Here is a 72,089-nt window from a genome sequence, read left to right as displayed (position 1 = left end):
TTGGCTCTCGGTCCTGTGAGCTCAGACTGAAAGTGTAACACCACTGTTCCTACATCTCCAGCCTGCAAACACTGGGACTTGTCAGCCCTCATAATTTTGTGAGCCAATTCCTTATAATAACTCTTATTCTCTTTCCATGTATATCCTGTTGATTCTGTTTCTCTGGAGAAGGCTGAGTCATTATAATTTTGAATTAATATTGATTAATCCAAATATTATATTATATATAATAATATATCAATATTAATATTGATTTTCAAAAATAGTAAACAATTATATATCTTGATTACTGAGTTTTTAGTGCCGAAGATGACTTCTTTTCTCGCCTCACCCTGGTCCTGGCCTTACACATGAGATATGAAAGTTCACCTCCCCGTCACATTGCCTCTTTGGAATCTTAGAAGCTCTCCTTGCCTTCTCCCTGCATTTAACTCCTTAACATTCCTCACACTGCAGGTATGGAATCACCTTTTCTTTCTTTCCTCATTGCCAATGTTTCTAAGTCTCACTCAAATCATTGCAAATGTTTACTCTTTAGTTTATATTCCTCTGGGCACATAAAGCTTCAATCCATCTTTCTAAAATAATATTCTGATTGCATCAATATTCTTTAATGCTTCCTCTACTCACCATTTCGAATATTCTTAACACATACAGAAATTATGTTTCTAACTTCATTTTACGTCTTTTGTTCTTCATAATAGCTCAGTTGGCTTCAGATCACTTGCCAAAACCAAACAGGTAACATTCTTTAACTGTCAGCTCTTACACAGGTTCACCCACTGGATATTAACGCATCCTACTTACTTTCACCATCCTACCTAATGTTATTACATATTGTATTTTTACTCCCTTTGCTTTAGAAATCTTAACCTCTATGCCCTATGTTCTCATAGTAATTATTATTATCTTAAACATAAGTACTTCTCCCTTTGACATTTTAACTATAGACTTAGAAATTCATCTCCCACATTAAACTGCTGGAAAATAAAGCTCCTCCCGTATGTATGAGTCTTTACACCTATTTCAGTATTGAGCCTTGTGGAGACTGGTTGTTGACTAAATGACCACTCCAGAGGAATAAATTATAAGTGTCATGAAAGAGATACGGCCATAAGAGTTTCTGATCATGCAAGATATAAATCAGGGCAAAACCTCCAGAAATTAGAAATCTTCAGGGGTATGGTGCCTGAAATTTGGCGTGTCTGGTGCTAAATTGTGGGTATATATTGGAGGTTCTATAGCCATGCATTTTATATAGTGTTATAATAAGAAATGACTCACATTATTTGTTTTGTACCTAGTAAATTTATATATTCAAATGTTTGTTAAAAGTGAAGGATATAAAAAGCAATATTTAAAAGAATGAGAAGCTTGGGAAACTTTTATCCAATTGGCATGGAATTCTAACTCTCTAATTTCACATTTACTGCATTTTGTTGCAAGAAATTGAAATCTCTGAAGCTCTAGACATGTAAATATTGGACTTAGGACTATTATTAAAGAATGACATCACTTATCCTCCATCTATTCCAGTTTTGCACCTGACTCAATCTTACTTGCCCTGAAATATTTGCGTATTCTCACTGCTTCCAGCTGGCTCCTCACTCCTGCTTGTGCTTAGTTTGCTTTCTAAATTCTTGTCTTAGAATCTGAATATGAATAAGTTCTCCTTTGTAACTCCTCCCCTATTGTGGCTCTATCTTCCACAGGGATACTCTGGGATTATATCTTTTTCTGTGATGCTAAATTTTAGCCAAGATAAAGGTAATGCCCCTGGCTTTTGTCATCTGGCTTTTGTTTGGCCAGGGAGAAAGAAATTTTCCTCTACCCTTCTAGGTTCTTCTGGCTGGTCTAAGAATTAAATTGGCACAAGGCAGATTAACATGGGAAAATCAATAAAAGTATAATAATATGCATACATGAGAGAGTGCGGGGAAAACTGAGTCACTCGCCAAAATGGCTGAAATCCTCACTTTATACTTAGCTTGAAAATAAAGGAGTTAGGTTGAGGGGTAGTTGCTTGGGACTTCAAAGTGGAGGAAGAAAATTCATAAGGAGATGGAAAGCATATGTTTGGTAAAACTTTTTGCCAGGCCAGGCAGAGACACGGGACACAGAGAATAATACTTAAAAAACAGACTTTGCTAGCTTCCCCCCATCCACACACTAGTTCATACTAATGATTATTCCTCTCTTCTTGGATCAGGTCCTCTTACCTTCATTCTTTTGGCAGGTGTGTGTGTATGTTCAGTCATGTTGGACTCTTTGCGACCCCGCAGACTGTAGCCTACCAGGCTCTTCTGTCTATGCTATCCTCCAGGCAAGAGTATTGGAGTGGGTTGCCATTTCCTCTTCCAGGGGATCTTCCCAACCAGGAATCAAACTTGTATGCCTTATTCTCCTGCAATGGCAGGTGGATTCTTTCCCTCTAGCACCACATGGGAAGCCCCTAGGCAGATGGCCGTAGGTCATAGATTCTTCCTGAGTCTTTTCAGTCTTTGTTTTGGGCTCGAAATAATTCACTTGCCATAGAAACATTGTGAGGTGGCAGATTTTGCTTCCCCTACAGTTCTAAGTTTAATCTTGTTTGTAAATCCCAGATAGCCATTGAGTAATTGACTCACAGATTCCAATAAATCCCCTGTATATTTCCAAACTGGATTCCTTTTATTTGAAAGTTCCAATTTGTCTTAAAGAGGCCATTTTTCCCCTACTGAAAATTTATATACTGTACCTGTCATTTCTTGAAAAAGTAAAAGCACATCCAGTTTCTTCACTAAGAATTTCAATTAGTGAAACTATTTGAAAATATTGTTTTATTGACCTTTTGGAACTCCAGCATCTGTGATTGTGAAAACTCTATAGGCAGCAGGATATATTCTCTTAACGTATGCACTTTTTTTTTGGTTGTGCTGAGTCTTTGTTGCTGTACAAGGACTTTCTCTGGTTGTGGCAAGCAGCAGGATGCTCTTCGTTGCAGCGCATGGGGCTTTCATCGTGGTGCTTCTCTTGTGGAGCACAGGCTCGAGGCACACAGGCTTCAGTAGCTGTGGTGCATGGGCTTAGTTGCTCTGAAGCATGTGAGATCTTCCCAGACCGGGGATCAAACCCATGTCCCTGAGTTGGTAGGTGGATTCCTATTCATTGTACCACCAGGGAAGTCCCAAGTATGCACTTTTATAAGTCTCTCAAATATATATATTTTAATTCTGCTCATACTAAATGGGAAAAGTCATTTATTTTACACCTATAAAGTCACACTTTAAAATAGTAATTTTTGTTTGTATAGCTCTTAGTATTTTTTTAATAGTAAGCAAGTCATAAACATTATCCCCAAATTACAAATGAGATTAAGAATCTTGCAGCTCAGATCACACAGGAGATAAGAGACAGAACTGTAATTGCAGCAGTTCTATTATTCCACTGCAATATTGCTCATAAAATACTATTGTGTGATCATTTCCTTGAGGGAAACAGGAAATCTGAGGTCAGAAAAAAGAATAATTAGAATCCTTGTCTTTCAATATTTGTTGACTGCAACTACTAAATCTTCCACCACAAATGTTGACCTTTTAAAAAGCAAACTGTAAATTTAGAAAGTTCTTTAAAAAAGTCTTATCACAGGATGCATCATATTGTTGATATAATCTTGCAAAAGGTGTTTGTGGGGTGAAGGACTAGGTTCTTTCCTGGAGGAGTCATGCAAACAGTTAATAAGATCCTTGTCTGCTCACAGGCTCCTTGCTGGAATTTGAATTGATCTTCAAAAGGTGATCACTGCTCCATAAGACAATCACTTCACCTGTAGGATGCCTGGCCTTCAAATTCTGCCTTACAATAAATGAAAATGTCTTCCTTCCTGTACTTCCATATACCTGGTCTTTAAATATCTGAAGGCCTTGAGCCAATCCCATTCTACTTCAGGGCTTCCAAGTCCTGCCTGTCTCTCTTCTGGACACCAGCACACTGGTTCTCCTCTCTGGGAAGTCGTGTGTGACATCAACAACACAGTATTTATCCCTGGAGGCAATCCTAAGGGCAGAGGTGAGTGCTCTATAATATTTGCTGACATGACTTGCCAATCTCTGCATCTCCAGGCTCAGAAGTAATTCCCACCCCCTGCTGGCATGATCCTCTCTAAACCACGGAGTCCTGAACCAATCATGACACTGTGGGTGTGTCCTGCTTGTTACCTTTCTGCAGGTTTGACTCCAAGAATATTTATCAGCTCCTTAATTGTTAACTCTTATGCAAACAAGGCAAGAATACACAGAACTGTACAAAAAAAGATCTTCATGACCCAGATAACCATGATGGTGTGTCTGGTGTGATAACTAGAGCCAGACATCTTGGAATGTGAAGTCAAGTGGGCCTTAGGAAGCATCACTACGAACAAAGCTAGTGGGGGTGATGGAATTCCAGTTGAGCTATTTCAAATCCTAAAAGATGATGCTGTGAAAGTGCTGCACTCAATATGCCAGCAAATTTGGAAAACTCAGCAGTGGCCACAGGACTGGAAAAGGTCAGTTTTCATTCCAATCCCAAAGAAAGGCAATGCCAAAGAATGCTCAAACTATGGCACAACTACACTCATTTCACATGCTAGTAAAGTAATGCTCAAAATTCTCCAAGCCAGGCTTCAGCAATACGTGAACTGCAAACTTCCAGATGTTCAAGCTGGTTTTAGAAAAGGCAGAGGAACCAGAGATCAAATTGCCAACATCCACTAGATTATCGAAAAAACAAGAGAGTTCCAGAAAAACATCTATTTCTGCTTTATTGACTATGCCAAAGCCTTTGACTCTGTGGATCACAATAAACTGTGGGAAATTCTGAAAGAGATGGGAATACCGGACCACCTGACCTGCCTCTTGAGAAATCTGTATGCAGGTTAGGAGGCAACAGTTAGAACTGGACATGGAACAACAGACTGGTTCCAAATAGGGAAAGGAGTACGTCACGGCTGTATATTATCACCGTGCTTATTTAACTTCTATGCAGAGTACATCATGAGAAACGCTGGGCTGGAGGAAGCACAAGCTGGAATCAAGATTGCTGAGAGAGATATCAATAACCTCAGATATGCAGATGGCACCACCCTTATGGTAGAAAGTGAAGAGGAACTAAAGAGCCTCTTGTTGAAAGTGAAAGTGGAGAGTGAAAAAGTTGGCTTAAAGCTCAACATTTAGAAAACTAAAACCATGGCATCTGGTCCCATCACTTCATGGCAAATAGATGGGGAAAAAGTGGAAACAGTGGCTGACTTTATTTTTTTGGGGGGCTCCAAAATCTCTGCTGATGGTGACTGTAGCCATGAAATAAAAAGATGCTTACTCCTTGGAAGGAAATTATGACCATCCTGGAGAGCTTATTAAAAAGCAGAGACATTACTTTACCAGCAAAGGTTGATCTAGTCAAAGCTGTGGTTTTTCCAGTAGTCATGTATGGTTGTGAGAGTTGGACTATAAAGAAAGTTGAGTGCTTAAGAATTGATGCTTTTGTACTGTGGTGTTGGAGAAGACTCTTGAGAGTCTCTTGGACTGCAAGGAGATCCAACCAGTCCATCCTAAAGGAAATCAGTCCTGAATATTCATTGGATGGACTGATGCTGAAGCTGAAACTCCAATACTTTGGCCACCTGATGTGAAGAGCTGACTCATTTGAAGAGATACTGATGCTGGGAAAGATTGATGGCAGGAGGAGAAGGGGACAACAGAGGATGAGATGGCTGGATGGCATCACCGACTCAATGGACATGAGTCTGAGTAAACTATGGGCATTGGTAATGGACAGGGAGGCCTGGCGTGCTACAGTCCATGGGGTCGCAAAGAGTTGGACATGACTGAGCAACTAAACTGGACTGAACTGAACTGATGCAAACAAGAAAACCACTACCATCCCATAGTGTTCAACAATAAATATTTTTCAAAATTAACATCATCCATGAACGTTTGCTGACAGCTTACAACATGAGAGTTTCTGCTGAAACACACCGAAGCTTGCTGGGAAATCTAGCGCTCAAAGGTTTAGTTGGGAAAAGTATCCCACAGTATCTCTGCCTCCAGGTTGTCCAATGCCTCGTCATAGATACAGCTAAGATTCTACAAGTTCTCACCTGTTTAATAGAATTAGATGTTTTCAATAATTGAAGGTTATAGCTATTAAATTCTAGACAGGGTTAGGAAAATTATCCAGGTCTGTGTTTCCTAAGGGTATGTGCGGTGTAATTGTTGCTCTATTCCTAAACCTATGATATCCACAGAGGTTAATGGAATATTTTCTTTGGAAAATTGAGGTTATAACTCTTGCCCCTTTAGAAGATTTGTTTTTTCACTCAAAATCACTGTAACTTATTGATTTGGTATACTAAAAATAATTTTTAAAGGATTAGTCTAATGACTAAACAAATCATGTCAAAAATTTAATTCGAGTGAATATACAAGAAAAGTTTTACTATATATATATATATATATATATATATATATATCTCCAGGAGATGCCATCATCCTCTGGCTTCTCCAGACCATCTAAGGTAAGTCACTAAACCTCTGTGGGCTCTTTCTTTCATGTTCAGATCTTTACCATCTGTATGTTCAAAATTTTCAAGTATTCATTTCAAAGTGAAACTTTTTAAAATTGAAATATAGTTGATTTACAATATTGTGTTAGTTTCGTGTATACAGCAAAATATAAATTTATATTAAAACAATATATACTCTTTTTCATGTTCTTGTCCATTATAGGTTATGACAAGATATAGAATATAGTCCCCTGTGCTATGAAGTAGGTCCCTGTTGTTTATTTTATATATAGTAGTGTGTATATGTTAATGCCAAACTCTTAGTTTATTCCTTCTCCCATATTTCCCCTTTGTTTTTCTTCAGTAGCTAAGTCGTGTCCAACTCTTTGTGACCGCATAGACTGCAGCATGAAAGGCTTCCCTGTCCTTCACTGTCTCCTGGAGCTTGCGCAAACTCATGTCTATTGAGTCAATGATGCCATCCAACCATCTCATCCTGTCACCCTCTTCTTCTTCTGCCCTCAACCTTTCCCAGTAGCAGGGTCTTTTCCAATGAGTCAGCTGTTCATATCAGGTGACCAAATAATGGAGCTTCAGCTTCAGCATCAGTCCTTCCAATGAGTATTCAGGACTGATTTCCTTTAGGATTGACTGACTTGATCTCTTTGCTGTCCAAGGGACTCTCAAGAGTCTTTTCCAGCACCACAATTCAAAAGCATCAAAAGTGGTTTTCTGTGGAGGCCTTACATTTAGCTGAGACAAGAAGAGAAGCGAAAGTCCAATGAGAAAGGGAAAGATATATCCATCTGAATGCAGAGTTCCAAAGAATAGCAAGAGAGATAAGAAAGCCCTCCTAAATGAACAGTGCAAAGAAATAGAGGAAAACAACAGAATGGGAAAGACTAGAGATCTCGTCAAGAAACCTGGAGATACCAAGAGAACATTTCATGCAAAAATGGGTACAAAAAAGGACAGAAATTGTATGGACCAAACAGAAGCAGAAAAGATTAAGAAGAGGTGGCAAGAATACACAGAAGAACTGTACAAAAAAGGTCTTAATGACCCAGATAATGATAATGGTGTGGTCACTCACCTAGAGCCAGACATCCTGGAGTGTGAAGTCAAGAGGGCCTTATGAAGCATTACTAGTGGAGGTGATGAAAATCCAGCTGAGCTATTTCAATCTAAAAGATGATACTGTCAAAGTGCTATACTAATATGCCAGCAAATTTGGAAAACTCAGCAGTGGCCACAGGACTGGAAAAGATCGGTTTTCTTTTTAACCCCAGAGAAACGCAATGACAAAGTTCAGAGTTCATACAGTTGTGCTCATTTCACATGTTTGCAAGATAATACACAAAATCCTTGAAGTTAGGCTTCAACAGTACATGAAGAGAGAACTAAATGTGTAAGTGGGATTTAGAAAAGGCCGAGGAATAAGAAATCAGATTGCCAACATTTGCTGGATCATGGAGAAAGCAAGGGAGTTCCAGAAAACATCCACCTCTGCTTCATTGACAGCACTAAAGCCTTTGACTGTGTGGATCACAACAACTGCGGAACATTCTTCAAGAGATGGGAATGCCAGACCATCTTACCTGCCTCCTGAGAAACCTGTATGCAGGCCAAGAAGCAACAGTTAGGACCAGACATGGGATAATGGACTGGTTCCAAATTGGGAAAGGAGTATGTCAAGACTGTATATTGTCATCCTGCTTATTTAACTTCTATGCAGGGTACATCATGTGAAATGCCAGGCTGGATAAATCACAAGCTGGAATCAAGATTTCCAGGAGAAACATCAACAACCTCAGATCTTCAGATGATACCATTCTAATGGCAGAAAGTGAAGAGGAACCAAAGAACCTCTTGATGATGGTGAAAGAGGAAAGTGAAAAAGCTGGCTTAAAGCAACATTCAAAAAACTAAGATCATGGCATCTGGTCATATCCCTTCATGGCAAATAGATGGAGAAAAAGTGGAAACAGTGACAGACTTTATTTTCTTAGACTCCAAAATTACTGTGGACAGGGACCGTGGCCATGAAATTAAAAGGCATTTGCTTCTTGGATTAAAAGCTATGACAAAAGTAGATAGTATATTTAAAAGCAGAGACATCACTTTGCCAACAAAGGTCCATATAGTCAAAGCTATGGTTTTTCCAGTAGTCATGTACAAAGGTGAGAGCTGGCCCTTTCCCCTTGGGTAACCATAAATTTGTTTTCTTTATCTATGAGTCTGTTTCTGTCTTATAAGTTCATTTGTATCATCTTTTTAGATTTTACATATACGTGATATCATATAATATTTGTCTTTGTCTAACTTACTTCATTTAGTGTGATAATCTCTAGTTGCATCCATGTTGCAAATGGCATTATTTTGTTCTTTTTTTTATAACTGCATAGTATTCAGTTGTATGTATGCACAGCACCTTTTTCATCCATTCATCTCTTGATGGACACTTAGGTTGCTTCCATGTCTTGGATATTGTAAATAGTGCTGCTATTAACATAGAGGTGCATGTATATGTTTGAATTAGAATTTGCCCAGATATTGCTCAGGAGTTGTACTGAAGGATCATATGGTAGCTCTATTTTTAATTTTTTAAGGCACCTTCATGCAATTCTCCATAGTGGCTGCATCAATTTACATTTCTACCAACAGTGTTGGAATGCTCCTCTTCAACCTGAGACATTTCTGGACAGGAGACTTAAATGTCCATGCCTGGTGTTGCAGCAGAGAACTTCATGTGGGTGATATCTCATCACGCTCATGTCAAACCGTGGACTCCGCATCCTCCTCATTGGCTCCCTTTCCTGTCTTCTCCCCACTGGGAAAGTTACCAGACCAGATCCTAAGACTTTCCATCTACTTCTCCTAGTATATCACTTCTCAAATTGTTCAGCATGTCCTAGTATTTATCTCACACAAAAATCCCTTGAGTGTTACTCTCCTCTCTCACAAAAATACAGTCCTAGTTCAGGCCTTTATTTATGCCTTCTCAATGTTTTTTGTTTTACTTTCTTTCAATCAGTTCTCCATTCTGCTGACAAAATGATGTTCCTAAACTACAGGAAAAACATCATCTCATGCTTTGCTTAAAAATTGTCCCTTTCTCCTTCATTGCTTTTTTCTTTAATAACATATTTTTAGTGTGATAAAATGTATGTAACATAAAATTTACCATCTTGACCATTTTTAAGTATACAGTTCAGTGAGTGGTATTACGTACATTTATATTGTGCAGCCATCGCCCCCACCCATCTCCAAAACTCATCTTTCAACACCAAAACTGTACTCCTTAAATAGTAACTACCCAGTCCCCTCCCATCCCAACACCTGGCAACAACCATTCCATTTTCTGTCTCTGGGGATATAACTACTTAGTCATATATAAGTAGAAGGGCTACCCAGGTGTTTTAGAGGCAAAGAACCTGCCTGCCAATGCAGGTGACATAAGAGACATGGGTTTGATTCCTGGATCAGGAGGATCCCCTGGAGGAGGGCATGGCAGCCCACTCCAGTATTCCTGCCTGGAGAATCCCATACACAGAGGCGTTGGCAGGCTACAGTCCATAGGGTTGCAAAGACTCAGATAGGACTGAAATGACTTAGCAGGCACACATGCATATTAAGTAGAATCGTGCTGTATTTGTCTTTTTGTGACTGATTTATTTCACTAAATATAATATAATCAAGTTTCATCCATGTTGTAGTGTATGCTAGAATTTACTTTCTTTTTAATGCTGAAAATATTTCATTGTATAGATACACCAGATTTTGTTTATCCATTCATCTGTCAATAGGCACTTTAGTTGCTTCCACATTACCCATGTTGTAAGTAATGTTACTATGGGCATGAGTGTACAATATCTTTTTGAGACTCTGCTTTCAGTTCTTTTGGATATTTACCCAAAAGCAGAGTTTCTGGGTCACATGGTAATTATATGTTTAATTTTGTACCTTTTTTCACAGCATTTGCAGCATTTTTGCACTTCTACCTGCTCCTGCCTTGAAGGCAGGAGGAGAAAGGGATGACAGAGGATGAGATGCCCAGCAGTGGGATTGCTGGATCATAAGGCAGTTCTATTTCCGCATACACACTGAGGAAACCAGAAGGGAAAGAGACATGTGTACCCCAATGTTCATCGCAGCACTGTTTATAATAGCCAGGACATGGAAGCAACCTAGATGTCCATCAGCAGATGAATGGATAAGAAAGCTATGGTACATATACACAATGGAGTATTACTCAGCCATTAAAAAGAATACATTTGAATCAGTTCTAATGAGGTGGATGAAACTGGAGCCTATTATACAGAGTGAAGTAAGCCAGAAAGAAAAACACCAATACAGTATACTAACGCATATATATGGAATTTAGAAAGATGGTAACAATAACCCTGTGTACGAGACAGCAAAAGAGACACTGATGTATAGATTAGTCTTATGGACTCTGTGGGAGAGGGAGAGGGTAGGAATATTTGGGAGAATGGCATTGAAACATGTAAAATATCATGTATGAAACGAGTTGCCAGTCCAGGTTCGATGCACGATACTGGATGCTTGGGGCTGGTGCACTGGGACGACCCAGAGGGATGGTATGGGGAGGGAGGAGGGACGAGGGTTCAGGATGGGGAACACATGTATACCTGTGGCGGATTCATTTTGATATTTGGCAAAACTAATACAATTATGTAAAGTTTAAAAAAAATAAAATAAAAAAAAAAAATAGAACTACCCCCCCCCCCCCAAAAAAAAAGAGGATGAGATGGCTGGATGGCATCACTGACTCGATGGACATGAGTCTGAGCAAGCTTTGGGAGTTGGTGATGGACAGGGAGGCCTATGTGCTGCAGTCCATGGGGTGGCAAAGAGTTGGACATGACTGAGCAACTGACTTGAACTGACACTTAGACCAGCAGCACTCAGGGTTTCAGTTATTCTATATCCTCGCCAGCAGCCAACACTAGTGATTTTTTTCTTTTTCTTGATAGTAGCTGTCAACATGGGTGTGAAATGTTATTTCTTTGTGGTTTTGATTTACTCTTCCCTAACAATTAGTGATGTTAAGCATCTTTTCACATGCTTATTGGGCATTTGTACATCTTTGGACAAATATCTGTGTAAGTCTTTTGCCCATATTTAAATCAGATTGTGTTGATTTTTAGGTATTTTCTATATATTCTGGATATCAATGCTTTATCAGATATATGACTTGTGAATATTTTTTCCCATCTACTGTGTTGCTATTTTATTCTATAAATAGTGTCTTTTTATTTTTGATGTAGTACCATTGTCTATTACTTTTATTACTCATGGCTGTAGTATAATATTCAACAAATCACTGACAAATCCCATGAAAAGGTTTGTTCTAACAATTTTATTATGGTGGCTCTTATCTTCAGGTCTTTGATCTATTGTTGGTTACTTTTATATATGGTGTTAGTTAAAGATCTGTTGTACACTGAAAGTAGTGTGTCCCCTAAAACTGTGTGTTGAAATCTTAACACGAAGGTAATGATATTAGGAGATAGGGCCTTCGGGAGGTGCTTTGGGAGTCCTCATGATTGAAATTAGTGCCCTTATAAAAGAGGATCCAGAGAATTACCTTGCTCCTTCTGTCACCTGAAGTTACAGAGACAAGATGGCCATAAAGAAGTGGGTTCTCATCAGACACCTTGATCTAGGATTTCCCAGCCTCTGAATCATGAAAAACCAGTATAAGCTACTGGTTTATGGTATTTTGTTATGGCAGTCCTAAAAAGCTAAGATGTGGTGTAAAGACTCTTCTTTCTCCATGGAATGGTCTTTAGCATTCTTCTTGATGATAACTTGACTATATATCCTGTTTTATAGGCCTGTATGTCTGTCTTTATGTCAGTGCCATATCGTTTTGATTACAATAGCTTTGTTGCAAGTTTTGAAACCAGGAAGTATGAGTCTTCCAACTTTGTTATTCTTTTTCAAGTTTGTTTTGGCTATTTGGAGACACTCTATATTCCATATACATTCTAGGATGGATTCTTTTTTTTTTTTTAATTTAAATTGATTCTAATTCTGTCAACATGTCATTGGGATTTTGATAGACGTTGCACAAATTTGTGGATCAATTTGCATAAGTAGACCAATTAATATTAAGTCTTTTAATCCATAACATGGATATCTTTTCATTTATGTCTGCTATATTTTCTTTCAGCAATGTTTTATAGTTTTCACTGTAAAAGTTTTACCTCCTTTATTAACTCCAAAGTTTAACATTTTTGGATGCTCTTTTAAGTAGAATAGCTTCATTTCTTCTTCAGATCATTTATCCTTAGTGTGTAGAAACCCTACTGATTTTTATGGTTGATTTTGTATTCTACTGTGCTATGCTGTGCTTAGCCTCTCAGTTGTGTTTGACTCTTTTCAACCTCATGGACTGCAGCCTCCCGGGCTTCTCTGTCCATGGGGATTCTCCACGTAAGAATACTAGAGTGGGTTGCCATGACTTCCTCCAGGGGATATCCCGACCCAGGGATTGAACCAGGTCTCCTGATTCACAGGCAGATTCTTTACCATCTGAGCCACCAGGGAAGCTCTGGTATTCTGCTACTTTGTTGAATTTGTTTATTAGATGTATGTGTATGTGTGTGTGTAATCTTTAGGATTTCCTACATATAAGATCATGTCATTTGTGAACAGAGATGATTTTACTTCCTATCCAATTTGCATTCCTTTTATTTATATTTATTGATTCATTGCTCTGGCTAGAATTTCCAGTACCATCTTGATTAGAAGTGATGAAGGTGGCATCTTTGCCTTTTCTTGATTTTATAGGAAAAACTCAGTATTGCACTTTTGAGTTTGATGTTGGCTGTGAGTTTTTTATATATAGTTTTCCTTCTTTTTTTTTTTTGTACTGTGGTAATTTCCTTCTATTCTTAGTTTGTTAAATGTTTTATCATGAAAGAGTGCTGAATTTTTTCAAATGCTTTATCTGCATCAATTAAGATGATCCTAAAGTTTTTTCATTTATTCTGTTAATGCAGTGTATTGCATTAATCAGTTTTCACATGCTAGACCACCCTTACATTCCAAGAATAATTACCACTTAATCATGATGTATAATCCTTTTTATATGATGATGAATTTAGTGTACTAGTATATTGCTGAGGATTTTTGCATCAGTGTTTATAAGGGACCTTGTGTGTGCTTAGTCACTTAATCATGTCTGACTCTGTGATCCCATGGACTGTAGCCCACCAGGCTCCTTTCTCCATAGGGATTCTCTAGGCATGAATACTGGAGTGGGTTGCTATGCCCTCCTCCAGGGGATCTTCCCAACCCAAGGATCAAACCAAGTCTCCCACATTGCAGGTGGATTCTTTATCATCTGAGTCACCAGGGAAGCCCGTAAGGGACATTGGTCTGTAGTTTTCTGTTTTGGTAGTGTCTTTGTATCAAGAGAATGCTCATAGAATGAATTCTACTAAGCATTTAATGTTATTTGTTTATATGCTTAGTAGAATTTCCTAATAAAGCTGTCATATCCAGTACTTTCTGTGCTAGGAGATTTTTGATTACTGAATCAGTCTTATTACTAGTTATGGTTCTATTCCAGGTTTATACTTCTTCATGATTCAGTGTGGTAAGTTTTGTGTCTAGGAATTTATCCATCTCATAGGGGTTATCTAATTTATTGGTGTATAGTTGTTTATAGTGGTATCTTGCAATCTTTTTTTCTGTAGCATTGGTAATATCTCCACTTTCATTTCTAATTTTTAGTAATTTGACTTGTCTCTTTTTCTTTCTTAGTTTGTTAAGCTGAAAGTTACTCACTTTTATTAATTTTCTTCAGAGAACCAACATTTGGTTTTGTTGAGTTCCTGTACTGTGTTTCTAGTCTATATTCTACTCCTTTCTGTGTTTTGTGGAAACTTTTACTTTTATTTTAGTTTCAAAGGGTTCATTAACAAAAGAAACCACTCATTACACACAAATAAACAATTTAATTTTAATGCAAATTATTTGACTAAATCTCAATATACACTTATTAAAAGAAAATAAATAGAAATAGAGAGAAATAACAGTTTATACATCACCAGCTTGGGCCAGCAGCAAACACCCAGACCTGAACAGCACTGGGAAGTCCCCTGTTAACAGTGATGTGGAGTCCCAGTGTGTAAAGGGCCTGGGGGTATGTTCAGCCCATGGGTGCAACTTCAAACTGCAGCTTTAGGAGCTCCCACTTATAATCCTAGACTGCAAACTGATATCATCATCAGTTTGTGTGCTGCAGAATGCAGCTCTGGTTTAACTTTTATAATGTTATTTGTTTCATCTTATGAGTCATAAGACTTCTTAGACCCTGGGGGGTTGGCCAGACCTCCAGTGGACCAAGAATTCCAAGACCCACTCCCTTTCTTATCCAGAGTACCACCTGACTTTCTGTGCTTGCAGGCAGGTTTGGAATCTGGGCAGTATCCAGGCAGGTTAGCATCTGTTTTCCTGCTTGTGAAGCCTGAACAAGACTTCTTCCATTTTAATTTCCCTAACACTCTGTTGTAATCCTTATTATTTTTCCCTCTGCTGGCTTTGGGTCTTGCTTGTTCTTCTTTTTCTAGTTTCTTAACTTGTGAATTTAGGTTATTGATTTTAGATCTTTCTTATTTTTTAACATAGACATTTATAGTTATAAATCCCCTTAGCACTGGTTTTGCTTCTTTCCATAAGTTTTGATATGTTGTGTTTTCATTTTCACTTCACTGTCTCAAGAACTTTTCAATTTTCCCTTCTCATTTCTTCTTTGATTTACTGGTTGTTTTATTCAATTTCCACAAATTTGTGTATTTTCCAGTTTTCCTTCTGTTATTGATTTCTAACTATTCTATTGCTGTCAGAGAACATGCTTTGCATGATATCTTTCTTTTTTAATATATAGAGATGTAATCTGTGGTCTGACATGAATCTATCCTGGGGAATGTCCCATGTGCATGTGGGACAAATGTGCATTTGTCCAGTTGCTGTTGGACAGAGTTCCATATATGTTAGATCTAGTTGGTTTGTTCTTCCTATTGCTTTTTTTCATTAATTTTAAACTCTTTAGGGTGGCATTCAAGTCCTCACAGTTCATAACTATCTATGAGACTCAGATTCTGCCATTCCCAAGCTCATTCTGTACAACAACCAGGAGAAATCTTTGCCAATCTGTGTGCTCCATGCCCTTTCATCCACTGTTTTCTCTTTACAATATAACCTTTCTTCATTCTATTTTCACCAATTCCATATCTTCTTTTAAAATCCAGAACATGTATATTTTCCTCAAGGAAAAATTTTTGATATTCTTCAGGCTAATTTAGGAGTTGCGTTTGGTGTCCTCCTTGGTTAAGCATCTATCACAGTGTGTTGTAAATGTTTAAAATGTCCATATCTTTTAGAATCTTTTAAAATTCCCACTGGTAGAATCAAGCTGGTCATGTAGCAGGAAAATATGTCTCCTGAATTTATATAGAATTTGACACAATCTTTCATTTTTAGCTACTTAAATGACCTGCCCCAGCTAGTGAGAGTTTCAAAGACAAGGGCAGTATAATTCAGTACAATTCTCATTGCTTGTCTTACACACACATACACACAGCACAATGGAAATGTTTAAGAGCTTTAAAGAATCAAAGACTAAACCCCAGCCCTGTTTCTCCCTCTGGTCAAAACTTTGGCACTGTGCATATATTTCCTGAATGAAGGCCTTCCATTGGTCACTGTGCTTCCTTCGATGTGGATGCTGGCCAGATTTATTTCTGAGTGTCTCTGGGGTTCTCATATGACAGGTTCATCTGCTCATTGCTCACTGATTAGAAAAGACTGTCATATTATGGGATAGCTGAGAGTTCAAGATTATTGGGACTCTGGACATATAGTTTTCCCATTTAAAATTGCTATGAAATGGAACATTAAGCTTGATATAGATCACATTTCAATATCATCTCTAACTCTCTGACACTTGCATAAGTAGCCTTTGTAGAATCTGGCCTCCTATATAACCAGTGATCTGCAAAAGGACACCACTGAGGAAGAAAACATCACTGGAGCCATGGCATATATTATCTGCTGGGGACAAGTGGTGCTGGCTATAAGAAGGAGCAGAAGTCTTGCTTCATCGCCTGGTGTGAGGAGTCTGACCCCCTCTCCAGCCCATCTCTTACAACTGGTCAAGAGAAACAAGATGGGTGAAGGATGCAGGACTGGATTCTTCAGGTGGTCATGTAGTCAATATTGATGCACGCACTCTTGATTTTCTCATAGTCCTTGGGGAATCAAAGTAAAAAATGCACTTGTTGGATTTTGGCACTTGCTAGTAACTTCCTAGTATGGGATGATGAGAAGCTGGAGATACTGGAAGTGTTCTTGATTTGATTATCTGCAGCATCGTGAGGCTGGAATCCAGCAAGTACTGATGATTATTTCACTAGGATTTTCTCTTCTGTTCTCCACATTTCTCCTTAAAATGTCCTTCCTCTATCTTATCTACACAGGAGGATGTCTTAGTTTCTCAGGGGCAGCCCTTCCTTTCTCTGACTCAGAATGCTTACAACATGCTTGTAAGGGGAAATCCTGTCTTTCATGTGGCATAGAAATTCTGAATAGAAGAAGCGCCAAAGTAAAAATCACCAGCAATAATGTCAAATTTAGTGGATTACAACAATATCAATGTATAATTTCTCATATTTCTGTGCGTTTGCTGAGCCCAGCTTGGCAGTCCCTCTGGTCCACCTGGCACTGGCAGGGTTACTCCCGCCTCCATAGTCAGCTGGAGCCCCAGGTGGTCTGGAACTTTCCAAGCGGCCTGATTCACACATCCAGCAGTCTTGACTCACACCTTCCAACAGAATCGACACTCTTTGTTAGAGTCTGGAGACTGGAACCCAGGAGAGTAAAAGTGAAAGCCACCAGGTGTATTAAGGGCTAAACCTAAAGCTGGAGTGGTGTCAAATCAAAGTCCACCAGGTTCAAGGTCAGGGGAGGAGTTCACACATACAAGTCAGGGAGCAGTTGTTGGAATCTGTATATAAGGACAATCGACCACACTCCAGTTCATTCCAGACACTTTTCCATAATATCTTTGCTGGGTCCTGAAGTTCTCAATCCCAGGGCAAGAGTGCAGAGCAAGGTGTCAGTCTGTGTGTGTATGACAACGCTACCTTAATCCTGCACATAGAGAGGCTGGGACAAGAACTGTGCCCACAGCATTGCAATATCGCTTCATCGAATGCCTTTTATCTGGATGCTTCTTGCAAAACGTAGGAAGCACTGGCTGCAAAAAGCTTTCCCTGATATTTTTGAAGGAGGACCTAACTCAGGGAAGAAATTTCCTGTCCCAAACCAGTGTTTTCTGCCGGGGACCAGCCCCGGCTGATCCAGGGTATTCGAAGGAGAGACGGCTAGGCGAGGGTCAGGGAATAACTGCTTAATTACACTTTAATTAAATATACAAAGAGTAATAGAATAAGGATAGCTCAGTGAGGAAATTCAGTGGAAAAAAGCGGCTGAAATAAGGATAGCTCAGTAGGAAAATTCAGTGGAGAAAAGAAGCTGAGTGGCTTGGTTTACGCGGAAAATCAATATAACCCGTGACACCAGGTTAGCTCTGACCACGGAGGCCGCAGGCGCCCTCTCGAATAGCGGAAGGTGCCCCACCTTAGACACCTTCTCGAGTGGGTCTTAGAAGCCCAGGCAAATAAATGGTCGCAGAGGACATCCGCGCTCCAGATGGACGCTCAGCTGGAATTTGGGAGAGAGAGTGACATGGGGAGACCAAGTTTCAGTGAACAAGGCCCGCACTTTATTTTCCAAAGTAGTTTTTATACCTTAAGGTATGCATAGAGGATAATGGGGGAAGGGGTAGAGTCATGCAGCAAGCCAGGCTTTCTTCCTGCAAACTTATCATATGCAAAAGTTCAGGTGATTGACATCATCTTCTGGCCCGGAGGCCTGTTAACATTTTAAGAAACTTATCTTTCTCCAAAGGTGATTATTCCAAAGTCAGGCACCAGCCTTCCAAAAAGCATTGGACAAAGCTGCATTTTACATTTCTATACACCCATTATATCAATCAATACACTGCCAAAGACACAGTAGGTAAGGAGTATGGAGACTTAGCAGCAAACATTGGCCCAACAAGTGAAAAACCCTTCACCAATACAATTTCTAATCAATCTTTTAACTACTCAAAGGAATCTGTGTTTAGGCAGTTTAGAACATCTCCTGCCTCTCACAGTTGGGAGGCTCTGAACAATCACATGTGGCCGGAAAAACCTATTCAGGCAGGCTAGAGGATTTCCAAAGGAGTTTGTAGGTTAAACACTGTCACACCCAGGAATTATTAACTGGAGCTGTAAGCTAACTCTTTTTCCAGAGAGAGGTAGTGGGGGACAGCCCCCCGTAAAGTCAGAGGTGTAGGTGAAAGCACAAAGCAGAAAGTAGGCAGACTCTGGTTTTGGGGGTAGATGCTCGAGAATTTCCAGGGGGACTCCTGAGGCTCGATCCCGCCTTTGCGTATGCCGAGCCTCCTTCCTCATGACCTTTGTCATGGGCGGAGTTCCTCGCGCTGGCTCCAGGCAGTGATAGAATTCCAGTTGAGCTATTACAGATCCTCACTCAATATGCAATATGCACTCAATATGCAATATGCCGGCTCCCGGCAGTTTTCCTTCTACAAAGAAACCCTGAGGCAAGAAGAGGCTGGTGATATGTGCAGGGTAAGGACACCATTTCTGCTGTACCCCTTGCCTGGCTCTTTTAGGCATCAGAGATGCAGTCAGAATAAGCTGAACTTCTTCTCTTGGTCTTTTTTTTTTTCTCACATATGAAAGTAAAGAGATTTGGCTTATATTCCATAAAACTGTCAAGAATGGATCCTGTACTCAACATGAGGGAAATGAATTTGAAAAAGAAGATATATGTGTGTACATATATAAATATATACAGAGAGAATTATCATTATCATACATAGAATTCTATAATATAGAATAATCATTATCAGTACATATATATATATTGAATTACCATACTGTACACCTGAAACTAACACAATCTTATAAAGAAACTAGACTTCAATTTTCAAAAAAGAGATCCTGTTTCTCAGGTTTTACTTTGACATTGTACTCAATAAGTTGGATGTTTTTGCCCAAAGTCTTCATCTAGGTTCAATTGGCTTTGTGTAGAGAAATATGTGGGAGTGACCAGCGGGTTTATTTTTCCCACAAATGCTTTAGCATGATCTGGTCACAGATTTAGTGTGAACTCTGGCAGGGTAATAAACTTTCCATCCGGTTTTTGAGAAATGAACTTAATCTATAAGGCCTTCAAGTGTAGATTCCGTTTAACACTGTGCCTCAATGAATAATTCAGCTAATTTGCACCATAGTTATTTGTGCACGACGAGTGCACATGCTTTGAAAGTATTTTTGTAACTTTGCCATATTGCCCATCAAATGCGTTCTGAAAATGAAATGCCTTGTGTGAATCTAAGTCGGTGTTGGAAGACTATGTGAGTCACAGCTGTGTGACCTCCTGGGCAATCTTTCCCACTTCTATAGGCTATTTTTACACAACTGTAACTAGAAAACTGACTCTCCCTTTTTAATGGTTTTGAGAGCAAATTTTTCTCATATTGAATATATATGTTTGGAAAAGAATAAGTTTCTTGGTTGCAAAGAAGACTGTGTTTTCAGTTTATACCTTTATTGTTTGTCAACTCATGCTTTAGTTAAGAAATTCTTTCATCAGGAGTGAGCAAGTATGGGTGAATGATAACTAAGCATAGATATGGTGGCTTACAGGCTTCTGGAGGCTGAGAACCACACACTTTGCTATCTGCAAGCTGGACACCAAGGAAATCTGTCATGTTCTCCTGGAGTCCAAAGGCCTAAGAACCAGGGAAGCCAAAGGTGTAAATGCCAGATGAGTTGAGTTGGCCCGACTTGAGCTGTGAAGCAGGAAAAAGGGTGACTTCTTCATCCCTCCACCTCTTGTTCTATTCAGGCCCTCAGTGAACTGGACGATGCCTTCCCATATTGAGGAGGGTGATCCACTTTACTGAGTCCACAGATTCAAATGCTCGTCTCATCTAGAAACACTCTTACAGACACACCCAGAAGTCATGGTTAACTGGGGCATGCTTTGTCTAGTCCAGCTTACACATTGAATTGTTTTTGTTCAGGTGCCAAGTCATGTCCAAATCTTGCAGCCCTGTGGAGAGCAGCATGGCTGGCTTCTCACCATCTCCCAGACTTTGCGCAAGTTAATGTCTATTGAATCGGTGATGGCATCCAGCCATATCATCCTCTGTCACTGTCTTCTCCTCCTGCCTTCAATCTTTCCCAGCATCAAGGTCTTTTCCAAGACACATTAAATTAATAGGGGATTAATAAGGAACATCATGGTCACTATCTCACAGCACCTGACATAGAGGACATGCTTAAGACACTTGGATTAATGACCAGGCACCTGGACCACATTGGCAGAACTCATACAGCTGGCACAGCAATCTATTTCTCATTGAGTGTGTCACTTCCTGCATGTGCAGAAGGGGCTTGGTAACTAGTTCAGGACATGTATTTCCTTCTGTGCTATGGCTTTGTATTGATATGAGCAGATGTGTCCCATTGTAGGGGAGCTATAACATTTTTGTTTTAAAATCTATGCTTTTTATGCAATATGCAACTATTTTAAGATAAATATTTGATTGATTATTTCACAAAAAACATCCTTACATCAAATAACAAACATGCTAACTGATGTGTTGCCAACATATCTCTTGTTCTCTGTGGACGTTATGGAAAATATAATCTGATAGAGATTTCCTAAGTTATTTTTTAGGCTGTCTTTGTCTCTGACTTTGATCTTTATATATTGATATTTGCTTAAGTGGTTTATATCTCAGGAAAATTCTTACCCCTCTGCAGACATTTGATATATTTCAAGAAAACTATGCACAATATAATTTTAATATTATCTGAGTATAAGACAGTTTTCACAGATAGAAAGATTAAATGATCATAAATCAAATTGAGGCTTTTTAAAATCTTACACAGAAAAATATATTGCAATAAACTTGCATCTTAATAAGACAAAAGACCATTTTAATCCTTAATCATCTGTGATTAGTGCTATTCTCAAATCCCTCTCTGCTTTTATTTAGATCAGTATCTTGTCACTCTGGCTTATGTAACGGGAGGAATTGGCTGTAATCACAATTCTCTTTTACTCTTTTCAACAACCTATAACCCATCAGTCTCTCTGGAAAGCCTCTAGGTAAAGCCTGGTTAGTTTCTGAGGGTTAGTCTCTCAGCTACATCTAGGGAAAACTAGACTTCAATCAGCTCAAAAAAACAGGAAAAATAAATGCAGAAGTAACAGATGGCTTTATTCAGGCCAATGTTTACATAATCACGAAAGTTTATATGCAATTTTGTTTTGGATTTTGACAGAGCAAGCTTGACAGGGGATATATTTGCAATCTTATGAAATGTGAAGCTAACAAACATATCAAAAATTTGTAACAAGCTAGGGACTGAGCAGAGCTAGATTTTATCACAGTAACCTGGGATGCGAACCTCCCAAGGGGATGGCTACCTGGCAAACTGACATGTAATTCACTCAGCCTCAAAGCTGAGTGACTCAGACAAGTGTTGGGTTTCTAGCTTTAATTTTTCAGTTTTTCCCATGAGGAGACAGGTAACCCCATAGCCAGGGATTCTAGGATGATGGAGAGTGGCCAGAAGGGCACCAAATGCCTGTGGGAATAGCAAAAGGAGTTTGCTCACGGGATCTGATGCTGGGATCTTTCCTGGATCTTTACCGGGATAGCAGCAGTTTAGCATTTGCAAGGAGAATGTGATATCTACCTCTTGTGCAGGTGGGGAGGGCTCCCACACCACCTGTTTCACACAGGCGTCTTCGAGTTCCCTCCCGGCCCTTCATCCATTGCCTAGACCTAGACCATCCATCACTTTGATCCTCAGGACAATCTCATGGTAGATATCGCTCCAGAGGGCATCAAAGCTCAGGAATATCAAGGATGTTGCCTAGCAAAGAGGTGTTAGAGTCCCAGGTAGAATCCCACTGGTTCTTTTGACTCCTGTTTCTCACTCTACTTCAGTGCTTGTTGAAGCTCTCAGTCCAGTATCCAAGGGTATTCAAAGCACCAAATGCATTTCCATTTAAATGAAAATTCTAAGTGTAAATAAAGATGATTTCTGTATTGCCCTCCATCTGGATTGTCTGTGCCATAGCTCTGCTTAATTAGCAGAAGTAATTTAAAGGTGACAGTCACATGGGGAATGTACTGATGAGTAATTTTGATTTTTGTTATCTTCCTAAGATGTTCAAGATCTGGAGAGTTTTAAATGGTAATGAAAAATGCACAACCAAAAATTATTGTGATTGCTTTTTTTTTTTTTGGAGAAATGATACCATTAGTTCACATGAATACTCTGTTTAAAAATAGAGGCAAAGAATGAAGGAAAAAAACCCAGGAAGGTAACCTTTAATTTGAAATTGGATGCATTGTGATGCTTATGCTGTAAAAATCTGATGCTGTATTAATGTCCTCACATATATTATCTTAAATTGTACCTTTCAGTTATAATGGCTGCTCCAATAACATAATAGCCACTCACCTGTAATTATAAGTTTTCAAAGCCTGAAATGATTCCAATTGTTTTTCTCTGTACTTTCCATGCACAATGGCTTTGAGCAGCTATGAGTTCCAAATGGCTTATTTCAACTTTCTCTGTTTCCATATATTGTCTCATTTCAATGTAACTTTGACTTGGGTACACACAGAACCCTGGGGCGGGACCAGGGGTTTTACCAGATGCTGCTTCAACCTCCAGGACTTTGGTGACTTGTTCGAGCCCCTCCCTCCATGCACATCTGAAGCCTGTTTTCCTCCTTTAATGGGTTTAATCTAACTTCTGCCCACTTTCAAGTGTTCAAGTTCTGAATCTCATCATGAGACACCTCTAGGCCGCCTTTTCCTTCTGCCCCATGACCCGTCCCTCAGAAGGGGGCGGTCCTACAGGGGAGGCAGGGGGGCCAGCACGCCATTCCTCATCAGGCTCGGACGTTGCTTCTGGAAGACTTGCCTGAAAGATGCAGAAGAGCCTCTGTCACTGCCGCTCTTTTCCCTCCTTGACCTCTGTTCCCACTCATATCCCTAATTTTGCAACAGGAAGGAAAGGACAGATCCCACTGGTGAGACTCCTGGAGAGAAAAGTGGAAGAGGCTCTTCTCAGGTCCCAGAACCTCCTCCGGGACCTCCTGGTGCTCTGACAGCTTCCAAAGAGTCCAGGTACTGTCCTGGGACACCCTGTGTGGACCCGGGTCAGGTTGGGATGCAGGACTTCTTCAGTGTGGTTAACAAGCCATAGCTAAATGAGATGGGGAAGGTTAGTGTCTCACATTTGTGGCAAGAGTGTGAGACAGTGAGTGCTGCTTCCCTACCTTTTCTGGCACCATGTGACACATAGGTGGATGTGTAAGGATACACACATGCACACACATCCATGCGGATGCATGTACACCAGTGATGATGAATATACCACACAGCCAATTTCAAATGGAACTGAACTGCTTATCACCAAGATGCAAAAAATAGAAGTAGTTTTGTGGTCAGGGAAGATGAGAATTCATTAGAACTGAATCTAAAGCTCCAGTACTTTGGCCACCTGATGCAAAGAAGTGACTCATTGGAAAAGATCCTGATGCTGGGAAAGATTGAGGACAGGAGGAGAAGGGGGCAACAGATGGATGGATGGCATCAGCAACTCAGTAGACATGAATTTGAACAAACTCTGAAAGACAGTGAAGGACAGGAAAGTCTGGCATGCTGCAGTCCATGGGGTCACAAAGAGTCGGACATGACTGAGCAACTGAACAGCAACAACAAAGGTGGGAACCAGAAAAAAGGCTTTGTGGCAGAGGCACATGGAGAGAGAGTCAGGTGAGGCATGATGTGTGTCTGTGGTTCTCAACTTATCAGGGAGAAACAACATCTCCTGTGGGGCTTGTAATAGTAGTCTGCTGGGCTCTCCCTCAGAGCTTCTGAATTTGTAGGTTGGGGTGGTATGCAAGTTTTGTGCTTTTAAGTGTCCAGATGATGCAGATGCTGCTGGGGTGGTGACCCCCCCCCTCTTTGAGCATCACTGACTTATGTTGCTACTACCCACTCCCCAGGTGATTTTATCTGCAGAACCTGAGGCAAGAAGGACCCAGAGAATATCCTTGGAACTTGGGCCTTGATTCTGAACAAAAGAAGACAAGTACCCAGGTCGCCTGTGGAAGTTTGAAAACCATCAGGACTGCCTGGGCATGAGGATGACAGAGACAGAGTGAAATTCTACCACCGAGAGAGTGGCCAATAACTTATACCTGTTTCCTAGGGACCTAATTTGTTTGTATGAGGTCCTGCAGCTGCTCTGGGATGATGGGATCAAGGCTGTTCTCATTAGAACTGCCCTTTCATGGGCCACACAGTGTGTGGTGGGTGGTGAGAGACCTTCTCCAGCAACATTGATGGGGGTTTGGTCAAACAATGTTAGGAAAACACACACCAGGAGAGCCTAGCTTAGGGCCTGAGACTACCCAATGTGGCACATGTCAGAGCCAACACCAGAAATGAGGGGCCCATAGGACCTCAGAATCTCTCCGCATCAGTTCCGAGCTGAGTTGCGTACACAATGGAGAATACTTCTTTTTTCTACCAAATTGTGCCCATTCAGCTAAGTAGATTTTCTCTCCTTCCCTGTTGCCACCTTGTGATAAATATTTGAAGATTCTGTGGAATTAGGAGCCATAACAAGAAAAGTGAAGGAATGAAGAAAAGTACTCGGCAGAGTAATACATAAATTGGGTTAAAATTTGTGTTGGAAAGAAGCTGAGCTTTAAAACAATGACCAGTGTTACTAGGAGCTTCGAGATTATTTTCTGCTGCTGATTTAAGGAACAGGAACCCAGAAGGGAAATAAACCTAGTTTTATGTTATGCAATTGATTTGACTTTGACAAGGGGTAGAAAAACTAAGAAGAACTTGACAATTGACCATTGATTTCTATTTATCATTTACTCAATAAATCTATAGTGAGCGACTAATCTAGGTGGTAAATTACTGCAAGGGCTCTGCCTAATCTCAGCAGAAGAGTAATATATTATAAGATATTGAACAGCTCTCCAGGAGAGCCATGCTTGACAATCATACCAAAACCCAAGGTCTAAAATCCCGTTACAAACCAAGTCTTGTGACTATTCCACTCCCTGCTGTGTGTGAACTCAAATCTCTTACTTTTGTGTGTTCCACAAACACCCAAGTATTGGGTAAAGGATATAGTTTCTAGAATCACTTTCAGTGCCATCTCTGGTAAAGGAAGGCAGTTAGTCCCACTGCAAGCCCTTGCCCCCAGGGCGTCCGACATCTGTTCCTTTGGATGACTGGCTTCATAATCTCAGCCAGGGTGGGGACAGGCCACCTGCGTTTGTTTTGGGGAAGGGATTGTCTGGCATCTCGAACAGGGCAGTGGTTCTCTGCCTCCCTCTAAGGTGGAAAGTTCACCCATAAAAGTGTTCCCAGGCAGGGTGTCCTAGAAGCAGGCATATGACCACCAGCACCTCCAGTGAGCAGATTGGTAAGCAGGTGGAGGTTGGGGCTCTTCACATCACTTCTGATCCTGCTGTTGCTCCACTCTTAGACGAAGACCCTGGCTGAGGTCTCTCTTTCACTATCCCCCTCCCTCTATGTACTCATCTCCTTGGCAGAGCCCAAGTGTGGACTGCAGAGTTGGGTCTGGGTTGAGGCTCTGCTGTGGAGAGGCTGGGTGACTCCGGATGCTCCTTGGCTGAGCCCCCAATTCTGCACTGTGAAGTGAGATGACTGCCCCCGGTGGTCTAGGGTAGTCTACTCAGTGTCAGCTCCTGCAGTGCGTGGGTCTCTCCTGTACCGCTGTACTGAGAGCTGTTATTGTTCAGGTTAATGCCCAATGCACCGTGATACTCCCGAGGGGAAGAGTGGTCATGGATTCCCTGGAGCCTGCAGCTCCCTGTCAGCCCAAGGATAGGCTTCTCATTATTTATTTAGAATTGTTATCAATCCTCAGTGAACACACTGGAATGAACTAGCAGACATCCGAACTCTGATCTTATTGGCTGGTTACATTGGAGCACAGGCTGTAAGGGACTTGGTTCTGTACCTGGACTACTTAGGAAAAAAGTGACAGCTGCTAGTTCTCTGCCCCTAAACCCCCAAAGCAGGCATGTGTTTCATGCTGGAGGGAATCACATATTCATTTAGATGTTATGCATCTTCAAGGTCTCCCTGCAAAAACAGTCCATACCTAGAAATATTTTTCCAAACTGAAATTGAAATTTAATGATACTTGCTTTACTTTTGTATGCTCCATTGATTCCCCCCTCCCCCCACCACCCCACAAAGAGAAGCGATAGACTTGTTTCCATGTCAGAGCCAAAATCTAGCTCATGCTTCCAAATGGCTTCGTGGTTTTCCACTGTGCCTCTAATAGAATTTAATTGCTATTGCTGCATTGATGGGCAGTTGGTGCATTTCCAGTGCTGCTGAAAAGGTGCAATCATCTTAAGCAGGTATCAGAGACTGGGGGTCAAATCCTCCCTCTATTTTGTCCAATGCTCAGCTTTGTGCAACCCAAGGAGGGTCCCAGAGTCTCAGTCTCCCCCTCTGTGGAGAGGAACTTGCAGGTCACAAGAGAGTTGACACAGAGTAATGTTATTTAAGTGCTTTGAAAGTACGAAATCACAATGCCCTTACTATATTTAAAATGGATAACCGACAAGGTCCTACTGTATAGCACAGGGAACTCTACTCAAAGTTATGTAGCAGACTGGATGGGAAGGGAGTCTGGGGGAGAATGGAGACATGTATATGTGTGGCTGAATCCCTTTGCTGAAATTATCACAACACTATTATCAGCTATATTCCAAAATAAAATTAAAAGTTAAAAAAAATCACAGTATCCTGATATCTTTGCTGATCACAGCTTGTGTATTAAATAATGATCTCATTCTTCTTTCCAAACTTGTCAATTGAAAATGGGAAAGGGTGTGTTCACAATAAACTAGAAGACTTTCAAAGGCTAGGACACACTTATAGCGGGCCTGGCTGCTGGTAGGATGCTGAGTGCCCCATTGGCAGCTAAGATTTCTGAATGTTCCTGCCTCTGGCGGGGAGTCTGCAGCCCTGGCTGTTTGCACAGGGCTTGCTGCACCCAGGCCGACAGGGTCTCTTTCTGGAGCAAATCAATACATAGGGACTGGTTTTCAAAGGGCTCTGGTCATTGGTAGTCTATTTGCGTTCCAACCGTTATTTCAGATTCTCTCCCACAGAGCAAATATCACCAGAGGCAAGACCATATCTTTTTCATATCTACACAGACAAAGGAAAAAAAAAGGACAGCTTAGCACCCTTAGTAAAAAACGTAGAGATTCAAGAGTCTGGGGAGTTTTAATGTTTGGTTCCCCTGAGAATTTAAGAAAAATAAAGCCAAAGGGAGAAAGATGCTTGGAGTGGCAGTGGAAATTCTTTTTTGGATTTGGTCCATAATCTACACATAGACTCCCCACAAGACTGAAAGCCAGTAGGAGCTATGGACGTCCCAGCTGTGCCTGTGTGTTGTGTTGAGTCGCTCAGCTGTGTCCAACTCTTTGCATCCCTATGGATGGCAGCCCGCCAGGCTCCTCTGACCATGGGGTTCTCCACGGCAAGCCCCTGGAGTGGGCTGCCGTGCCCTCCCCCGTGACCCCAGGATCCAAGGGGCATCCCTTAAGTCTCCTGCATTAGTAGGTAGGTTCTTTACTACTAGCACTACCTGGGAAGCCCCAGCAGCCAGCTGGTCCCTTCCCAGTTCCTGTGATTTTCAGTTCAGGAACCTCAAATCAGCCTCCACACACCTGGAAGGACAAACAAAACCAATCCAACGTTAGACAGCTTGGTTTGTATGCTGCCACATCGACCTGGAGTTTTTGTACCCCGCACCTGATGACTAACTTTGAAATTTTTGCTGAGGGGGAAGAAAGCACATATTGATAGCCATTTTGTAAAGTGCTAGGCAGTATTTATGTAACACTTCTTTCATTTTCTCCCATCATTCATAAGTTAGGTATTGTTACCAACAATTTACAAACAAGCATGGGAGCCTCAGCAATCAAGCTAATCTCCTAACGGTGAAGAGATAAAATGAATGGTGCATCTGAAGGCAGTTCTCTCTGGGCCTGGACCAAGTTCTCCATCTGCCTGAGGCTACCCAGGGAGCATAGATGTGGAATAGATGCAAATATAATCACCCTTGTGTACTGCGTTGTTTCTGGGTATAACAGGTTGGCTTCTTTGTGCCCTAGTGAGCAGAAAGACCCAGTTTTTAGGAATTACCCTTCATTTTTAAATAGCAATTTAACTAACTCCCAAATAGTTTAGGCAAAACCAATACAATATTGTAAAGTAATTAACCTCCAATTAAAATAAATAATTTATATTTAAAAAAATAAAAAAAGAGGTTGGGTAAAAAAAAAAAAAAAGAATTTCAGTAATAGTAAAGAAGGCAGACAATGTTTGAGTACCAGGCATGTTCACATATACTCGCAAAAAGAAAAAAAAAAAAACACACAAAAAAACTGCTGTGTCTTTATTTACCACCTTCACACCATTTTTAATTGGATTTTAAATGATGTTGAGGCCCAGCTGGGTTAGGTAATTGGTGCAGCTAGAAGCAGGCCCATCCAAGGTTAGATTTCACCTTCCCAACTTGCAGCTCACCCTGTTACCGAGAGTGGGGTCCTGCTGCTTGCAGCTCAAAAGCTAATAAAGAGGTGAGGTTGGTGAAAAGGAAAGTTTGCTTTATTTTGGAGGCTGGCAACCGGTGCAGGGGAGGGTGAAAGCCTGTCCAAAGGCCAGGTCTCCCTCCCCGCCACCAGCAATCAGTGGGCCGTAGCTTTCATAGGGGGAGGGAGGGGCTGCCGTGTAAGCTCTGATGGGTATCTTGAGATTGGTTATTGGTGGTCTGAGCAGCATCATCTTGATTGTTTTGGTTATTTTGTTCCCATTTCTTTGAGGCTAGTTCTCAGAATCGCTGTAGTTTATGTGTTGCTATGGTCTGGTCGTCATGTAGTTAATTTCTTCCCATGGTGGAATTTCAGTACCTACGAGATAGCTCTGAGAATATGGCTCAGAAAACTATCTACAGCCCTTGCAGAAGAATTAAATGTCCTTGACTTTGCTTAATTACTAAATTATTATTGTTTTGTCCTGTTCAATTGCTTTCCTTTGCTTCTGAATTTTATCGCTTCTCTGATTAAACTTATTTTTGGCTGAAGGTTTTCTGCAGGCGAAAGGCAGGCTGGGGACATGGGAGGGGAGAGGAGGACCATAGGGTCCTGCTGTGTTTAAATCCTTGTTTTTCCCAGGTTGCTGGAAGAACTGTCAGTTTTATCTCCTCAAACCCTTCACTTACTAAATATTTTTCTCAGCTTTACTGAGCTATGACGTATACAATTCACATACTGTACAGCGCAGTGGTGTTTGGTACGTTCATAGACTCATGAAACCAGTACCAGAGTCAACCTTAGAATATTTTCATCACCTCAAATCAAAGCAAAACTCTATTTTTTTACATAAGAGAAAACAGAATATAAGAACATTTCTCAAATTATAAAAATAAAATTTTTATTTTTGCTAAGTCCTAGTTTTATGACTTATGACTATAAAGTTAAAATAGAATCACAACACCTATTACTTGCTAGCAGAAACCCCCAGTATTTGTGTTCTGCTCTCAGGGGACTCACAGAATGTGTAAACAAAGCATGAGTTTTGCTTCTGTTCTGCCACACCACAACTCCATCACCTCTCATTTATCCAGTGTCTCAAAGCTCTAGGTTCTGGATGTTTATACTTTCTAACCCACCATCTCTATGAGATCCTCAGTTGTCACAAGTAAAGGATTCCCTGACTCCATGAACTTTCCCCAGGCCTCACAAATAGAAGGTGATGAACACAGACTTGGATGCCAGGATTGCGTCTAACTGACACACAAAATAGCCTTTAGGTACTGAGACTGAGAAAGGAAGCTCAATTCCAGATTGGGGAGAGAGCCAAGCAGGTACTCTGATCTACTTGCTTATCTGTGGCTATGAATAGGGCCTGATGTGTAGGCCCTGGGAGAAGAGGAAAGAGCCTGCTATTTCATAGGAAACCTTGAGCTGGCTGTGAAGGCATAGAAGGGCAGTAATGTCCAAAATATTTTCTTTGCCTCAAACGTGGTGAACATTTAAATAAGCTAAAGGGTGGCTTGACATTTACCTTTCATCTTTTCCAGCTTCCTTGGATGAGACTCCTGGTTTGACTAATGTCTGGCTGTTGCCCTGGAGCCGTGGACTTTGGTAATGTCACATCAGTTCCCTCTGACTCTGAGGTCTTACTTCTGATTAATTGAGCCAATATCCTTGACTTCAAGTCCCATTACTCATTTCATTTGGGCACGAGGGCTTGTCACTACCTAGTGACTACTGAGCTGGGCACCCCACGCATGAGCAGTGATGCTGAACCTGAGCCAAGCGAGGCGGTGGGCCTTTCTTACGTGTAAAGAGATACAGTGTCCGTGAAGACATTTCATAAACACTGCCCATCTCTTAAGGTGCTCAAAAACAACAGTTTCTTAATGCACATTCCTCATTTCCTTTTTCTAGTAAATCCTAAGATTCCTCTGTCCTCTAATGTCAGTGTTGGATTTTGAGTCCTTAAAAATTGTGATTTGTTTTCTCTTTATCTTGGAAATCCTGGGTATCCAATGTGCTGAGTGTCCTCCTTTGCTGACTGATGTATCCAAGCTCTGACTGTCCTGGGCAGCTATGTTCGGGTGGAACCAGAAGGGAGGCATGCCTGCTTGAGAATGAGATTGACCTCAACCTAAGAGAAAGTCAGAGCATCCACCTGCCTCAGCAGCACTCAGGTGGGAGCAGGGAAAGCTGTGGGAGCAGCACTTGCTGAGTGAGCAGAATAAAACCCACTGGTGTTGTCCAGCTAAGCCTTCTGTTCAGCTTAGCCCTCCACCTCCCCACAGAGACTGTAAGTGGGGTTCACTTAGTCAGGGCCTTGACGTGATGCTGGAGAGCACCACTGAATTGGCGCGATCTCTCAGGCTCAGGGACTGTTCTGGGTTGGACACCATCCTATGTCAGCAGCCACTGAGACAGACTGCCATGAGTTGTGGTGGCCTTTAAAAATAGCCACAGAGCTGGGGTTCTTGGAACCCACGGCAAGGAGCTGCCTTGATCAGAGACTGAGGGGTCCTGTTACTTCCCGTGGCTCCTGGACAGCCATTGCCAATGTGGGACTCAAACTTTAGGGAGCAGTGTGCCTGCTGTCAGATTAGCATCCTGAAAAGTGTATGGACACTGCTTCTCTTCTGGTTATTTTCTTCCCGAGTATATCCTTTCCTTCTTGAGTAGATGTCTGGGAAAATCTCTCTGATTGGGAAGATAAGATGGTAGCTGAGTAGTTGATTTCAATCTGAGATGCAAGTCTGTTCAGAATGAAGAGGAGAGAAGGACAGAGCAAAGAGGAAGAAAAGATTTATCTAAGAAAGAACCTGAAGTTTTCTAAGAAAATGTGCCCTTTTGAGAGCTAAGAACCAGAAGGGAGCTGTGGGTTTTATAAAAATTTCCTTTGTGTGTGTGTGTGTGTGTGTGTTTTGGCTGCACTGCGGAGCATGTGGGATCTTAATTCCCCGACTGACCAGGGGTCTACCCTGCATACTCTGTGTGGGAAGCGTAGAGTCTTAATTACTGACCAGGGAAGTCCCTTACATATATTAGGCAATGTAGACAGACCTCATATTGTTTTTCTACATTGATTTGTTGTGATTTAGAAAAAAGAGAACTATAAGTAGCCACGCTTGGAAAAGGCAACACTTAGTATGTGAAGGCGTGAGGACACTAACATCTGTGCGCTGCCGGCAGCAGGAACACGGGTATAGGCCTTCGGAAAGCAATTTGGCAGTGTGGGTCAAAAGCCATTAAGTGCACATTTATTCTAACTCAGAAACTGCATTTGGATGCTTTTTTTCCCTAAGGAAATTGTCCAAAAACATGGGAAAGCTGTTTGCACAAAGATATTGGAAGCATTCTTTTCATAATGTTTAAGAGAGATGAATTTCTCATCTATAGTTGAATGATTACATAAATACATATCATGTTTATTCACTGGAATTTTAAGCAGCAATGTACAAGAATAAATAGCAACCTTGAAAATGTTTACGATTTTATGTTAATTGAACAAGTAGATTACATCCTGCAGAATAATGGAATGAAAGCCTATTACTAAAACAGAGTTATAAATTAACACAGAAAAATTTAAATCTGTCATGTGACACATCCCCCAGTGTTTATAAGGCAATGGCGCTGAAGTCATATTAACCACAGAGTAGGTTTTATTCCCCCTTTTAACTAATTGAGACACAAAACTTGATAATTTAATATAACTCCAATCTTAGATAAATAAGCAGAGATTCAGAAAGTTTGAGAGGTTTTTTTTTTTTTTTTTTTGTAATTTACCAGATTGCTAAGAAATTTCACTCTGAAATATCTTCCTAAAGTGGGGGAACACAATATATATTCATAAAAAGACTTGCCTGTGAATATTCATAACAGGATTATTCATAATAGCAAAAAGGTAAAAGCAATCCAAATGTTCAACAATTAGTGCATAGGTAAAGGAAATATTCTGAATACCATCCAGTAATTAAAAAGAAGGAAATAGTGATACATGGTGTAACCGGGGTGAACCTTAGAAACATGAAAATTTAAAGAAGTTGAAGGCAAAGGATCACATATTTTTATAGATTTTTTATGTTTTTATAGATTATGATCCATTTAAAGTTATTCTAAAATATTGGTTATGTTCTTCATGCTGTACATCACATCCTGTAACATTTATTTTATACATAATAGTTTTACCTCTTATGGGGGGGGCTCATAACCAGGACATGGAAGAAGCCGAAATGTCCATCAACATAGAAATGGACAAAGAAGATGTGGTACATATAGGCAATGAAATATGACTCAGCCATAAAGAGAGAAATGAAATAGTGCAATTTGCAGAGACATGGACAGACCTACAAACTGTCATACTGACTAAAGTAAGTGATAAAGAGAAGAATAAATTTGTATACTAATGTTTATATGTAGAATCTAGGATACTGATACAGATGAACATGTCTGCCAAGCAGAAATACAGACACAGATGTAGAGAACAAACGTATGGACACCAAGGGGGAAGGAGGAGTGGGATGGATCGAGAGATTGGGGTTGACATACACGCACTATTGACACTGAGTAGGAAAAAGATAACCAATGACAACCTTCTGTGTGGCTCAGGGAGCTCCAGTCAATTCTCTGTGGTGACCTAAATGGAAAGGAAATCTAAAAAAGAGGCGATATGTGTGAATATATAACTGATTCACCTTGCTATACTGCAGAAACTAACAAAACATTGTAAAGCAGCTATACTCCAATAAAAATTAATTAAAAAAAAAAGAAGGAATGGGGGCCTTAGTTCTACAGTAGCAAGGAAATGAGTTTTGCCACCAAGCAGTGATCTGGAAGGCCCTGAGCCTCAGGTGAGTCCCCATCTCTGGCTGACACCAGGGTTTTTGCCTGGTGAGACCCTGAGCAGAGAACCTGTGTACGCCAGGCCCAGACTCCAAACCCATGTGCAGCAAGAGGGAGATGGCATGTGGGTGTTCTTCCACCACGACTGTGATGACTTGTGCTGCAGCAAAAGAATACAAATGTGCCCCCATGGAGCCCCTGACACAGGCTCACAGATCAGCTGTGTTCCACAACAGAGCCTCACAAAGGGGTCCTGGGCTTCACTTTTAACATGTTGTTTTCCATTTTCCATCTCTTTCCTGTGCTTCTTTGCTTTTCCTTCCTGTCTTTAATTAATCAGTTTTCATCTCTTCACCCCTGATACACCTTTTATTTCTTTCTACTGCTCTTTTATTTTCATTCTGTGAGAAACACACTCAACCAGCCCAAAACCAAGGAATGAACTCAGAGACACGATGCACAGCGAAAGTGAGTCTTTTAATGATGGTCTGGCAATATTGGCGGTCTGGTGGACAGGCACACTCAGGGCGGTTACAACAAGCAATTTCTTCCCTGACACACAGGTCCCCCCACAGACCCTCCCTGGCTGAGTACTATGGAGTATACGGTCTTCCCCGGCATTGCCTATGTTTCACTATTTCCTCATAGGGTGTCTTTCTTTCTCCCTTCACTAGCTACATCCACATTTCTCAACTAAGACTTTCTTGCTAGTTTATCCCTTCCCCCAACATCCAGTTTGCTTAAGGACCCTCCAGGTGCATGAAGGATGTCATGTCCGCAAGTTGTTAGGCAAATTTAGAGCTGGGGCACAGACAGTGGGTGGAGTCCTATCTCTCTAGGATCCAGTTTGATCTCCCTATCCCAACTCTAACTTTATCTAGAGTCCAGGCCTCAACTTTATTATGTCCACAAGTTTAGCTGTTAGTACTTTTCTCCTCAGAACTACCTACTTTGTCTTGACAATGGACCTCTTCAAGTTTCTATTTCTTATACATTCTTATAATGGTTTAGACTTAAACCATTTTGACTTTGAAATTCAATTTAAAGTGAAGTAATATCCCCCCAATTTTTACTCATTTCATATCTTTCATATCAATATGGTACAGTATTTTAATACTACTTTGCTTTTAATCTTTTCTAAATACTAACTCTAAGGACTTCTCTGGGGGTCCAAAGGCTTTGACTTTGCTTTCCAATGCAGGAGGTGCAGATCTGATCCCTGGTCAGGGAGATAAGATGACACAGGCCTTGTGGCCAGAAGAACCCAAACATAAAACAGAAGCAACGTTGTAACAAATTCAATAAAAACTTGAAAAAATGGTCCACATTAAAAAAAATCTTTAATATTATATAAATAAATAGTAACTCTAGCTATTATAGTCCTTATAATCAACAATTCTAGATTTATTCACATTTTTACCAATCCTTTATTTGCTTACTCTGGCACCTTGCATACCCTCTCTTTATGTTGGTGCAAGTTCCTTGCCAAAGTGTAATCTTCAGTAAAGGGGATGGGGTTAGATTGAGGCAAGGGGGTCTTTGAAAGCGAGGAGGATATGCAACCTCCAAATATGCCTCTTTGGCATAAGGATTATTTTGAGCAACTGTAGATGCTGGAGAAGCTCTGAAAAGAAAGTAGAAGTTACCCCTTTGTGAGCTCTGTCTTGGGGACACAGCAGTACTTTGTGGTCAACTCAAGGTGGCCAGGCTGGTGGCACTGGTCAGGCTCAGAACTGGATCGACTGCCCCAGGAGGACCAGGAGTGATGGGGCACATGGTCAGAGTACCTCTGGGAAGAGGGGCCAGAGCTCTCACTGGGTCCTCCAGAGCTGCAGTCATCGGGAGCCTACCTAGCAGGAAGGCGCTCTGTCCAGTTCTGATTTCCACGCACTTCCTCTGTGAAGCCTGAATTAGCCCAGTTGGAAGAGAAAGAATTGTTCAAACTACTGCACAATTGTACCCATCTCACACACTAGCAAAGTAATGTTCAAAATTCTCCAAGCCAGGCTTCAACAGTACATGAACCTAGAGCTTCCAGATGTTCAAGCTTGTTTTAGAAAAGGCAGAGGAGCAAGAGATCAAATTGCCAACATCTGTTGGATCATCAAAAAAGCAAGAGCGTTCCAGAAAAACATCTACTTTTGCTTTATTGACTATGCCAAAGTCTTTGACTGTGCAGATTACAACAAACTGTGGGAAATTCTTCAAGAGATGGGCATACCAGAACACGTTAGCTGTCTCCTGAGAAATCTGTATTCAGGTCAAGAAGCAAAAGTTAGAAGTGTACATGGAACAACAGACTGGTTCCAAATTGGGAAAGAAGTGTGTCAAGGCTGTATATTGTCACCCTGCTTATTTAACTTATATGCAAAGTACATCATGCAAAATGCCAGGCTGCATGAAGCACAAGCTGGAATCAAGATGGCTGGGAGAGATATCAATAACCTCAAATATGCAGAGGACACCACTCTTATGGCAGAAGGTGAAGAGCACCTGAAGAACCTCTTGATGAAAGTGAAAGAGGAGAGTGAAAAAGTTGGCTTAACACTCAACATTCAGAAAACTAAGATTATGGCATCCGGCCCTATCACTTCACGGCAAATACATGGGGAAACAATGAAAAGAGTGGGAGACTTTCTTTTCTTTTTTTTTTTTCTAAAACAAATTATTTTAATATATAATCTGTTGAAGGAGGAGTTTGTTGTTAGTTGCTCAGTTGCTCTTTGCAACCCCATGGACTGTAGCCCATCAGGCTTCTCTGTCCATGGAATTCTCTAGGCAAGTATACTGGAGTGGGTTGCTATGCCTTCCTCCAGGAGATGATTAATGTTAATATCCAATGAGCTCTACAGCTCACTAACAAGACTCTGAGAGGGAGAGTCAGTGACAAGAGAACTGGACTATAGTTACTTACATTTTTCTCTATGTAACCATTTCTGCCCATTTTCCAGCCCCCTGCCAACTCTAGTTTTGTGGATAAAATCTATAATCTCCTTAGAATCTAACGCATTTTTCTTTTCTTTTTTAAAATTTTTATTTATTTATTTATTTTTAATTTTATTTTATTTTTAAACTTTACAATATTGTATTAGTTTTGCCAAATATTGAAATGAATCTGCCACAGGTATATCTGTGTTCCCCATCCTGAACCCTCCTCCCTCTGGGTCATCCCAGTGCACCAGCCCCAAGCATCCTGTATCCTGCATCGAACCTGGACTGGTGACTTGTTTCATACATGATATTACACATGTTTCAGTGCCATTCTCCCAAATCTCCCCACCCTCTCCCTCTCCCACAGAGTCCATAAGACTGTTCTATACATCAGTGTCTCTTTTGCTGTCTTGTACACAGGGTTATTGTTACCATCTTTCTAAATTCCATATATATGCGTTAGTGTACTGTATTGGTGTTTTTCTTTCTGGCTTACTTCACTCTATGTAATAGGTTCCAGTTTCATCCACCTCATTAGAACTGATTCAAATGTATTATTTTTAATGGCTGAGTAATACTCCATTGTGTATATGTACCACAGCTTTCTTATCCATTCATCTGCTGATGGGCATCGAGGTTGCTTCCATGTCCTGGCTATTATAAACAGTGCTGCGATGAACATTGGGGTACACGTGTCTCTTTCCCTTCTGGTTTCCTCAGTGTGTATGCCCAGCAGTGGGATTGCTGGATCATAAGGCAGTTCTATTTCCAGTTTTTTAAGGAATCTCCAGACTGTTCTCCATAGTGGCTGTATTAGTTTGCATTCCCACCAACAGTGTAAGAGGGTTCCCTTTTCTCCACACCCTCTCCAGCATTTATTGCTTGTAGACTTTTGGATCGCAGCCATTCTGACTGGCGTGAAATGGTACCTCATATTGGTTTTGATTTACATTTCTCTGATAATGAGTGATGTTGAGCATCTTTCCATGTGTTTGTTAGCCATCTGTATGTCTTCTTTGGACAAATGTCTATTTAGTTCTTTGGCCCATTTTTTGATTGGGTCATTTATTTTTCTGGAGTTGAGCTGTAGGAGTTGCTTATATATTTTTGAGATTAGTTGTTTGTCATTTGCTTCATTTGCTATTATTTTCTCCCATTCTGAAGGCTGCCTTTTCACCTTGCTAATAGTTTCCTTTGTTGTGCAGAAGCTTTTAAGTTTAATTAGGTCCTATTTGTTTATTTTTGCTTTTATTTCCAATATTCTGGGAGGTGGGTCATAGAGGATCCTGCTGTGATGTATGTTGGAGAGTGTTTTGCCTATGTTCTCCTCTAGGAGTTTTATAGTTTCTGGTCTTACATTGAGATCTTTAATCCATTTTGAGTTTATTTTTGTGTATGGTGTTAGAAAGTGTTCTAGTTTCATTCTTTTACAAGTGGTTGACCAGATTTCCCAGCACCACTTGTTAAAGAGATTGTCTCTAATCCATTGTATATTCTTGCCTCCTTTGTCAAAGATAAGGTGTCCATATGTGCGTGGATTTATCTCTGGGCTTTCTATTTTGTTCCATTGATCAATATTTCTTTGTGCCAGTACCATACTGTCTTGATAACTGTGGCTTTGTAATAGAGCCTGAAGTCAGGTAGGTTGATTCCTCAAGTTCCCTTCTTCTTTCTCAAGATAGCTTTGGCTATTCGAGGTTTTTCTTTGGCTCCAAAATCACTGCAGATGGTGACTGCAGCCAATAAATTAAAAGATGCATGCCCAACCTAGAGAGCATATTAAAAAGCAGAGACATTACTTTGCCAACAAAGGTCCATCTAGTCAAAGCTATGGTTCTTACAGTAGTCATGTATGGATGTGAGAGTTGGACCAAAAGGAAAGTTGGACATTGAAGAACTGATTCTTTTGAACTGTGGTATTGGAGAAGAGTCTTGAGAGTCCCTTGGACTGCAAAGAGATCAAACAGTCAATTCTAAAGGAAATCAGTCCTGAGTATTTATTGGAAGGACTGATGCTGAAGCTGAAGCTCCAATAATTTGGCCATTTGAAGGGAAGAACTGACTCACTGGAAAAGCCCCTGATGCTGGGAAAGACTGAAGGCAGTAGGAGAAAGGGATGACTGAGGATGAGATGGTTGGATGGCATCACCGACTCTATGGACATGAGTTTGAGCAAGGCCCAGGTGTTGGTGATGGACAGGGAGGCCTAGCATCCTGCAGTCCATGGGGTTGCAAAGAGCTGGACATGACTGAGGGAGTGGACTGGAAGAGAAATCTACATTTGTATAGGAGGTTTATATTACAAAAGGGGACTTACCAGGAACAGATATCACCATAGCAGTCAGAGACTTATCTTTGCTCACCAAACACTTCCTCTTCCCATCTTCTGGAACCCCTTCCCCCTTTGAAGCCCCTGCCCCTGCCCATTCCCTTAGCTCTGAAAGCTACCTGAGCCTCAGTGGTCTGTTGGCCTTTTGAGTCTCAGATCTTTGTGGGCTCCTGTACATACAAGCATAACTCATTTTTTTCCCCCTCTCCCGTTAATCTGTCTTACGTTAATTTAATTTTTAGATCAGCCACAAAACCTGGAAGAGAAGAGAACATTTTTACTCCCCTACAGCACCAACTTGGGCAGAGTCTTAAGAGGGTAACAATAAACTCAGTAATCAAGATAAATAATATATTAATTCAACATGTTGGAAATCATAAACAGTGGAAAACTTTTATGTTGATGATATAAAACATAAAAACTGTGGAGGGCCTTGTGGTGATCCTGGGCCCAAAAGCTTTTCTGTGTCCCCCGTTTCTTGATTACAGGAAATTGGCTTCATTCAGTCTTCATGACTGATGCCAAGAAGGGCCCTGTGGGACTTCTGTGCATGGAGGCCTTTTTCCCCTCATTTCTTGTAGGCAGGACTCCAGCCTCCCTGTGACCTTCTCTCAGTTCTAAATGGCAGAACAGTTGTTAATCAAAGGAAGAACAGCAAGGAAACCACCTGAGGCAAGATTAAAGGACCAGAGAGACTCATAAAGATTGGACACGACTGAGTGACTTCACATACTCCTGCTTGATGATATTACCTTTCCTTACTCACCAGGGAGGGGGTCACAACTCTTGAGGCAAGCACCCACTGTTCTTCCTTAGCCTGGCAAAGTAGTAAAGCCATTCTTTCTTTCTCCATAACTGTCTCCATATTTCTGCTTGGCATTGGTGCACAGAGAGCCAAGATTTTTGGCAACCTGACCTTTCCTGGTTCCAAGTGCAGGTTCAAATAGTTGTGAATCAGAGAAGGAAGGGGATGCAGAGAAAAGGGAGGAAGGGTCAAGAGACAATGCTGCAGCCTTGGAGCAGGTCCTCCTGGCAGATCAAGGAATGCACACCATATCTTTGAGGTGTTTTTCTATCCTTACCAGTATTGATCTGTACAGTTTTAGTTGGCTCCTGTCCTTAAAATATGTCATTTCTAGTCAAACTAGAAAGGTCACAGTGTTTAACTTAACATCTTTATGACTTCTTGATCCTCAGATTAAGTTGCCACTCTTTTTTCATGCCCCCTGGCCATTCTACAAAGGATGGGATGTGGGCCAAAAGTCGGTGGTCTACCTATTGTTTTTCTTTTAGATACGAGGGCCAGAAATTAATGGTTGTCCTGTCCTGGATCTGGACATTTTATGATCTACCAAACCAAGGACGCCTTCCTTTGAAATTCAGGAACCAAGGGTATAGCTTTAAGTTAATGGAGCGAGATGTTTATTGAAAACAAGACTGAGGTTTTAGATTCCTACACTGACTGAGTAGGATTTTAAACCTCAATCACACTTTCTTTGAACCATTACTGCAAAACTTCTCATTATCCACGCCATTTAAGAATACACAGTTTCAAGGGTATTAATCAGCTGTGGCCCCCTTTGCCTGGCAAAGCAATAAAGCTGTGCTTTTCTAGTTCACCCAAAACTCTGTCTTTGAGATTTAACTTGGTGTTTGCCAGATTAACTTCAGTGACTAAATATCAAAATTTTAAATAAAGACAGGCTGCTGAAGTCATGCAACTGAGACTGGGACTTGAACCCAGCCCAAACCTATGGTCTTCCAACTGAGATCACACACCTGATTTCAGGACTTAATGAAGCTCAGGTTCTTGATGTCTCATTGCAGAAAGAACCAGTGAGAGACAAAGTGATAGGTAAGAAGTGGATTTATTTAGGGAGAAATACACTCCACAGATAGAGTGTGGCCATCTCCAAGGAGAGAGTGGCCTCAAAATATGAATTGGTTAGTTTTTATAGACTAGGTAATATTGACTAAATAAAGATACACAATGTGAGAGTTGTGAGTTATTTTATTTGGGGTAAAATGAGAACTGCAGCCCAGATGATTCTGAAGACTCTGCACCTCAGATACCTCTAAGAAACTGCTCTGCTCCAAAGAAATAGTAGGTGAAGTTCACTATATATGATTTTGGTAAAGGGGATGGTTCAATGCCATCAGGCACTTATTTTACAAAAAGTTTTCTGCTAGTCACTAGGAGCTGACGTCACCATGAAGGGATTTTGTGCTTTTTTAAGATAGCTTTTTAGATAATTTTTCAAGAATTAGGATCATAAAATTGGTTCCTGAAAATATCTGTCTAAAGACCTGTTCCAAATGTTTCCTTGGATCACAAAGTGCCTCATTCTCCACCCTGAACTTCCTTAAAGCCATGTCTAAGGTCAACAGCACAGAATTCAATATCTGCAGGGGCGGATGGCAAATGCCCTTGGCAAGCACCAACTTGTAGTTGACAGTAATTTCTTAAACTAAATGAGAGGGAGGATTATTCCAACTCTTTTGGGGAAGGAGTGGAGATTTCAAGGAATTGGGTTGCCACCCACTTTTTGGCCTTTGATGGTTAGCCTCAGAACTGTCATGGTGCCTAAGGGTGTGTCATTTAGCATGCTGATGTGCTGTGGTGAGTGTATGATGAGGCTCAAAGTCTAGCAGAAGCCAACTCATCTGCCATCTTGAACCTATTTGGTTCGAATCATTCTCTGTCACGTCCTTGGTCTGTGTCGTTCTTTCAAAAGTCGTGTCCTGCTTCCTTCCCTCCTGCTTCACTGTTACTAGTGTCGTGGCCCAGTGTTATTCTGCAAGGACCAAGCACCTCCAGTCAGCCCATTGCTCCTGATAAATGAGGTAGGAACCAGTTCTTTGGGTATTATGACTCTTGGGTGACTTTGATTTGAATATCTATATTATAGACCCAGGGCTTCCAGCTCAGTTGATAAAGAATCTGCCTGCAGTGCTGGAGACCCCGGTTTGATTCCTGGGTCAGGAAGATCCGCTGGTTAAAGGATAGGCTACCCACTCCAGTATTCTTGGGCTTCTCTTGTGGCTCAGCTGGTAAAGAATCTGCCTGCAATGTGGGAGACCCAGGTTCAACTCCTGGGTTGGGAAGATTCCCTGGAGAAGGGAACAGCTACCCGCCTACCCACTCCAGTAGTCTGGCCTGGAGAATTCAGTCCCCTATACAGTCCATGGTCACAAAGATTCAGACAAGACTGAGTGCTTTAACTTTTACTTTTCTTTCATTATAGAACCATTTCCTCCCAGGGGTAGCTTGAGAACTTGGCTTGGAAACAGTAAGAATGGTCTCCTCATTTTCCACCACACAGGGGTGCATGTTGTTAGACCTGCATCTACAGGAGGTGCATCTGACTATGTGCCTGAGATCCTTTCCTACTCACTGTCACCAGCCCCTGGACTCCTAAGTCTGAGAGGTGTCCTTTCTAGTTGCCTTTGCTACCCATGGTGACTCGGTTTCTTTTCTTACAACTACCTTTGACAGTGAGTAGATCCTGGGGCTGCCTCTGTTGTACCCTTTTGAGGATAACTCCTCCATCCACTGTTAAGCCATAACAATGAGACAGGAGGACAGGAAGGCAGCTGTTTTGGAAAAGGATGAGGAGAGTAGTAGGGGGACAGCCTTGGGCAAAAGAGGACTTGCGAACTAAAGAACAAAGGCCCCAGGGGCCAGAGTCCCAGAGAAAAAAACCAGGATCGCAGGAGTGAAAGATTAACTTTATCTTTGTTACACTGATGAGTACACCTGGTTGCCACAAGACAAGGAGCCCAACCACAAATTTTAATTTATATGCTCCTGTGCTTTCTTGGGAAAAATTCACATACACTCCTTTCAACTCCCAGAAACCCTCCTTATTCCTGGTAACCCCCGTGGAGCCACCTGCTATTGATCAAGTAAGTTTGACAAGGAAATAATCACTGCTGATGAGATAAATCCTCCCTTTTGTTATAAAAGCCCCTTCTGTTTGGGGAGCTGACACCTTTTTATCCCACTTTCTCTCTTGTGAACAAGCTATCTCTTAAACAAAGTTTTGCTAGCCTAAGAGTCTTGTGGAAATGATAAATTCATTTCTATAATATTGCTGTCTAAGAATCTGGAAAGGATGTGGTAACAAAAAGGTTTACTGGATTTGAGCCACATTTTGGAACTGGTATTCCTCTGGTGATTCTAAACTCCCAATGGCTACATGACAGATCCTGGAATGAGAAAGTTTTTATATTTAAAAGGATTTTTAGAGAGCTCTTCAGTTCAGCTCTTCAGCTCTCTAGTTCAGTTCAGTTCAGTTCAGTAGCTCAGTCGTGTCCGACTCTTTGCGACCCCATGAATCACAGCACGCCAGGCCTCCCTGTCCATCACCAACTCCCAGAGTTTACTCAGACTCAAGTCCATCGAGTCAGTGATGCCATCCAGCCATCTCATCCTCTGTCGTCCCCTTCTCCTCCTGCCCTCAATCCCTCCCAGCATCAGAGTCTTTCCCAATGAGTCAGCTCTTCGCATGAGGTGGCCAAAGTACTGGAGTTTCAGCTTCAGCATCATTCCCTCCAAAGAAATCCCAGGGCTGATCTCCTTCAGAATGGACTGGTTGGATCTCCTTGCAGTCCAAGGGACTCTCAAGAGTCTTCTCCAACACCACAGTTCAAAAGCATCAGTTCTTCGGTGCTCAGCCTTCTTCACAGTCCAACTCTCACATCCATACATGACCACTGGAAAAACCATAGCCTTGACTAGACGGACCTTTGTTGGCAAAGTAATGTCTCTGCTTTTGAATATGCTATCTAGGTTGGTCATAACTTTCCTTCCAAGGAGTCAGCACCTTTTAATTTCATGGCTGCAATCACCATCTGCAGTGATTTTGGAGCCCAAAAAAATAAAGTCTGACACTGTTTCCACTGTTTCTCCATCTATTTCCCATGAAGTGATGGGACCGGATGCCATGATGTTTGTTTTCTGAATGCTGAGCTTTAAGCCAACTTTTTCACTTTCCTCTTTCACTTTCATCAAGAGGCTTTTGAGTTCCTCTTCACTTTCTGCCATAAGGGTGGTGTCATCTGCATATCTGAGGCTATTGATATTTCTCCCGGCAATCTCGATTCCAGCTTGTGTTTCTTCCAGTCCAGCGTTTCTCATGATGTACTCTGCATAGAAGTTAAATAAGCAGGGTGACAATATACAGCCTTGAGGTACTCCTTTTCCTATTTGGAACCAGTCTGTTGTTCCATGTCCAGTTCTAACTGTTGTTTCCTGACCTGCATACAAATTTCTCAAGAGGCAGATCAGGTGGTCCGGTATTCCCATCTCTTTCAGAATTTTCCACAGTTTATTGTGATCTACACAGTCAAAGGCTTTGGCATAGTCAATAAAGCAGAAATAGATGTTTTTCTGGAACTCTCGTGCTTTTTCCATGATCCAGCGGATGTTGGCAATTTGATCTCTGGTTCCTCTGCCTTTTCTAAAACCTCCTTGAACATCAGGAAGTTCACGGTTGACATATTGCTGAAGCCTGGCTTGGAGAGTTTTGAGCATTACTTTACTAGCGTGTGAGATGAGTGCAATTGTGCAGTAGTTTGAGCATTCTTTGGCATTGCCTTTCTTTGGGATTGGATGAAAACTGACCTTTTCCAGTCCTGTGGCCACTGCTGAGTTTTCCAAATTTTATGGCATATTGAGTGCAGCACTTTCACAGCATCATCTTTCAGGATTTGAAATAACTCAACTGGAATTCCATCACCTCCACTAGCTTTGTTCATAGTGATGCTTTCTAAAGCCCACTTGACTTCACATTCCAGGATGTCTGGCTCTAGGTCAGTGATCACACCATCGTGATTATCTGGGTCGTGAAGATCTTTTTTTGTACAGTTCTTCTGTGTATTCTTGCCACCTCTTCTTAGTTTCTTCTGCTTCTGTTAGTTCCATACCATTTCTGTCCTTTATCAAGCCCATCTTTGCATGAAATGTTCCCTTGGTATCTCTAATTTTCTTGACGAGATCTCTAGTATTTCCCATTCTGTTGTTTTCCTCTATGTCTTTGCATTGATCACTGAGGAAGGCTTTCCTATCTCTTCTTGCCATTCTATGGAACTCTGCATTTAGATGCTAATATTTTTCCTTTTCTCCTTTGCTTTTCGCTTCTCTTCTTTTCACAGCTATTTGTAAGGTATTTTGCTTTTCTGTATTTCTTTTCCACGGGCATGGTCTTGATCCCTCTCTCCTCTACAATGTCACGAACCTCATTCCATAGTTCATCAGGCACTCTATCAGATCTAGGCCCTTAAATCTATTTCTTACTTGCACTGTATAATCATAAGGGATTTGATTTAGGTCATACCTGAACGGTCTAGTGGTTTTCCCTACTTTCTACAATTTAAGTCTGAATTTGGTAATAAGGAGTTCATGATCTGAGCCACAGTCAGCTCCTGGTCTTGTTTTTGCTGACTGTATAGAGCTTCTCCATCTTTGGCTGCAAAGAACGTAATCAGTCTGATTTTGGTGTTGACCATCTGGTAATGTCCATGTGTAGAGTCTTCTCTTGTGTTGTTGAAAGAGGGTGTTTGCTATGACTAGTACATTTTCTTGGCAAAACTCTATTAGTGTTTGCCCTGCTTCATTCTGTATTCCAAGGCCAAATTTGCCTGTTACTCCAGGTGTTTTTTGACTTACTACTTTTGCATTCCAGTCCCCTATAATGAAAAGGACATCTTTCTTGGGTGTTAGTTCTAAAAGGTCTTGTAGGTCTTCATAGAACCGTTCAACTTCAGCTTCTTCAGCGTTACTGGTTGTGGCATATACTTGGATTACTGTGATATTGAATGGTTTGCCTTGGAAACGAACAGAGATCATTCTGTCGTTTTTGAGATTGCATCCAAGTACTGCATTTCGGACTCTTTTGTTGACCATGATGGCTACTCCATTTCTTCTGAGGGATTCCTGCCCACAGTAGTAGATATAATGGTCATCTGAGTTAAATTCACCCATTCCAGTCCATTTGAGTTTGCTGATTCCTAGAATGTTGACATTCACTCTTGCCATTTCTTGTTTGACCACTTCCAATTTGCCTTCACTCATGGACCTGACATTCCAGGTTCCTATGCAATATTGCTCTTTACAGCATTGGACCTTGCTTCTATCACCAGTCACACCCACAGCTGGGTACTGTTTTTGCTTTGGCTCCATCCCTTCATTCTTTCTGGAGTTATTTCTCCACTGATCTCCAGTAGCATATTGGGCACCTACTGACCTGAGGAGTTCCTCTTTCAGTATCCTATCATTTTGCCTTTTCATACTGTTCATGGGGTTCTCAAGGCAAGAATACTGAAGTGGTTTGCCATTCCCTTCTCCAGTGGACCACATTCTATCAGATCTGTCCACCATGACCCGCCCGTCTTGGGTTGCCCCATGGGCATGGCTTAGTTTCATTGAGTTAGACAAGACTGTGGTCCTAGTGTGATTAGATTGACTAGTTTTCTGTGAGTATAGTTTCAGTAGACAAATATGTTGTTGAAACTTATGAGAGGATCAAATTAAGCAAAAGGAAAAAAATGTATCATGGTTCACCTAAAATATTCCTTTAATAAAATTAATGATCAAATATGGACTCAGAAAAAATTAAAATCTGCACCTTCCACAAATATATCTTTAGTTGTTTCAAAATATCATCTTGAAAAAGCACAATGCTTCCAGGAGAATTTAGTGTGTCAGAGTAAAAACACTGGAAATAGGCAAATATTTCCCTGAAATTCCTTTTACAGCAGCTACTTTAGAAAGATTGTAACCTTACTCTCTTTCTTTGAGTTCCACAACTTGTGTCACTCAGAACTGTTTTCTCACGGACCAGAGAGCCATCTTTTTGGAATGTAACCATCAGAGGTATAATAATAACTCAGGCTCCCATCAGAAGGGCACCTTGCCTTAACATCTTAGTTGACTAAAAAACCACCTGGAGCTAAAGCCACAGCCTCCATAATATTATTTGTCAAGAAAAACAAAAACAAACACTGAAGTCACCCCCACAAATATTGGGGAAAACCTTTAGAGCTCATATTGAACACACCAAACATATTGAATAATATTAAACATATTGAAACATTGACTGGTCCACTGGTCAGAAACATAATTTGGATTTAAAACAAGTGAGACAAAATGTAAACACATATAATTAATGAGTTCTGTAATTATATCTGAATTATGACTAAAATCTTAGAACAAAATCCCTTCAATGTCTATTTGCATTTGTCTGTATATTCATATATATATGTCATACATTCTTTTTTCTTTTCACACACACATATATAATATATGATATTTTCTTACCTCTAGATAATATTACCAAATGAATAAAGCAGTTCTATTCTAAATTGACTTACAGTAGAAGAAGTGCATATAAATCAAACATTTTAAAAATGTCCAGTAATATAGGAATCAATCAAAATACTTTCCAGGGTCACATGACCTACTTTATTATTGTTGACTTAATAAAAATAAGTATGTCTTCAGAGTTGTCAGTATTCAATACAATGCCGACAAAAAATTTTAATTCTGCTTGGGCATTCTTATTAAATAAACTAATACTATATCTACCAGATATTAAAGGTTAGTAAGCATACATTTGATTTAATCAAATTGAGTCATTTTTTCTGACAAACTTTATTTCAAAAGTAATTGTGTTTTATGATATGTCTGCATAAAAGTAGTTCACCAAATCTTTCACTAATTTGAAACTTTAAAGTTATATTAAGTTAAATGATGGATATTCATTGAACATCTGCATCATTCCTACATAAGATAAAATACTGAGACAGTAGTTAAAGAACATGAGTTTAATTTTTATGCTTTTGTCTTTTCAATTTTTACAGAGAGACTAAATATATTTGGATGCATTAATGCACACATTCCTTTCCCACATTAGTAAATTGTTCTGTAAAGAATAGCTTCTAGAGATTATGAAATAGTATATTAATAAATTTATCTACTACCAAAGGCTGATATCTGACATGCAATTCATATTTATCTACTTCCTACTTTCTCTGGAAAATAAAGAATACTAAGAATTAAAATTTAAGATCAACATTTGTGAACTAAACTACTAATAAGATAAAAGTGAAAAGAAATAATTTCTTGTGCAAAATATGTAAGAAAAATAAGATAAGTTATGATAAATACAGGTATTCAATATATAGGATATGAAAGATATTATTATGTATATTCCTTCAGGAGGAACCCAGACACCTCTTTTATTGTACTATGGTTTCTTGACTTCTCCTCCATTGTATCTGCATTCCCTTACTTCATTGATTAGAAGCTGTTTAAATATGCCCTTTGGAACTCAGGGAAGGTCTAGGAGGCTGAATTGAGCCTATTTCTTACAAGCAAGAAATGAGGATCTGGGGAGGGGAATAGAAAAAAGTTGTACCTAGGAGGGTCCCACTGGGTCTTGGTCAATTTCAATTTTATTATAAGTTTTAAAATGAGCTTCAGCATAAAAAAATGACCAATGCAAAACTAGAGCTAGGTTTTCTTTATCTGTTAAAATGAGAAAAATCTTCCTGGAATATAGGTCTGTTCTTAGTAGGAGACTATAAAATAATTTTTTCCTTACTTTACCTAGTAATCTGTGTAGGAAATGATCTTTTTCTTATCAAAATAATTTCTATGTTTTATATAGTCTTTACCGTGTCTTAATTTAGAGAAACTAGTCTTTTCAATAATAAGAGAACTAAATATTTTCCTTCATGTTACCTCTTATATTTAGTTTTCAAGTATTTTACTGTTACTTTGGCTAAATTATCTGTCATTTCACAGTGATCCTGATGCCAGAAACATGGCCTCTAGCATTAGTGTTGAATGAGATCATGAGACAGTTTTGAGTGAAACAGAAAAGAGTAGCTTTAGTGCTTTGCCAGACAAACAGGGACATGATGGGCTAAGGCCCCCAACACTGTGTGTCCCTGCCTGGGGGGATTCGGTGAGGAGTTTTATAGCAATGGCTCAAGGGCTGGGTTACTGATAAGGATCAGGGTACTTGCAGGGCCTGCATTCCTTCAACCTGGCCTGTGCTTGTCTCATAACTGGTTTCTGTGGGTCTTGAGGTTACCAAACTACGACCTTCTCTCTGAAATGAAGAATCCTTCATCAAATAGATGACCATTATATCTACTACTGTGGGCAAGAATCCTTTTGAGGAAATGGAGTAGCCATCATAGCCAACAAAAGAGTCTGTAATGCAGTACTTGGGCACAATCTCAAAAATAGATTGATCTCTATTCATTTCCAAGGCAAACCATTCAAAATCATGGTAATCCAAGTCTATGCCCCAACCAGTAATGCTGAAGAAGCTGAAGTTGAATGGTTCTATGAAGACCTACAAGAACTTCTAAAACTAACACCCCCAAAAGATGTCATTTTCATTATAGGGAACTGGAATAAAAAAGTAGGAAGTCAAGAGATACCTGGAGCAAAGGGCAAATTTGGCCTTGGAGTACAAAAAGAAGCAGGACCACTGCTCACAGAGTTTTGCCAAGAGAACGCACTGGTCATAGCAAACACCCTCTTCCACCAACACAAGAGAAGACTCTACGCATGGACATCACCAGATGGTCAATACCGAAATGAGATTGATTATATTCTTTGCAGCCAAAGATGGACAAGCTCTATACAGTCATCAAAAACAAGACCAGGAGCTGACTGTGGCTCAGATCATGAACTCCTTTTTGCCAAATTCAGACATAAACTGAAGAAAGACCACCAGACCATTCAGGTATGACCTTAATCAAATCCCTTAAGATTATACAGTAGAAGTGACAAATAGATTCAAGGGATTAGATCTGATAGACAGAGTGCCTGAAGAAGTATGGATGGAGGTTTGTGACATTGTACAGTGAGTAAGACCATCCCCAAGAAAAAGAAATGCAAAAAGGCAAAATGATTGCCTTAGGAGGCCTTACAAAGAGCTAAGAAAAGAAGAGAAGCTAAAGGCAAAGGAGAAAAGGAAAGATATATCCATCTTAATGCAGAGTTCCAAAGAATAGCAAGGAGAGACAAAAAAAAGCCTTCCTCAGTGATCAGTGCAAAGAAATAGAGGAAAACAATAGAATTGGGCAAACTAGAGAGCTCTTCAAGAAAATTAGAGATACCAAGGGAAAATTTCTTGCAAAGATGGGCATAATAAAGAACAAAAATAGTATGGACCTAACAGAAGCAGAAGATATTAAAAAGAGGTGGCAAGACTACACAGAAGACTATACAAAACAGATCTTCATGACCCAGATAATCATGATGATGTGATCACTCACCTAGAGCCAGACATCCTGGAATGTGAAGTCAACTGGGCTTTAGTAAGCATCACTTTGAACAAAGCTAGTGGAGGTTATGGAATTCCAGTTGAGCTATTTCAAATCCTAAAAGATGATGCTGTGAAAGTGCTGCACTCAATATGCCAGCAAATTTGGAAAACTCAGCAGTGGCCACAGGACTGGAAAAGATGTTTTCATTCCAATCCCAAAGAAAGACAATGCCAAAGAATGCTCAAACTACCACACAATTACACTCATCTCACATGCTAGTAAAGTAATGGTCAAAGTTCTCCAAGCCAGGCTTCAACAGTACACGAACCGTAAACTTCCAGATGTTCAAGCTGGTTTTAGAAGAGGCAGAGGAGTCAGAGATCAAATTGCTAAATCTACTGGATCTTTGAAAAAACAATAGAATACTAGAAAAACATCTACTTCTGCTTTATTGATAGTGCCAAAACCTTTGACTGTGTAGATCACAACAAACCGTGGAAAATTCTTCAAGAGATGGGAATACCAGACCACCTGACCTGTCTCCTGAGAAATCTGTATGCAGGGCAAGAAGCAACAGTTAGAACTGTACACGGAACAACAGACTGGTTCCAAATCAGGAAAGGAGTGCGTCAAGGCTGTATATTGTCACCCTGCTTATTTAACTTCTGCACAGAGTACATCATGTGAAATGTGGGGCTGGATGAAGTACAAGCTGGAATCAAGATTGCTGGGAGAAATATCAATAACTTCAGATATGCAGATGACACCACCCTTATGGCAGAAAGTAAAGAAGAACTAAAGAGCCTCTTGATGAAAGTGAAAGAGGAGTTGTGAAAAAGTTGGCTTAAAACTCAACATTCAGAAAACTAAGGTCATGGTATCTGGTCCCACCACTTCATGGCAAATAGATGGGTAAACAACATACAGAGTTGGAGAATTTATTTTCTTTGGCTCCAAAATCACTGCAGATGGTGACTGCAGCCATGAAATAAAAAGTCATTTGCTCCTTGGAAGAAAAGCCATGACTAACCTAGAGAGCATATTAAAAAGCAGAGACATTACTTTGCCAACAAAGTTCCGTCTAGTCAAAGCTATGGTTTTTTTCAGTAGTCATGTATGGATGTGAGAGTTGGACTATAAAGAAAGCTGAGCACCAAAGAATTGATGCTTTTGAACTCTGATGTTGGAGAAGACTCTTGAGAGTCCCTTGGACTGCAAGGAGATCCAACCAGTCCATCCTAAAGGAGATCAGTCCTGAATATTCATTGGAAGGAGTGATGCTGAAGCTGAAACTTCAATATTTTGGTCACCTGATGTGAAGAACTGATTCATTGGAAATCTTTCCCTGATGCTGGGAAAGACTGAAGGCAGGATGAGAAGAGGACAACAGAGGATGAGAGAGTTGGATGCCATCACCGACTCGATGGACATGAGTTTGAGTAAGCTCCAGGAGTTGGTGATGGACAGGGAAGCCTGGCGTGCTGTAATCCATGGGGTTGTAAAGAGTAGGACACAACTAAGCACCTGAACTGGACTTAGTTTTGGAAAAGAACTCAAAGATTTTGTTCTGTGTATCCCTTGAAGTGGCATCAGGTCTGCACTAATTGTTTCTTGACCTCTCCTCCTTTATATTTGCATGTGCTCCCTTCCCTGATTAGCAACTGCTTGAATATGCCCTTTGGAACTCAGGGAAGGTCATAGTGGCTGGAGTCTACTCCCAGCAAACAAGAAACAGGGGGCATGGAAAACCTTTTGTGCCCAGGAGCCCCACAGGGTCCCACTTGGCTTCAACCTGTGATCTTATTTCATTGAATATTAAAAACTTATGATGGTTTTGACAACTCTCCAAAATCAAATTCTAAAAGAAATCTTCCTGACCTTGAACTGACAGTGAAATTTCCCAGAGGTTGTCTGGAAAATCTCAAAGGATTTATTCTATCATCTTAAACTAATTAAGTTTAACTAATATTTTATATTGTCAAATAAAAATAAATACTTAAACTTCACTAGGTTCTATTTGTATGAGTATATTATTAAAGTATTTCTGGAATTATATAAAGTTTGTAGAAATTTATCAATGTTTTTGCTGTCCTTGATATGTCCTGACGTTATCAGTCATAATTGTAATCATTATGTTAAAATGTTGTGTGTCACAGAGACAACTAAATTTTCTTGTTAATTGAATTATAATGAACTCTCATCAGATCCATAATCATTTAAAATCTTTTGTCATTAGCAGATAGTTATTATTTTATTCTGATGTTTCTCTGAGAACTCTTTCAGTCAGCTACAGGCCACAGCTCTTGTTTTCAACAAAGGGGATTGTCTCAGAGACGCAGGTAAAGAAATGCAGCAGTTTCTTTGGGATTCAGGGCATCAATTACTTTGGGATCATACCACGGATTTGAGTAAAGATTTCCAGAACTAATAATGAAACAAAGTCCTCCTAAAACTGAGCTCCTCTGCTGAATTTATGACTAACCTCTCAATCTAAGTCATTATTCCCTTCCTCGTCCAATATCTCTTCCTCTCATGGTTGAAGAGTATCGAGGAACAAGTGTGATTGAAGTAGAGCAGGTCCCAGTGGAGTTTTCCCAGGTACAGAAGTCTTTCCCTGCCCTTGTTTCTTGTTTGCAGGCTTTAGTCTCCTAGACCATCCCTGTGTTCCAAAGGGCAGATTCAAACAGTTGCTAATTACATAAGGGAGAGAATGAGAAACAAAAGAGGAATGGATCAGAAAATACAGTGCATGGTCCTGGTTCCTCCTCAAGGGATGTATGGAACAGCGTCTCTGAGTTTTTTTGCAGGAAAGAAGCCCCCAGTCATGTGGAGGTTGGTAACCTCAGGCTGAGCACAAGGTAACTGGAAGGTAACTTTTTTACGTCACCACGAATCAATCAGAAGAAAGTCACACAGCCTGTAGCCCAGACCCAAAATTTAGCTCTTCCCTGATAGCTATCAGAGAGTTCAGGGTTTTTGAGAATGACCTGTTCATTCTTCTTGCTTGGTCTCTGCAATAAACCTTTCCTTGCTCCAAATTTTGACATTTCAGTTTGTTTAGCTTCAGGGTGCGTCAGGCACACAAACTTGGGTTCAACAACAATTTGAAATTGAAGAGTTTATGAAATTACTAACCCAACAGCAAAAAGGACTGAAATAGAACTGAAATTAACCACATAGGAATGAGTAGACTGATAGAGAATGATTAGGATTTCGTTTATGACTTTTACTTGGAATGTTATTGGTTTTTTAATATTTTATTTTCTGGATTAAAAAAGCAACTTTTTCCTTTTCTCTTCAGCTACCTCTTATAGTAATTTAGAAGATTATACTTATGTAACAAGAAATGAAACATTTATTTTTATTTCTACTTGATCTCTCCAGAATTTAAGAACTCTTAGTGAATATTCTTATTTTCATAGCAACATAGTTATTTGCATAAGCTCAATAAGAATTTGTTCTTCTAAATGGAACTCTTGTGCATTGCTGGTGGGAATGTAAACTGGTATAGCTATATAGAAAACTGTGTGGAAGTTTCTCTAAAAATTAAAAATAAGATGACATTATGATTCAGACTTCTAACTTCTGAGTATATACCTGCAGGAAAGTATGTATACTTGTCTTTATAAAAGAAGGACATTCTGCCATTTGGACCATAGGCAATATGCTAAATAAAATAGGTGAGAAAATGAAAACTGATTTATATGTAGCACCTGAAATAGTCAAACACATAGCAACAGAGAATATATGAATGGCTACCAGGGGCTTGAGGGTAAAAGCAATAGTGTGATGTCGGTCAAAGGCATAAACTTTCAGCTGTAAGATGAATAAATCCAGAGAATATGCAACAATATTACTGTACTCAACAATACTTTGTTGTATATTTGAACGTTGTTAATGTTACTCAAGGCAAGTTCCTGTGCCCAGAGCACAGAGAGGCTGATGCCAAAATCTCGACCCCTCTTCAATGATACCAAACTGATCTCGAAGACAGAGTTTTGGGTGAAGCAGAAAATAATAGCTTTATTGCCTTACCAGGTAAAGGAGGACAGAGAGGGCCTATGCCCTGGAAAACTGTGTCCCAACCTCGGAGAATTTGGTGAGGAGTTTTATAGCAATGGTTAAAGGGTCGGGTTGCTGATAAGATAAGGGTGTGTGCAGGGTCTCAGGTGTTCAGTGTCCTAATATTGATGAGTTTCTCTGACCCCCTTTAATCTTGCCTCAGGTGGTTTAATGGCTGTTCCTCCCTTGACTGGCAACAGTTCAAATCTGCTGTTTGAAATTCAGGAAAGGTCACAGAGGCTGGATTCTGTTCTCTACAAACAAGAAAGGGGAGACAGAAAGTCTTTTGTGCTCAGAAGACCCACAGGGTCTTGCTCTGTTTCAAGGACAAGGAAATAGAGATATCAGAGTTTGGAGCAGAGGAGGGTTTAATTCAGGGTCAAGCAAAAATGGGTGGCTTGCTCTCAAACATGTCTAACTCCCTGATAGCTTTCTGGGAGTTTCTACAGGTAAAATTTAAAGTGTGGGCTGCAGGATGGGTGACTTTCTTCTAATTGGTTGGGGGTGAGGTAACAAAGTAGGGCTCCAGGAGTCTTGTTCTTAGCCTGAAATTAGCAACCTCCATATGGGTGGGGACCTTAATTCCGGTGGAAGAAGTCAGAGATACATTGTTATGCATACTCCTTGAGAGAACAAAGACACTGCCCCATTGATGTATTATCCTTTCTCAGCTGCTCCTCCTTTGAATTTCTGCATTCTCTCACTTCTCTGTTTAGCAACTGTTTGAATCTGCCCCATGGAATTTAGGAAAGGTATAGGAGGCTGAATGGAGCCTATTTCCTATAAACAAGAAACAGAGTAGAGCAAGAACAGAAAGAAGCTGTACCTTGTGGGGGCCCCAGGGTGGCTCTGCTTGGTTTCATGAAGAGAATATTCTTGCCTGGAGAACTGCGTGGACAGAGGAGCCTGGCGGGCTATAGTGCATGGGGTGGCAAAGAGCCGGACACAACTGAGCAACTAACACACACAATAGCTATACACACACACACACACACACACACACACACACACACACACGCACACACACCCCAGCAAACATTCTCAGAGGGAGAGTGGGAAGACAAGTTTGGAGCTGCTGCCCTGGGATTCTTTGGAAAGCCGGTTATGTTGTCCTTTAGTCGCTAAGTCATGTCCGACTCTTTTTGCAACCCCATGGACTGTTGCCGGCCAGGCTCCTCTGTCAATGGGAGTTCCCAGATAAGAAAACTAGAATGGGCAGCCATTTCCTTCTCCAGGGGATCTTCCCAACCTAGGGAAAGAACCCGCATCTCCTGTATTGGCAGGTGGATTCTTTACCACTGAGCCACTAGGGAATCCCCAAAGCTGGTTAAGAGCAACATATGTATGAAGGGGCAGAATATTTCACTGGGGAAGAAGGCGGCTGGGGTCATATTCCGTGATCTTCATCCAAGTTCCACCTTCCCAAGGGGAAGAGGGATTTTTGTTTTTGTTCATATTTTATGGAAATTGTCCTGGTGTTGGTGCATGATGGGATCTTCTTGTCTGCAAGCCTTATTAGAATGAGCATGATTTTATTAGAATGCTCAGCATAATGAGCAACAAGAGATTCCTGCCTTTCCCCACCTTTCCTTGTCTGTCTCCAGGACAATTATTACCCAGAAGGGTTGTTTCCTGTTAGTCTGGAGGTTCCTGTGTTGTTTCCAGTTAGTTTGGAGGTTCTCTGTCTGCCCGTGGACAGCCCCTGCTGTTTACAAGATGCCTGGTTTCCTGCCACCTGGCCATGACGCCCTTCTCTGCTCATACGTAGCTACCTGCCTGTTATAACAGATCAAGTCCCTTCAGTTGCTCAGTTGTGTCTGACACTTTGCCACCGCATGGACTGCAGCATGCCAGGCTTCCCTGTCCATCACCAACTCCAAGAGCTTGCTCAAACTCTTGTCCATCGAGTTGGTGATGCCATCCAACCATCTCATCCTCTGCTGTCCTCTTTTCCTCCTGCCTCAGTCTTTCCCAGAATCAGAGTCTTTTTCACTGAGTCAATCTGATGATGATAATTTCTTGACTTGGCTTCATAGCCCCGAGAGAATTTAAGTCTCAACTAAGATCCCTTATAAAATTCCAATAAGACTTTCTTTAGAATCTTTATGTGATTTATTACCATTATTTCTGCACTTATATAAATAAGTGGGAAAATTTTAATGAGATTATAATTATTTTACAAACAAGTAAAGTTGAATTTGACTTTGCTTATCCTGGACCAAAAATTAAAGATGATTTTGGTGGGAAATTTTATGTTTCAATAGAAAACTTTAGCACAGCCTTGTGGGTTTTCACATTTCAGTCCTGTTTATCATTTTTGAGCATCTTCCATGGTTATTTCCAGGAAATAACCATGACTGTGATGCTGCCAGTAGTATCTTAATAAAAACATTTTGAGACCAGCATCTAGAAATCTGGCTGTCCTCTGGATGTAGAAACTGGGGTTATAATCTGCTCTAACCTGTAGTCTTTGTTCCTTTTGTTTCCTCTTTATAACCCATATTCTTCTTTCCCTGGCATATCTCTTATCACACAACTTCCAACTGGAATGTTTCCTCAATAGCAATCTACCCAACTTTTCTGGAAGCTTCTAGGGAAATTTCAGGCAGAGAATTGAGTAGGGGCCATTCAGACCCTCCAAACTGATGTGTAAAGATTATTTTAAACTGAACACATTTGAGAGTCAATAGATATAAAAGTAACATCCTGGGAGATGCTCCTAGCTCACTAAAAGAAGAAACTTCTCAGAATGAGGCTGCCATAATCCTTTCTCCAGAGGAGCATCACATCCATGAAGGGTAAAAGAAAAATAGAGGAAGCCACTCACATATGCATGAACAAACATTATCACAAATTTCTTACTTCCTATCTTTTCTCTTGGAAACACATTTGCTCTTCCCATATAAGCTTTTTTCTCCTGCTTCATTAAGTTAGGTATAGAGGTCCCCATCTTTTTCTGTTAAGAGAGCCACTTCTTTCATATGCGCCTACATGTGCATGAGTAAACTCTGCCTCCCTCCCCTTAAGGTAAACACTTCAATTTAAACTTCAGAATTTCAAATCTCCAATCTTTAAACCTGAGAAGGTAAAGGAAAAGTTTTTCTTTATGTACAGACCCTAAACTTCCCCAAGATTTTGTTTGAAAATGTCATTGAATGGTCTTCTCTCTTAAATAATGATTTAAAAGGATATAAAATCACTTCAATGGTGACTGCAGCCATGAAATTAAAAGACACTTGCTCCTTGAAATAAAAGCTATGACCAATCTAGACAGTACATTAAAAATCAGAAACATTACTTTACCAATATAAGTCCATCTAGTCAAAGCTATGGTTTTTCCAGTACTTATGTATGGATGTGAGAATTGGACTATAAAGAAAGCTGAGCGCTGAAGAATTGATGCTTTTGAACTGTGATGTTGGAGAAGACTCTTGAGAGTCCCTTGGACTGCGAGGAGATCCAACCTGTCAACCCTAAAGAAAATCAGTCTTGAATATTCATTGGAAGGACTGATGCTGAAGCTGAAACTCCAATACTTTGGCCACCTGATGTATAAAACTGACTCATTTGAAGAGACCCTGATGCTGGGAAAGATTGAAGGCAGGAGAAGGGAATGACAGAGGATGAGGTGGTTTGATGGCATCACCAACTCAATGGACATTAGTTTGAGTAAGCTAGGGAGTTGGTGAAGGACAGGAAAGTCTGGCATGCTGCAGTCCATGGGGTTGCAAAGAGTCAGACACGACTGAGTGACTGAGCTGAACTGAACTGAATGAGTAGTCTGTGGATATGGGATATCCTAGCATTGTGTTGGATGGGAATAGGATTGACAAGAAAGGAACTATTATAAAGTCATTCTCTGCTGGAGTCAGTCAATACCTGCTTCCCATGCCATGGAGTACACAATTTTTAAATAAAATCTCTCAGAATCTACCAACCCCCAGTATCCCAGCATTCAAAGAGGTCACCACTACAAGCTGTAATACAATGAGAACCATTATTATATGTTTGTGTTCAATTTTCATATATGTCATAATACTCTGAATGCAATTATGAATAAAAAGAGAGATATGAAGGGAAGAATAATAGTAAATCAAAATTCTTAGGGTAATTGTATTAATATAATAAAATCTGATTTCTCAATATCCATCCATTTTCCAATTTTTTTGGAAAAAATCCAGTTATAGCAGGTTCAAAATTTTAACAAATTGGTATTAAGATAAAAGGGTCATTCATTGAGCATAAGCCAGGGCCGAGTACTACTGGCTTGCTGCTGGCTGCAGTGCAGGCATCTCTAACCACTTTCTCACTGAGTTCTGAACTCTTTGGTGGTTTTACTGGCATAAGTCACACAGATGTGATTCCAGTATAATTGTAAAGTAATAAAAATTCAGTAAACAACTTGTAGTAGGCACAGCGTACAATCACAAAATGTCAAAGCTCAAGAAAAGAGCATCAGGTGCTGACTTATAAAAGGATCACTGTCACTTTTTAATAAAAACATTTGTTTGGCATCACATACATGCAAGGCCCTGGATGTCCTTGTTTTGGATTGTGTCTTGCTCAAATGAAAATGAGGATTGCGTTAGCTCTCACTCCCAGGGTTACGATTCTCACCTCTTCACAGTGATTGAATTCTCAGTTTTGTAGCTGGACTCATTCTGCACAGAATAAAGGCAGCATTTCACAGTCTCTCTTGTTCCTAAGTGTGGCCATTTGACCAAGTTCAAGTCTATAAGACAGGATGAAAAAAAGATGGGCAGACATTTACTCTGGTAACAAGCTCCTAAAGATTTTTGACCATAGGCACTCTACTATACAGCAGATCTCTAGAAGTGAACCACCTTGCATAACTGAAGCTCTTTACCAACTGAAAAACTCCCATTTCACCTTGTCCCTTGCTCCTGATAACCTCTGCTCTATTTTCTGCTTCTGTGAATTTGAACATCTCGGGTACCTCATGTGAGTGAAATCATGCAGTACTTGCCTTCTGTAACTAGACTTACTCACTTAGCGTAATTCTCACCAGGTTCATTTGTGTTATCACAAATGGCAGGGTATCTTTCTTTTATGAGGATGAGAAATATTCCATTGTATGTACATACCGCATTTCCTTTATCCATTCATCTGTTAATGAATATTTGATTGTTTCCATAGTTTAACTATTGTGAATAATGCTGCAATAAATTGGGGGAGGAGCAGGTATACATTTAAGACCCAAATTTAATTGTCTGGCCTATATACAAAGAAATGGAATTGTTGGATCGTCAGATATTTTCATTAGTTTTTGTATTTTTAAATTGAAGTTTTAGTGGATTTCTAGTCTTTTGTTAGTTTCAGATATACAGCAAAGTGATTTGGCTATACTCACACCTATACCCAGACATATTTCAAATTCTTTTCTATTATAGAGTATTATAAGATATGTTCAAACTGGTTTTAGAAAAGGCAAAAGAACCAGAGATCAAATTGCCAACATCGGCTGGATCATTGAAAAAGCAAGAGAGTTCCAGAAAAACATCTATTTCTGCTTTATTGACTATGCCAAAGCCTTTGACTGTGTGGATCACAATAAACTCTGGAAAATTCTTCAAGAGATGGGAATACCAGACCACCTGACCTGCCTCTTGAGAAATCTGTATGCAGGTCAGGAAGCAACAGTTAGAACTGGACATGGAACAACAGACTGGTTCCAAATAGGAAAAGGAGTACGTCAAGGCTGTGTATTGTCACCCTGGTTATTTTAATTATATGCAGAGTATATCATGAGAAACACTGGGCTGGAAGAAGCACAAGCTGGAATCAAGATTGCTGGGAGAAATATCAATAACTTCAGATATGCAGATGACACCACCCTTATGGCAGAAAGTGAAGAGGAACTAAAGAGCCTCTTGATGAAAGTAAAAGTGGAGAGTGAAAAAGTTGGCCTAAAGCTAAACATTCAGAAAACTAAGATCATGGCATCTGGTCCCATCACTTCATGGGAAATAGATGGTGAAACAGTGGAAACAGTGTCAGACTTTATTTTTTTGGGCTCCAAAATCACTGCAGATGGTGACTGCAGCCATGAAATTAAAAGACGCTTACTCCTTGGAAGGAAAGTTATGACCAACCTAGATAGCATATTAAAAAGCAGAGCTATTACTTTGCCAGCAAAGGTCCATCTAGTCAAGGCTATAGTTTTTCCAGTGGTCATGTATGGATGTGAGAGTTGGACTGGGAAGAAAGCTGAGTGCCGAAGAATTGATGCTTTTGAACTGTGGTGTTGGATAAAACTCTTGAGAGTCCCTTAGACTGCAAGGAGATCCAACCAGTCCATCCTAAAGGGGACCAGTCCTGGGTGTTCATTGGAAGAACTGATGCTAAAGCTCCAGTAGATCAAACTCCATTAGTTTGGCCACCTGATGTGAAGAGTTGACCCATTGGAAAAGACTCTGATGCTGGGAGGGATTGGGGGCAGGAGGAGAAGAGGACGACAGAGGATGAGATGGCTGGATGGCATCACTGACTCAATGGACATGAGTTTGAGTGAACTCCGGGAGTTGGTGATGGACAGGGAGGCCTGGTGTGCTGCAATTCATGGGGTTGCAAGGAGTTGGACATGACTGAGCGAGTGAACTGAACTGAACTGAAGATATTGAATATAGTTCCCTGCATTTTACAGTAAATCATGATTGTATATCTATTTTATATACAGTAGTATTCATCTGTTAAGCCCAAATTTCCAATTTATACCTTCACCACTATCTCCTTTTGTAATCATACATTTGTTTTCTACATCTGTGAGTCTGTGTCTAATCTATTTTGTAAGTAAGTTCATCTGCATTATTTTTAAAGTGCACATATATGTGATATCTTATTTGTCTTCCCCTGTCTGACTTCACTCAGTATGACAATCTCCAGATCCATCCTGATTGCTACAAATGACAGTATTTCATTCTTTTTCATGACCAAGTAATATTCTATTGTGTATATGTACAACATCTTCTTTATCTACTCATCTGTTGATGGACTCTTAGGTTTCTTCCATATATTGACTATTGTAAGTAGTGCTGCACTGAATGTTGTGGTGGATGTAATCTTTTTGAATTAGAGTTCTTGTCTTTTCTGAAAACATGCACACAAGTGGGATTGCTGGCTCATATGACAGCTCTATTTTTAGTTTTTAAAGAACGTTTCATTCTGTTTTTCATGTGGCTACACTGATTTACATTCCCACCAACAGTGTAGAGTTTTTCTCACACTCTCTGCTGTATTTAGTATTTATGGACTTTTAAAAGATAGCTGTTCTGACTCATGTGAGGTAATAATTCATTGTGGTTTTGATATGCATTTTTACAATAATTAGTATTGTTGAGCATCTTTTTGTTTTCTTGTTGGCCATATATACATCTTCTCTGGAGAAATGTTTATTTAGGTCTTTAGTTCTATGAATTTTTGAGGCACCTCCATAATGTTTTGCATAGAAGCTATATATACTCAACAATATAGAAAGGTTCCAACTTCTCCACATTCTATGCTAACACATACAATCTTTTGTTTTTCTTATAACAGCCATCCAAACAGGTGTGAGGTGGTATCTCACTGTGGTTTTGTTTTGCATCTCCCTGATGATTAGTGGCTTAAAACTCAACATTCAGAAAATGAAGATCATGGCATCTGGTCCCATTACTTCATGGGAAATAGATGGGGAAACAGTGAAAACAGTGTCAGACTTTATTTTTTGGGGCTCCAAAATCACTGCAGATGGCGATTGCAACCATGAAATTAAAAGCTGCGTACTCTTTGGAAGGAAAGTTATGACCAACCTAGATAGCATATTAAAAAACAGAAAAAAAAAGAAACCAAAACAGATATATTACTTTGCCAATTAGAGATACCAAGGGAACATTTCATGCAAAGATGGGCTCAATAAAGGACAGAAATGGTAGGGACCTAACAGAAGCAGAAGATATTAAGAAGAGGTGGCAAGAATACACAGAAGAACTGTACAAAATAGATCTTCACGACCCAGGTAATCATGATGGTGTGATCACTCACCTAGAGCCAGACATCCTGGAATGTGAAGTCAAGTGGGCCTTAGAAAGCATCACTACGAACAAAGCTAGTGGAGGTGATGGAATTCCAGTTGAGCTATTTCAAATCCTAAAAGATGATGCTGTGAAAGTGCTGCACTCAATATGCAAGCAAATTTGGAAAACTCAGCAGTGGCCACAGGACTGGAAAAGGTCAGTTTTCATTCCAATCCCAAAGAAAGGCAATGCCAAAGAATGCTCAAACTACCGCACAATTGCACTCATCTCACACGCTAGTAAAGTAATGCTCAAAATTCTCCAAGCCAGGCTTCAGCAATACGTAAACCATGAACTTCAAGATGTTCAAGCTGATTTTAGAAAAGGCAGAGGAACCAGAGATCAAATTGCCAACATCTGCTGGATCATGGAAAAAGCAAGAGAGTTCCAGAAAAACATCTATTTCTGCTTTATTGACTATGCCAAAGCCTTTGACTGTGTGGATCACAATAAACGGTGGAAAATTCTTCAAGAGATGGGAATACCAGACCACTTGACCTGCCTCTTGAGAAATCTGTATGCAGGTCAGGAAGCAACAGTTAGAACTGGACATGGAACAACAGACTGGTTCCAAATAGGAAAAGGAGTACCTCAAGGCTGTATATTGTCACCCTGCTTATTTAACTTCTATGCAGAGTACATCATGAGAAACGCTGGACTGGAAGAAACACAAGCTGGAATCAAGATTGCCGGGAGAAATATCAATAGCCTCAGATATGCAGATGACACCACCCTTATGGCAGAAAGTGAAGAGGAACTAAAAAGCCTCTTGATGAAGGTGAAAGTGGAGAGTGAAAAAGTTGGCTTAAAGCTCAACATTCAGAAAACGAAGATCATGGTATCTGGTCCCACCACTTCATGGGAAATAGATGTGGAAACAGTGTCAGACTTTATTTTTTTGGGCTCCAAAATCACTGCAGATGGTGACTGCAGCCATGAAATTAAAAGACGCTTACTCCTTGGAAGGAAAGTTATGACTAACCTAGATAGTATACTGAAAAGCAGAGACATTACTTTGCCAACAAAGGTCCATCTAGTCAAGGCTATGGTTTTTCCAGTGGTCATGTATGGATGTGAGAGTTGGACTGTGAAGAAAGCTGAATGCCGAGAATTGATGCTTTTGAACTGTGGTGTTGGATAAAACTCTTGAGAGTCCCTTAGACTGCAAGGAGATTCAACCAGTCCATTCTGAAGGAGATCAGCCCTGGGATTTCTTTGAAAGGAATGATGCTGAAGCTGAAACTCCAGTACTATGGCCACCTCATGCGAAGAGTTGACTCATTGGAAAAGACCCTGATGCTGGGAGGGATTGGGGGCAGGAGGAGAAGGGGACGACAGAAGATGAGATGGCTGGATGGCATCAGTGACTCGATGGATGTGAGTCTGAGTGAACTTCGGGAGTTGATGATGGACAGGGAGGCCTGTTGTGCTGTGATTCATGGGGTTGCAAAGAGTCGGACACGACTGAATGACTGAACTGAACTGATATATATATATATATATATATATATATATTCATTAATATATGAAATGTTAATTTTTTATTTCATTGTATTCATACCTTAAATTTCTCCAAATTCTGTTTGAAATATTTGAAGACATAGAAGCAACAAGGGACAGAGAGAGATGCAGAGAGGTATAAGAGAAAAAGCGGAAATGTGCCTTTGCAAGGCTTATTCTATTGTCATTTTATATTTAGACTCTGCTGTAGTCTTTGAGAATATAGATTTCAACAATCAACTTCAGTGCAAAGAAAGATGAGATAGAAAAAGAAAAGAAAACAATGAAGCTAGTATTTTTCTTTGTTGTGAACTTCTGGAGGGACTAAAATGTATTACTGGAGTGGTTTTCTCTTTGTTTTTTATTAGAACAAGCAGAACTAGGATTATCACTATTCTAATAACTGTAAGATTTCTACTGGTGTGACTAATACTATTTTTTGTTAGTATCACCTTGAAATATAATGTGTTCGAAAGTCTCCTGTATTAAATTTCAAAGTATTTAAACACCTGGGCTTTTAGAAATATACTTACCCTGGCATATTTTAAGGCAAATTTTTATAAAAGAGATAGGTAAAAGGTTAAATAGTTCCCAAGGGCTGGTATTTTATCATAGACATTATGTCCACTTTCCCAAAGAAATTGTCTGCCAGACAACTGAAATTGCAAACTTAGAATGATGAAATTCATCCAGTGTTTATTAAAGTGCTTGAAATGAAGGCTATTCCATTTACAAGAGTGAATTCTTATTGGTTTCTGTGGCATTTTCTTAGAGTAAGAAATGGAAAGAAAGAACAGAAATCACATTTGATTTAGCCATTTTCTCTTTTTCCATCACTCATTTATTTATTTTTACACTTGACTGACTTACTAAGTGTCTCATTTTCTTTTGTTCTCATTTTTGTTAATTGAAGTATAGCTGATGTACAACACTGTGTTATTATAGCTTGCCAGCATTCATTAAAAAAATCTCCCAATATATGCTGCTCAAGGTGTCTCTCAAAAAACACTAATCTTGCAAGGTCATCTAGAGAAAGAGTAACAGTGGACTCTATATTTGCACATGAGGAGTCCCGCTGGGCACCCTGCTCTCCTGTGGGCATGTACAGCACATGTCTGCACAGTACAGCCCATTTGGGATACAACTGAACTGCTGGCACCGTTCTCCAGCCTGGAGGTTATCGATTGATTCCGGTCTATCATAATTGTATTTCCTTAAATGAGGATACTTTTGGGTGTTCCTAAAATCCTTATAAACATTAGCACATCAGTTTTTCTTTTATTTTTTAATTGGTCTGTCTTCCATATTTTCAAACAGAGTCATTCCTTTCCTTTGAATGCACACCATTCTGTGTTTTAAGAATCTTAGCTTTTAAAACTAATTTATTTTTAATTGGAGGAGAATTTCTTTACAATGTTGTGTTGGTTTCTGCCATTCGACAACACAAAGATGTGGTACATATACAACGCCATGTTACTCAGCCATAAAAAAAAAAGACTGAATTTGAGTCAGTTCTAATGAGGTGGATGAACCTAGTGCCTGTTATACAGAGCAAAGTGAGTCAGCAAGGGTCTAAGCTCTATGTCCTCATTTGCTGTGGTGGATACATGGACAAGAGCTTTTAGTGCATCTTTATCAAGTGCTTAGTAATTTGAGGAGACCACAGATTTGACCAACAGATTGGCCTAGTTGAATGTGTCTTCTCTAAGTTACGGTGATTCTCTCATTGCAACTTTTAAAGCTCTTGTCAATGAAGTCTTTGCATGAGTATTGCCCTCTCCATTTATAGAAGAATCTGATTGGATTGATCATAGAGAAAAAATAAGTATTCTTGAATTTTCTAGTATTTCCACTTTGTGCCCTCTGGTGTTACTCATTTGCTTATTTATTCTATATTTCTGGGTACCTGACTTCCTGTCTAATAGGTTACTGTCCTCACGCCCCTGCTCCCAGACCCTAAGAGGCAAGCCTTGGTTTAAGTGTAGTGATGAGTGGGTGCTGTTATTGTCTCAAGAATGTAGTCTCTACAATAAGGATTTGCTGCTACAGATGTCATTTTCTTCTTTGTAAGTTAGATGTAAGGGCAGGAAGAGGGATCAAAATGAAACCTTGTCAGTTCACAGCTGAAAGAGTACTAATACCAATTAGTCCAAATTCAATCCAGAGTAAAACTCAAAATGTTACACATTTTGACATTTCCTATGACACTCAAAAGCAAGCCCACTCACCTCTGAGTCAAAATATTACTTTATCACCACTTATATATTTTATATAGTACAAAGGAAATTTTGACAATAATATGTATTCCAATTTTATAGTGAAATTACCATGTTTCAGAGTTATTATCTTATTAAACAATTACAATTAAAATTTTGTTCTCCATAGGCAGTAGAAAAGAAGTTTCACAAAATCACATCCCTTTCCTGAAAAATTATTTCCTAAAAAATTATTGCCAGTTTACTGAAGTAAATGTTTTTACCTGAAAAAATAAAAGTAAGGAGAATAAGATCTTCATGAAATCCTACGACTAAAAGAAAAAGCAGTGCTTTCATTTTCTGGTACAGCTGGGTTATACATTTAAAAAAATTAGAATCATACTGTTTTGAAATAGATTCTACATTTGATTCAATGTCAGCATGATTTTCCCCATGGCTTATATCTCTTGTTAACATGATTTTTAATGATAGAGTCTTAATATTTGAGGATATTTTAAAGGAACACATCTATCATGTAAGAGAAAAGAATGCACATAATATGTATTTGAGGATGTTTAAAGGAATGCATCTATCATAAAAGAGAAAAGAATGCATATAATACATTTCTGTTATCTTTTTGGAGATTTTGTTCCTTTCAGTTCTTTTTATTATATTTCTTATCTGCTTAAGTATCTCTTTAAGAATTTAATTATTTTGTTTTTCCTTGAAATTTAGAAAGCATACACTCTCATTTAAATCATTGCAGATGGGAATTCCTTGGCAGTAGAGTGGTTAGGGTTCTCTGTTTTCACTGTGGGGGCCCAGGCTCAGTCCCTGGTTGGGGAACTAAGATTTCACAAGTGGCATGGCCAATAGACAGATAAATAAATAAATTTTATGGGCAACTTTAAAACCAGCCTAGTAATATAAGGTAATTCCCACAGAATGACTATTGTTTCATATTACCAAGGTTAAAATTAAACTAAAGCACAGAATAGAAGATAATTTTACCTCCTTATACCTCTCATGAATGCTTGCTTGTATAAGACGATATGACATTACTTACTAATAGTAAATGTGTATCTTCTTTCAAGAATTACTTTTTGCTTATATTTTTTGGAAGCATGCTCAAATCAATTATTTAGTCATTATTCAGTTTGTAATGGTCACTGTTACTCATTTTATATTGCAATGCAACCATTCTTGAGGTATTTCTTTTGAGCTTGATTCCAATATTTGTAAGCTCAAATATCCTCAAGTCTATCTCCATGAAGGGTACACTGATAGCTTACTTCTCAGGCTTTTGGACATCTGGAAGCACAATTTGTTGCCTGCAGTCCTATCAGTACCCCCCAGACTCTTAGATGTTGGCCCATTGTTTTCATTGGCCTCATAATTATATCAATGACAATAATAAATGTGCTAATTGTGAGAAATGCTGATAACTGTCCACTAAATAGCCATCACCCATCTCCCCCTCCTGCTCCTTTCTAGCACTTGGCACCTGCCATTCACTATCGTAAGGGTTGACATTTGAGAGTCCCATTCTCCAAGTGATGCCTTCTTTGTGACATCACCAGAACCTTTAAGAATGACCTCCTCTATTAGCTGGTCAAGGACGCTGCTCTAGCAATTCTGCCCTATCCTTCTGCTGTCAGCATCTTTTCTCTCTCTAGTGGACTATTCCTTTTAACTCCCCACTTCCATCTAATTTCTCCTCCAGCTCTTCAAAAGGTTGCCTGTGCTCATCACCTCTGAATTATCTCCTCCATTTCTCTTCCAAACTTCTTTCAATATCACATTCACCAGCACCACCGCCAAAGCCACTGAAGTCCTCCTTACTGTTACCTCCACAGGTCATGTCTTCATCTTGCCCTTAAATAATCATTGTATATCAGGTGTTGGTTCCCTCAACTTGGAAATCTTTCATTAAGTGTTTTCCAGGATACCACACTACTGATTTTCTTCTCCTTCGCTCATTTCTTCTTTCCCAAATACATTGTCTGTATAGTTTGCTATGTCTTCATCTCTTCAGATACTTGACATTGGAAAGCCTGAAGCTCTCCATATCACACCAGATCTTAGATCCAATTACACAGTTGACACCTCCACTTGAATATCTAACTTGGCATCTGAGCTACACCATTACCAGATTTATCTCTTCCAAATCTGTACCTCAACTTCCATTTTTTCCTTTTCCCAGTTGGTAGCAACTCCATTTTTTTTTCCTGGTAATATGGCCAAAGTCTTGTAATCAATTTATTCTCTCTTTTATAGTCCATGTAGAATCCATTAGCAAATCCTCTACCTTCAAAGCATGTCCAGAATTTGGGCATTTCTCCCATCATACCTATGACCCTGTTGCAATCCACAATATCTGAACTGAAATCTTGTAATAATTCCCCAACTCTTCCTACTTTTGGCCTTGCTGTGTGCCTCAATTCCAGTCTATTCTCAGTCTATCACAATCTCGGGAACCATTTAATATCCCCCCAAAATGCTAGCACTCTCCTTCAGACTTCCAGTGTTTACTCATTGTACCCCCATAATGCACGAAGTCTTTGCAGATGCCTTGGTGACACCAGACTGGCCTCCTGCCACCTCTCTCATTGTACCTCCTCCTGAGATGGTCCCCACTCACTGTCCTGCAGCCACATGGCCTCCATCCCATTTCTTGAACAAGGCATGCATCGGCTCATTCCAAAACTCTTCCCCTTGGGATGACCTCCCCGAATTAGAGCTTTTTCCTCCCCAAACCCTGTCTATTTTCTTCAGTGTCACCCTCCCAGGAAGGCCTTCATTAAGACCATTTTAAAATTTGCAAAATTTACTCGTGATATTTCCTAGTCTTTTTCTTTGCTTTATTTTTTTCTCCCCAGTATCTATTAAGTTGCTAGTTATAAGTGTTCTATTCCTCCTCCCACCCCATCAAAATACTCTATGAAGGTGGAGATTTTAGCCTGTTTTATTCATATTTCCGGAGACTAAGATCAGTAAGTGGCATATGGCACTTTATAAAATTTTCAAACAAATTAGAGATATTGTCTTACAATATGCTATGGGAAATTGGTCTAGCAATGTGAAAAATATAAAGTTGCATGAAGAACATCTTTCAAAGCTGTCAGTGTATTGCTGGATGAACAGAAAAACCCATTTGGGTATAATAGCAGAAATATAAATTAGACTAATTCCATGAATATGAAGCCACATAAAACTCTGGCCATTCTCCTTTCTCTCTTCCTCTCCCAGACTTCATCTTCTGATTGACATGGACATATCTTCTTCTTTTTTTTTTTTTTTTTTTTTAGCATCTGTCTGGAGGCTGCCTACACCCAGGTTCAGTGGACTCAACTTGATTTATGTACATCCCATCTCTTCTTTATAATAATGTTTCAGAATTTATATTTTGTTAATTTTTTGAAAGCCTGAATGGAATTTTTTTTGTATGTGTGTGCATCTTTCCAAGAGCAAGGCTCTTCCTATTTATCACGAGTATGACCTTTTATTTCCTGCACATCCAGGATATTTCTGTTTACTCTCATCACCTCCCAACTTTCCTGGAAGAGGAGTGGTCCATTCAGCTCTTTGCTTGTGCCCAAATGGAGAGGCAGGGGATCTCATTATTCTCTTGGCTGTTTAATCCATCCTTTTCCATATGAAGTTTGAATCTTCTGGTGTGTGAGGCTCCTGCTCAAATACCTGCTGTTTTTCATTTCCTTCTGTGAGAGCTGAGGCAAGGATAAAGCTTGTTCCCTCATGTATAAGAAGGTAAGAAATGCATTATTTGAGAATCTGAAAATATCTTTATTTCTTCCCATATAGAAAAGAGTACATGCATAGCTATCATTCTTAGATTGTAAAACTTATTAGTAAACCAATTTGTGGTAGATTATCTCTTAATCCTTGAATATAAAACTCTACAAGATATGCATTTCTACCTCTGGAGGTGTTCAGAGCACTGGACTTTCAGTTTGAAGAGGTGATGCACAGGGTCGAGGGTTTAAACTTTGATAAAGGGATCTGGGTCCTGAGGTGGAGGGGGCAGTTCCCTGGAGATGGTTGAATTGACTGGAAATGTTCTGAGATTTGAGCGAGAAGACTAGAGACATGGACCAAATTATCATCCTTCCCATCAATGGCCTTGTTCTCCCCCAGGTAGAACAGTGAGAGATTATCAGATTATTTATAACCTGCAAATTATAAAGAGGTCCATTTCAGCTTTGTATATATTGAAATTTATAGAAATTTCTGGCAGAGTCTAGCAATAGTTTCAGAATTGTTATGTGAAGCATTTTGGGTCAATTTAAAACTTTTTGTAACTGGGATGAGAAAGACCTGAGTATGAATTTCAGTTCTCTAACCTTCTGGCTACATGATGTACAAAGAATTCCATTCATAAGCTTTCTTATCTGTAAAATTAGAAACTATCTTATAAAATTTATAATTAAAATGACATTTATAAATAATTTATCAGGGGTGATATATAGCATGCTTGAAATGTGCGTTGATGATTTATTGGGAAATTATTCATGCTTCTAATTGTAATTTTGGTAAAATGGAGGAAATTGAGTATTAAATTCCTATCTGGATACTATCATAGGTTAAGCACCTTCTTTATTATTTTGTTAAATTTTTTTCAGAACTGATTGAAATGAGTTGATCAATGGAGTTATTATCGATTTGGTGTCATGGTTGAAGTATTAACTCTAGCAATTTTCTATTCCAGCAGAAATGTGTGGCTACCTAGACAAGAAAAAAGGAAGAATCAATCCAACTTGCAGAATCTTCCATTTTATTGGAGAACACAAAATTTGAATCAGTGTGTTCAGTCAAGGATGAACTAATAATTCAGTCCCTGAATCAGAAATTGCACTAAAATTTAAAGCATAAACTATGTTCCTCCTAAAATCAATTGAACAAACATGGACTGTTTTATATCAAATATATATTAGGTTTTCTTATGGAACAAACTTTTTCTCAGCAAGAGATAATAATTAAACTGTCTTTTCCTGTCATTAAGCAAACCACATACAGCATCCTTTTAGCTGGTGAAAAACAATGATAGGTTTTTAGGTCTTTGGGGGTGTTTTTAGGGTCTCATCACAATACCAGACAAAAATTTATAAACAGAGACACAGGAAAATGTGCTACAGTATTTGTTGAGTTATACCCCAAAGCAAAGTTACTAGAATCATGACCTGTATGCCTATTTATATTAACCCTCCCTGGAATATTTCTGAGAAACCACAGTAGAAAAACACTAGAGATATGAGTATAGAGATAGAGATATAGAGATAAAAGGCAGATTCGAAACCCAGAGCAGGTGGCCCATGGAACTTAATTCTTGGAAGATAAGATTAAAATAGGACTTTGTGTGCCTGAGCTTCCCTGGTGGATCAGAGGGTAAAGAATCTGCCTGCAATTTGGGAGATCTGGGTTTGATCCCTGGGTTGGGAGGATCCCCTGGAGAAGTGAATGTCTACGCACGCCAGTATACTTGCCTGGAGAATCCCATGGACAGA

At 39.9% G+C, this 72,089-nt stretch overlaps 1 long non-coding RNA gene across 3 annotated transcripts; it reads left to right on the top strand.

Moving 5' to 3' along the window:
* Positions 1-22,501: 22,501 nt before the first annotated feature.
* Positions 22,502-71,591, top strand: LOC129658830 (uncharacterized). 3 transcript variants are annotated; one of them, XR_008717521.1, is made up of 6 exons: positions 22,502-22,616; positions 23,739-24,509; positions 24,743-29,395; positions 30,898-30,961; positions 70,089-70,335; positions 71,294-71,591. It is a non-coding gene; the product is annotated as an uncharacterized LOC129658830 (long non-coding RNA). The 3 variants fall into 3 exon arrangements; XR_008717520.1 differs by lacking the exon at positions 22,502-22,616 and having other exon boundaries at positions 23,476-24,509; positions 71,297-71,591; XR_008717519.1 differs by lacking the exon at positions 22,502-22,616 and having other exon boundaries at positions 23,476-24,509.
* The last annotated feature ends 498 nt before the right edge of the window (positions 71,592-72,089 follow it).

The sequence above is a fragment of the Bubalus kerabau genome, chromosome 8 (genome assembly GCF_029407905.1).
Source record: "Bubalus kerabau isolate K-KA32 ecotype Philippines breed swamp buffalo chromosome 8, PCC_UOA_SB_1v2, whole genome shotgun sequence".
Classification (NCBI taxonomy): Eukaryota; Metazoa; Chordata; class Mammalia; order Artiodactyla; family Bovidae; genus Bubalus; species Bubalus kerabau.
This window is presented reverse-complemented; position numbering and strand designations above follow the sequence as displayed.